At 37.7% G+C, this 72,089-nt stretch overlaps 2 protein-coding genes across 8 annotated transcripts; one reads left to right on the top strand and one right to left on the bottom strand.

The window, feature by feature from the left end:
* Positions 1-14,717: 14,717 nt before the first annotated feature.
* On the top strand, positions 14,718-24,373 carry LOC108342749 (squalene monooxygenase SE1). Of its 5 annotated transcripts, XR_008250196.1 has the most exons (10): positions 14,718-15,057; positions 16,318-16,429; positions 17,350-17,524; positions 17,678-17,849; positions 17,929-18,240; positions 18,400-18,675; positions 19,183-19,461; positions 19,797-19,897; positions 22,008-22,110; positions 23,878-24,373. XR_008250196.1 is itself a non-coding variant. In XM_017580536.2 (9 exons), the coding sequence occupies exons 1-9, from the start codon at positions 14,794-14,796 to the stop codon at positions 23,924-23,926; spliced, it is 1,740 nt and encodes a 579-aa protein (XP_017436025.2). In that variant the 5' UTR covers positions 14,718-14,793; the 3' UTR covers positions 23,927-24,373. The 5 variants fall into 5 exon arrangements, 4 of the variants coding, with proteins under 4 accessions (XP_017436025.2, XP_017436026.1, XP_052735697.1 ...); XM_017580536.2 differs by lacking the exon at positions 22,008-22,110; XM_017580537.2 differs by lacking the exons at positions 22,008-22,110; positions 23,878-24,373 and having other exon boundaries at positions 14,720-15,057; positions 18,025-18,240; positions 19,797-20,364.
* Positions 22,744-49,325, bottom strand: LOC108342748 (PH, RCC1 and FYVE domains-containing protein 1). 3 transcript variants are annotated; one of them, XM_017580535.2, is made up of 9 exons: positions 48,450-49,323; positions 45,527-45,613; positions 37,758-37,847; positions 37,007-37,087; positions 31,265-31,459; positions 29,034-31,172; positions 24,800-24,946; positions 23,642-24,057; positions 22,744-23,219 (listed from the first exon to the last, which is right to left on the bottom strand). In XM_017580535.2, the coding sequence occupies exons 1-9, from the start codon at positions 48,522-48,524 to the stop codon at positions 23,084-23,086; spliced, it is 3,366 nt and encodes a 1,121-aa protein (XP_017436024.1). In that variant the 5' UTR covers positions 48,525-49,323; the 3' UTR covers positions 22,744-23,083. The 3 variants fall into 3 exon arrangements, with proteins under 3 accessions (XP_017436024.1, XP_052735694.1, XP_052735695.1); XM_052879734.1 differs by lacking the exon at positions 37,007-37,087 and having other exon boundaries at positions 48,450-49,325; XM_052879735.1 differs by lacking the exons at positions 37,758-37,847; positions 45,527-45,613; positions 48,450-49,323 and having other exon boundaries at positions 31,265-31,394.
* Positions 49,326-72,089: the final 22,764 nt, after the last annotated feature.

A 72,089-nucleotide genomic window follows, 5' to 3' on the forward strand; every position in this document is an offset into this window, starting at 1 on the left:
GTGTGTTGTGATAAGTGTTCTAGGGTTTGTGTAACCCTTGTGCATTAGCTTTGAGAACTTGGTGTTGGCATAGAGCGAGAACTTTCACACGAGTTGTGATTGAGTGTTATTGTTGTTGTTGAGGTAAAGCTTGTGATCCTTTGTGAAAATTCAAAGGAGGTGTTCATCCTTCGTGAAGCATTCGGAGGAGGTGTTCATCTCTTGTGGTAACAAGAGAGGTGTTCTAACCTTAAACTGTGTTATTTTCTTTGTGATTGTAACAGTTTGTTGGTTTTTTATAGTGAAGCATTCATTCTCATTTGAGATTAAGAACTGGACGTAGGATTTGTGTGGTCCGAACCAGTATAAAAATCACCTATGCAATTTTCTCTCTTCCTTGCTCTTTAATTTGTTTAAATTATTGTTAAGGAATTTATATTTTACGAGAAAATTATTAAAGATAGGCTTAATACCCTATTTTGTCCCAAATTTCGCCCGAAAATGTCAAATTAGTCCATCCTTTAAAAAATGCGTCAATTACGTCCTCACTTAATAAAATTTGCATCAATTGAATCCCTTCTGTTAAATCCGTACAAACGGCGTTAATTATCTTGATGCAAAATAATTAACGCCGTTTGTACGGATTTAACGGAAGGGATTTCATTGATGCAAATTTTATTAAGTGAGGACGTAATTAACGCATTTTTTAAAGGATGGACTAAGTTGACATTTGCGAGCGAAACTGGGGACAAAATAGGGTATTAAGCCTTAAAGATATTATTTGTGATAAGAATTCTGGTGATTTGCTGTGTAGAAACACTAAGATAATCGATTATCCTTAGTGATAATTGATTATCACAGTGTGTTTTGTGTACATGTGTGTGTTTTTGGAAATAATTGATTATCACTTATGATAATCGATTATCCCAAAGTATTTTTAGTGAAAATAATGCAATTTTGATGAAGAATGAATGTGGACCAATCTTGAGGAGCTTTGGAATGTGATGATAATCAGATAATGAGATTAATGGTTATGTTTAGGGCCAGGTTTAACTTGCGATTGAGATTGGAGCATGAGTGAGTGTTGGGATATACCTGAGTATGTGATTGATGAGCATGAGAATGGAAGATAAGTCTAATTGTTGTACCTAATAAATCCTGGTGTTATCTGCAAATAAGTGCTTCCTTTTTCCTTGTGTGCATAGGAAGGGTAGTATGAGTATTGAATCTTCCTTATGTGAAGGTGAAGGTGTCTTCCCTGTCCTTGTGTGGTAGGATTACATGTTCCCCAACTGGATTGCAGGACTACTCGAGCGTATCTTTACGAAGAATCTACAAATTGGATTGTAGGAGCGACTACAGTCGGTGAGGTAGGGTACAAGAGTGTGACTGGTTCTTTCCACCATGGTGTTATGGTACGATGATGCTCATGGTGTTGTTCATGACTAGGATAGTTATGATGGTGGTGTATCTATGATGATGATCATGGTATTTGAGATTTTTCAAGTGATGCTATGTTGATAGCGATGTTACTATAATGGTTAAAGCAAGTAGTTAGCATAGGTGTTAATGAGTGGATAGACAAGGGTCTATTTGTGAGATGTTAGTGATGGCATAAAGGTTCAAGGATCGAGGATTGAAGATCAAGGATCGAGAATTAGGTAATTCATTTTGATTAAGTTGTTATGTTAGAGGATTAGGAATTTTGTTGTTATTATTGTTAGGTATGGGGTGGTTTATGGTTGATATATTCAATGTGTTTCTATCTTATTATTATTGTTGATAGAGGAAGCTATATGAAAGCTAAACCCAAACCCTTGTGTTTTTTATGATGATAACAATATAAATGTTTTAATAAGTTTCTTGCACAACAACAAAAACGTTTTAATATGCAAAGTTGCATTTACATGTTTGTTTGTGCTTGAACTATTTGGTTTGCATACTTATTGTGGTTATACATGAATTTATATATGTGGTATGCATATTCATGGTTTTCAATGATAAAACTCTTTGCACGAAAAATAGCTGAATGAAGTAATCGATTACAGTGTTTATGTAATTAGTTAGATTCATCAGATATTAGTGAATGCTTAAACTATGGCAAATTGCAAGTTTTAACCGATTACATTATATGTTTAATTGATTAAAACTCGTGCCTTTACTTACACCTATTTGTTGAGTGCATTGATGTGTTTTCAAATGAAAATGTTTTCAAAATTGCTTAAGTGTTATACTTAACTGATTACACAGTTTTCTTAGTCGGTTAAATCCCGTGCACACTGAAAACTGTTTTCATGATAAGTCTTAACTAACATAACGATCATATTTTGAATTGTTTTGAATTATATTAATTTTGAAATTGATTACATTAAATGCGTAATCTATTAAATCTGTTTTAATGTAATTCTGGTATAGCAGTGTAAATTGCTTAACCGATTACATTAATATTGAAATCGATTAATATGCGTCAGACTTGAGAAAACTATATATTGATGCATAGCTCTCTACATTGATAAATTTTGAACATTTGATCTTTAATATCTGACAAAGTGAGTTAAGATAAGATTTTGCAAGAGTGCTCATTCTCCAAGAATCAAGAAGCGTTTAGTTTGGAAGATTCAAAGGATTCTTAAAGGAATTTCTGTGTGCTTTCGTTTGCTGATCATCATATGCACTTTGAGGTGTTCGAAATCCGATCAGTGTTGATTTTGCAATCTGTGGATTGTGGTTTCCCTGTTGCCGATGGCCAGAAAGAGAACCTAAGGTTCTAGTTTCTTTGAGAGGTGTCGTAAAGGGTTTATGCAAAAAAAGGATTGATCTTTCTGTGTTATATTCTTCTATATTAGATTTGGAGTTGGAGAGGAGATTACGTTGAGAGAGGGTCTATGTGATTCTTGTTGTATAACTCAATCTTTATAGTGAAGTGACTTTCAATCTCAGGTTGATTGAAAGGGACTGGATGTAGGCATTAAGGCCGAACCAGTATAAAAATCTTGGTGATTGTCTTTCTATACCTTATCTCTTTTATTGCATTACAATCTTTATTTGCTTATGTTTCAAGAAAGTGAAAAAGACTTTTAAAGGTTTTTAAAAGAACATATTTTTTAATACAAACCAATTCAACCCCCATCTTGGTTGGAAAATAAGGCCTATCCATTTCTACAATTATTATGATTGTTTTATCGGTAGCTTACCCCATACATGTTTGTGTTTGTGTATTGTGAATGATATTATTGGCGATGGTCGTATAATGTGTTATACGTGAGCACATCATGTTGCAGATGATGTTGAAGCATGATCGATTCAAGAGATGACGGGGATAGACTTGAGATTTTTATTTAAAGTTATTACGTTTGAACTTTAAGAAAATATAATTGAAGTTATTTTATTTCCTTCACTATTTCATTAGACAATTGTTTTCGAACTATTATGTTTTGAATATTTATGTCGTTTAAATGTTAAGGTTTTTAAAAATACGTTTTCGCGCTATGTTAAAGTTTGAAATTTACCGGTTTTTGAATAACTTGTGACACCCTGAAAATTGGGGCGTTACAATACATGCATATACCTCTCATATATACATAGATTCGCACTCATATGCATACAATATATCAAAAGAATCATCCAAAATCCATCATCATGTAGATTTCAAAACCCAAACAACCCAAAAACTTTGAACATGTTTATCATACCATATTTATGTCATATGCTTGATGGTAAAACCCAATTATCATAATTTTGTTCCCCCTTAGCATCAAACCCTAAAATGGGATAACCCAATAGAACCATACATACATTCATAGGAAAACCCAACAGAATATAACATAAACCCTATCCCCATGCATACACAAACCCTTTCCTAACCATAACCATAGATACTCATATTCATAATTATGCACGCATGCATCAAATCCAGAATTAACCAATCAAGATAATATAAAATACATGACATACAACAAACAAAAAACGTAGGTAAGCTTCCCCTACCTTGATCAATCGTAAGGTTTTATCTACAATTCCAAAATACCATTAATCTTCATTTGCACTAAGAGTTTTCTGTGGCTCTTTCTCTTCTCTCCCAAACGTCTCTCTCTTATGCTTCTCTCTTTAATCTAGAGTTTCTAAGGTTTCTAAACACACATATACCATTTTCTCTCTATCTTAATATTTATAAATCAATCCAACTATATCTCTAATATTTTATCACTTATTATAATATATTTTAAAAACCAAATCTATCTAAATCTTTAATTCCCTTCTATCTCATGTTATCTAGCCTTTTGTTTTATTTTATTTAATTCAAATTCTTTTACTTCCTACACCCACTTATTTAATTTCTAGACCAATTAAATAAAGTTAAAAGACTATTTTTCCCCTAAAAATACAAATAAAAAAAAGGTTTCCTTTAACTCCCTATTTTCCTAGAATTAAACTCACACTCATTAAATCCTAAACCACTCTTCCATTAAGAAGCCAACACATCACATTGATAATATCACACACACACAAATCACCCAATTGCCAACATACCAATCATGTGTTGCCCTTTATTAATAATATCATGAAATAATTAACATAACAATTATAATTCTAAGAAACACCTAAATGTCACACCAATTACAAACAATAACATTCAAAACTCAAATCACTTAATTCCCTATTTACTACATTTTTCTCGGGTCTTACAGCCTTCACCCACCATAGCAGACTCGGAGTTAGAAGGCTTGTGTATCGTATGACTGTGCAGTCTGGACTGTCAACATCAAGTACCTGAAGACCAAATAACCAAGAGAAAAACTAAGTGTCCAGTCCGTAAGGACATTAACTCTAATCATAGACAATTTAAGATAAAGTGTAATTACTACCAATTGGGTCATAATTAGGCAACCACTAATCAAAGGCTCACTTTGAAATCCAGAAATATAGGTTTAAGTTAAGGAGGTAGGTGATTGCATTTAATACACATTTAATTTCCAAACTATAAAACTTGAATTGACTTTAACATCAAAGCATCTTCTAGAAGTGTTTTCCAAACGAGATTTAATGAATGGCTACAATGAATTGGTAGTAAAGGACAACATTTGGATACCTTGAACTACAATATTACCTGTGGAAATTGACCTCAACCATACACCCTCAAACATATGTCATTTTTAATCTTTTCTATCTTCTGAACGTTGTTAAACTTTAAAAGTTGTTTTTAATTATGCATAATTGTCTAAATTAATTATTGATTGTATTATTAACTTTGTACAAATTCCTTAGAAAAATATACTCTAGCTTATCAATTACTACTTGTATGACTAACTACATTTGCGAAAGTTAATATTATAATAAGGTTCTTTATAGAAATTACATTAATAAAGTTACTAAATTTTTTTAGAATTTCTCGTTTCTCAAATATCTAAAACAAATATTAAAAGTCACCGAACGGATATCTTGAACTTGTGTACTTTCTGAATTATAAAAAACCTGAAAAGCGAAAATAATAGAATTATTATAAAGTAATCATGCCTTGAAACCAATTTCAAAAAGTTGCACGGCAATCGTGCACCCAAAGAGTTAATAGATGATGAATCCTTTTCATATGTTTTGAACATAAACAGCATATATAGATATACAGAATAGAACATATATAGTTGGGTCCTAATCTTCTAAAGATTAAAATCCACAAATAATTTGTCCAAGTCAATTTCTAAAAAACTAAAGACCTCCAAAAACAAATACATGACTTCCAAATTTTATAAGGCCAAAGAATAATATCAGTTGTTATCTTTATGATGAAAGTAATTTCGTGTATTCAAATTAACAAGTCATATGTCATTCCAAATACACTTCAAAATCAATAAACTTATTTTAATGAGAAATCTTTGATGGTAAGGTAGAAATGAAGAAAATAGAAGACGAATAACAATCATGATGAAATTGTCAAAAATTAGTGAAACATGAAATTTAGTAAAAAAGACCATATATACACATAGAATAAGTCTTCTTCGTACCTTTATCGGTCATGACATATATTGTGTATGGCATTAAGCTATCCTAAACGATACCATATTCTCTAGATTTTCATTCTCAAACATATATATATATATATATATATATATATATATATATATATAAATACTATTGAGCCAAAAGTTTAGGATGGACAACCACTTAAACTTACATCTGATCATTTTGATACACCACTCATGGTTCGTCTTTACCGATCCTTGATTGGTAGACTGAACGGTCGAGAAAACACCTTGGTCTGTAGACCGGATGGTCAAGAAATTGTCTTGAAAGGCTTAACTGGACAAACCGGACGGTACTAGATGGGTCGGCCAATCATAATCAGTGATTTAAGACGAAATTAAGGTAAGGTGCGATTAAAGCTATTGGGCTGGGATTAAGCCGTGATTAAGATTCTGCTAACCCTAGGCCCATGACAAAAACTATAAATACAGGTCAAAGGTGTGAGGTAGGTGAGTTCTATTAACTGCGCATTTATTACTGTTCCGAATTGATTGTACAAATAGTATTCTGACTTGAGCGTCGGAGCACCATTGACAAGTCCCCACCCGCTCGGCTTGAAGGAGGGAGATTTTAAGCGTGACCGGGCGGTGAAATCAGAGTGTCAGAGATCTTGGAGCCAAACCAAACGGTCTAGGGCAAATTGTGAAGGTGTTTGATAGTGACTCGACCTCGCAATCGAAACATTTTGGCGCCCACCGTGGGGCCGAGTGACTTGATACCCAATGGTGACCACGAGAAATATGATTGTAGAAGATCTAGTTGAAATGATCAAGATGTTGCAACAGAAGATGGAGGAGATGCAGCAGCGCCATGAGGAGGACATGGCGACCGTTCGAGCGGAATGTGCTGTTCGATTGGCTAACGACAAGGGATCCAAAGCTGGCGAAAAGGCGGAAGGGAAGCGCGGTAAGACTACCCAAGGGGAATGGACCGAGCGTAGTAGCATACCAGACCCAACGTGGAAGCCTACGGATACGGAGGCGGGGGAAAGCAAATCAAAAGCCGTTCAGGCTAAGAGCACCGCGATGAACAAGCAACTAGTAGTGAAAGCCGAAAGTTCGTCTGTTCTCTTACCTTTTCTCCGGGCCATTATGGATGTCCATATATTCGAGCAATTCGTTCCCCCTCAGTTCAAAGTATATGATGGCACAACCGACCCAGAAGCTCATGTCAAGACTTTCACTAACACCATGGCGTTCCGAACGGGGGACGACGCCATATGGTGTCGGGCGTTTTCCTTGTCACTGGAAGGAAAGGCGTTGGAGTGGTTCAACTCGCTGCCCCCCAATTCCATCGAAAATTTTGAAGGTCTACAACGCATATTCATCTGTCAGTTCGTTGGCAGCAGTGTTCAGGACACTACCATCTTCGACTTAGTAAACCTTAGACACGGGAAGGAGGAAACGTTGAAGGGATTCATGGATCGTTATCAGAAAACTCATCAGGCGGGCGAAGGGCCTTAACCCCGAGTTCGCCTTGCAATACATCTTGACGGCCCTTAAGCTAGGGCCGATCAAAGACAGTGTCTTCCGGCGAGCCCCGAAGACCATGGAGGAGCTACGTGAATGGGCGACAGACGAGATGAAGCTCTCCTATAAGAAGGAAAATCAGGAGGCTCGGGGCGAGAAGACGGACGACAAGAAACTGGACAACCATTCAAGCAGGCCCGGAGGGGCCAAGTAGAGAGAACCGCCCAAAGGGCCGAGGTTCCCGCAGTATACACTCCTGAACGCTCCTCACGCCAAGATATTGCAAGATGCCCTAAGCACCGACCTACTAAACCAGCCGGGGTAGATGGAAATAAGCATTGTCTTTATCACCAAAACATGGGTCATACTACTGAAGAGTGTGTAAATCTAAGGGATAAAATAGAAGAACTGATCCGGGCGAGACAACTGAAGAAGTACGTGAAAATCAACCGTCCCGAGGTCCCAATACAACGACCACGCATCCCACGACGGCGAAGCCCGCGAATGTCGTACGAGAGCGAAAGACCAAGATATAGTTGGAATGACTGCTCTGGATCCGAGCGACGGAGAAGTAGAAGACGCGAGAGAAGCGTCTACTGCCCTTTGCGGGGGCATATTAACACAATCTTGGGGGGGCGGGGGTTTACGGGAGGTTCATCGTCCTCCGTGCGTAAGCGCCACATCCGAGCGTTACGGCCCGTCCACGCAGTGGACAGGCCTAAGAGAATCATGCCGCCCATTACCTTTACAGATGAGGATTTCCACGGCCCTGACCCTGATCACGATGATCCCATGGTAATCACCGCGAAGATAGCCCGCTATGGCGTCATTAAAGTGTTGGTGGATCAAGGGAGTTCGGTGAACCTCCTCTACTGGAAGACATTTCAGCAGATGGATGTTACGGAGGACTTGATCGTCCCTTATAACGAACAAATAATGGGGTTTGCGGGAGAGAGAGTAGACACCAGGGGATATGTGAACCTGCGTTCGCTTGGGGACCGGACGGGATAGTGAAGAGAAATGGGTGCGCTTTCTATTTGTAGAAGCCAACACTTCGTACAATGTTCTCCTAGGACGACCGTGCTTAAATGCCTTTGGGGCTATCATATCAACCCCACATCTCACCCTAAAGTACCTGTCCAGAAAATGGATAATTTGCACTGTCCGAGCGGACCAAAGAACAACAAGGGAATGTTGTGCGACTGGCCTGAAGATGTATCCTCGGACAACCAGGAGAAAAATCAATCGGTCAGAAGTGGCCATGGCGAATCTCGACCCGAGGACAAACACCAAAGACCGACAAGAGTCATTAGGGGAAACACAACCGATTGTAGTTGGAAAGGACAGCTCCCAGACCACAACTATGGCTAAGGGGTTAGACACGCAGATGGAGAAGGAAATCAGGTCCGTCTTGTGGCGCAATAGGGACTTATTTGCATGGACGATCGTCGACACGTCGGGAATTCACCCCTCGATTATGTCACACAAGCTATCATTATTCAAGGAGACCCGGTCAGTCGCCCAGAAGAAGAGGCGAATGGGGGAGGAGAAGAGGAGAGCGGTGGAAGAAGAGGTGAGCAAGTTGAAAGAAGTCGGATTCGTCAGGGAAGTGACGTACACCACCTGGCTCGCTAACATGTTCATGGTCAAAAAGACCAGTGGTAAATGGCATATGTGCACCAACTACACGGATCTAAATAAAGCTTGCCCCAAGGACTCCCATCCGCTACCCAATATTGATGCCCTCGTCGACGGGGCGTCCGGCCACAAAATACTTAGTTTCTTAGATGCATACTCTGGGTACAACCAGATTCCTATCTACGCACCCGACCGGGAGAAGACCGCGTTTATGGCCGACAAGGCTAACTTTTGCTATGAAGTCATGCCTTTCAGTTTGAAGAACGCCGGAGTCACGTATCAGCGCCCAATGGACAGAATCTTCGCAGATCAAATCGGCAAGTGCATGGATGTCTATGTAGATGACATGGTGGTCCGATCGGTTGACGGACACCAACACCTAAAAGATCTCGATGAGGTCTTCAGGTAGGTCAAGAGGTATGGGATGAGGCTGAACCTAGTGAAGTGCAGTTTTGGGGTGGCGGCAGGAAAATTCCTTGGGTTCATGCTTACTACTCGAGGTGTCAAGGCCAACCTAGACAAGTGCGCAGCCGTTTTGTACATGCAAAGTCCGAACACGTTGAAGGAGGTCAAAAGACTAGTGGGACATCTCACAACTCTGTCACGGTTCATCCCAAGGCTGGCTGAGCGTGTTCGCCCCGTCCTGAGGAGGTTGAAGAAAGCGTTTGCGGATAAATGGGACGCCGACTGTGAAAAGGCATTCCAGGATGTCAAATTGATCCTGATGAACCCACCGGTCATGAATCGACCGACACCAGGGGAAGATTAAGGGTCAACAATTGGCTGATTTTGCAGTAGAGTTACCCATGGCGGTCGGCGATGAGTGGAATTTGTATGTTGATGGAGCGTTAGGATGATCAACGTGCGGCGCGGGGATAGTATTGGAAGGATCGAACGGCTTCCTATTAGAGCACTCTTTAGTGTTCAAATTTAGGACTTCCAACAATCAAGCAAAATACGAAGCCTTTGTAGCAGGACTGGAGTTGACGAGGGACATGGGAGCCCGAAGGGTCCTATGTCGGACGGATTACAAAGTCGAAATCCAACACATGCCCCGCGAAGAGAATGCCCGGGCAGACATGCTATCGAAACTCAGCTCCGACAAAGAAAAGGGCCAATTAACCACGATCATCCGCCAGGTGTTGTTACAACTGTCGGTAGAGTGCCTGACACTAACGACAGACGGTAGAGTGCCTGGCATTAACGATCATCCACTTCAACTATTTTCGTGTGTAATAATCAGACACATGAAGACTCACTTCGTGAGGCGCCTAGTCGTATCCCTGTATGACTAGCAAGTCACTCATCGGTACTAGAGGGACAATATCAACAGGAATGCCCTCCTTTAACAAGTGGATGGGGATGCCGAAAAAACACCTGTCACCCCCAAACTCCGGGGAGGGTGGCCCTACATCCTCTCCGCTATTATCTACAGGAGACGCAGGCTGGACGTTGGCACCCTGGATGGACCTCTCGAGATACGACGACGATACTGAAGTTGGAGAGGAAGGTTGAGTGTCGCCACCACTCGCTGCACCGCCGCCACCGCCTCTGCCCGACGACTCCATCGAAGACTCAACGTCGACAAGGGCCATTTATTACCTAGGGGAAAAGAAATTCGGAAATCTAAAGGAAAGGAAATGAGAAGACGTGAAAGGGACAGAGCCCATATCCTATTTATAGTAAAAATTTTGAAAACCGCCAACACATCGCCACCATTCAAGATGGCCACGACTAACGGTCCAGATTTGGAGACACTTCACCTACACGGGTCCAGATTTGGAGACGCTTCACCTACCCAAACTCCATTCCTATATAGGCGAGCGGTGACTACATCAAAACCCTACATCAATTACGTTGCCTAGGGCTTGGGGTGCCTATATTGGATGGGTTGGGCGCCCATCTAGTCGTCTTGATACACCACTCATGGTTCGTCCTTACCGATCCTTGATTGGTAGACCGGACGGTCGAGAAAACACCTTGGTCTGTAGACTGGACGGTCGAGAAATTGTCTTGAAAGGCTTGACTGGACAAACCGGACGGTATTGGATGGGCCGGCCAATCATAATCTGTGATTTAAGACGAAATTAAGGTAAGGTGCGATTAAAGCTATTGGGCCGGGATTAGGCCGTGATTAAGATTCTGCTAACCTAGGTCCATGGCAAAAAAAAACTATAAATACAGGTCAAAGGTGTGAGGTAGGTGGGTTCTATTAATTGTGCATTTATTACTGTTCTTAATTGATTGTATGGATAATATTCTGACTTAAGCGTCGGAGCACCTTTGACAGGTCCCTACCCGCCCAACTCGAAGGGGGGAGATTCTAAGCGTGACCGGGCGGTGAAATCATAGTGTCAGAGATCTTGGAGCCTAACCGGACGGTCTAGGGCAAATTGTGAAGGTGTTTGATAGTGACTCGACCTCGCAACCGAAACACTTAGAAAAGTATTTTTTAACTGAAGGATTTATATACTCATAACCTCCCTTCAGAGGTAAATTGTTCTCAACAACTTCTTTAATGTTGGTACCGGCAATCAGTATTGTCGAGTCGCGCAGCGGAATAAAATATTAGAAAGCGTGTTCGGTAGATTAAAAAAATGGTTCCTTTAATTTTTCTTATAAACGTTTTATCAAATAGTTTATGTGCAGAAAATATAAAGAGTGTACGGAGTAGAAAAATCACACAAATGATTTTGATTCTGGTTCGAATCAAAAGATTCTACGTCCAGTCGTTAATCACTATAAATAGTGATTAACCTTTTCACTAAAATATTGTTCACAAATTACAATAAGATGAACTACAAATAAGAATTGAAATAACCTTCCTTTGACAAATGAACCGGAAGTGAACTACTTAGCCATCTTAAAGAGAACCACTTCGACCTTTGACACACAAAGCGCGAGCTTCTCCTATTCACAAGACTTGACAATGAGCATGAACTAGCACTTGAGAACTTCCTCAAAATCGCAAAGTTCCCTTTTCACTCTCAAAGAGCTTCTCTTAGGCACACAACTCTAATACTCTCAAATGAAAAGTTACTTTCTAAGAGCTGTGGAAAATACTATTTATAAGCCCAAGTTCGTGCAGAGGCAAAAACTGAGTAGACATCTCCCAACTGCCAGTGATAATCGATTATTGTAAGTGATAATCGATTATCTACGAGACTTGGAACATTTAGGATATTAACTCTTCAATCGGTCGGTTCCAGTTCTTCACCTTCTTCCACCGTTCGGCTCGAGCCCTCACCGCCTTTTGTCGTTCGACTCAATTCCTTACTGCCTTTCACCTTTCGGCTAAACTCCTTACAGATTTCCATCATTCGGCCTGATTCCTCACAGCTTTCGACCGTTCGGCCTGATTCCTCACAGCTTTTCACCGTTTGGCCTGACCTCGTCTTTTCTCTCTCCTTCCAATTCTTAACATTTTATTCTACAGAAATGGTTGGACTTAATATTGTTCGGCTTTCATCTGTTAGTGATCGTTCGGTCCTTGTACATGTGTTGTGTTTATCTGTTTTGTTTGGCTTTCAACTACTATACGACGTTTGACCTTTTAGCTGTGTTCAACCTTCAACTGTGTTCGACTTTCATCTGTTATATGTCGTTCGGTCTTCAACTGTGTTCGGCATGTGTTCAGCTTGTGTTTCAACGCCATTCGGTCTTCAACTATGTTTGGCTAGTGTTTTTCTTGTGTTTGGCCTTCATTTGTTTGTGACCGTTCGGTCTTCAACTGTTATACACCGTTCGGTTTGCATCTGGGCTCTTGTTCCCTTTCCTCGTAGACTAACATACAAAAGTGTTTTTAAACTTAAGACAACAGGGGTCATCAAAATTATTGTCTTCAAGACACCAATGCTCCCCATTAGTAACATTTAGGAGGATCTTCCCTATCCTCTATAATTACCTCTCACACTACCCCTCGAGCCCTTGATGATGATGCATTGGAGGACGACAAAACCTAACTATTACCACTACTTAACCACTTACCAGAACACATATTACAACCATTATGAGACATACTTATGATTACTTGATGCTAAAGTATTGAAAAATTGATATCAGAAGAGGTTCTCAAGAATCGAGGTGCTTAACTAAATCCAATGAGCTCTCTATTTATAATAAAATGCTAGCAACCTTTTGTATTCCAATGCTTAGATATCTTCAGATCTAACGGCCAAATGTCACAGATAGTTGATACTCGTGGGTAGCATATAGCTGGTATTTTTATTCCCACTTACAAACAAGTCCGATGCAGGTATCATATTATTCGTACCTACGAGTATCTGTTACTCATAAAAATTTAAAATTAAAATTTAATTTATATTTTATTAAGTTAAATTTAATGAAAATTAAAATTTAATTTATAATTTATTACATTAAGTTTAATTAAAGTTAAAATTTAATTTAATTTATATTATACTTTATATTTTCCTTTTGTAATTTTATTTAGATTTTATTTTAAAAATTTATAAAATATTCCTTTTTAAAATATTTGTGGGTATCTACGAATTTTTTAAAACTCAGATATTTTTAAATGGATATTTAACATGTAACGAGGCAGGTAACACGAGAGTTTTTTTTGTTGCGGGTTGGGTAGTGGGTAGGTACTATCCATGCCTAACTCGATCCGTTGTCACCCCTAAGCCTAACACTTCATCACTAAAACCTCTTCATAAACACACTCATTGAGGTCTAGTAGCTATTATATATATAGGATGAGATTAAAGAAATACAAATTTTCTTTGGACATGATGACACTAGATACCAACTCGATAGCGGTAGCATGAAAACTCGAGCATAAACATATCAAGCCTAGAGAGCTAGTGTACCATATACATCCGAAGACATCTCGGTCACCCATGCCTAGATGCACCTTTTTTATCATGCATTATTATGGTTTGACCGACTACAGATCGACCAATCAAGACCTACATACAAAAAATATTGGCTAGATTGATAAATTTAAGATTATAATTAACAAATTTGTTAACCAAAGATTTATTGAGATATTTAACTACATTGATCACGCTCACTCAAGAAAAAACCCTATAAATATAGTATAAGATACATTTTATTATGTGCATTAATTATTTCATTTATTATCTTTTAACATATTTTGGTTAACATGGAAGTGTATTTTGTAAACATAACTTCTTTCCATTTAAATAAGACAAGTATTACTTTCAATATATCATTAAATTATAGATTACGTACACTATATATATATATATATTATTTAAAAAATAATATAAAAGTAAAATTAATATCAATATTAAATTTTAATTATTAAAACTAGTGGAAACAAGCTCTCACGTTCATGCATCCGTATATTTTTAATTTTAAATAATGCAATTGTAAACAAAACACAATCCTAAAAGAATGATTTAAAAATTAAAATAATTATGTTTATGATATTTTAAGTGAGGAAATTAGTCAATTATATTCGGTGAAAAAGATAAAACAATTATTTTTCAGAACAAAAGGTAGTTAAAGAAAAGTTATATGCCATTTTACTGAAAGATAAAATTGTGAAATAAAAAAAATAAGATTAAATATAGTTAAAAATATGGTATAGTTTATACCAAATTGCAGAAGGACCGTTCTTTCACTGTTAATGCCAATCAAATAAACCTGTTCCTTCTTTCCTAATACAACGCTTAACATATCATCTTCTTTTACTTCTTCCAAAATGTTTTCAGTTTGTTCACACTCTCTCACTCACACAACCATGTCTCAATCTGCCTTCTTCAAATTCAGTTACAACAAACTTCATCATCACATTCCTCTCCTCTTCCCTAACTATCTTTCGATCGCACCGCCGCTTCTCCGCACAACAGCCGCTGTCCGCAGCAATGCCGCGCCAGATCCACCTCTCGGTTTCCTCGGCGCCGCCGATGTCATCGTCGTTGGTGCTGGCGTCGCCGGTTCCGCTCTCGCCTACACCCTCGCCAAGGTGCCGCTTCCTATTTCCATCTCGCGCCATGTCACTTGTGTGTTTTTGGTTAAATTATTCATTCGGAGATCTTGAATTAAAGAATCTTCCAGTAGAGATTTCCAAATAGTTGTATTATTTATGTTTGAAAGTTTATAATTGAAAACATGAGTTTATAAATTATTATAATTGGACGTCATGCTTTTTGGAATCATAATATGCATAGAAGTTTAACCGGTTTGAAACATGTTTTTTAACACTCTTTTATTTGTTATAATTTACTTGAAATTAAAATATAGAAAGAAAAAACTGAAATAACGATTCGTATATATATATATATATTTTTTTTTTCAGTAAATTGTAACGGATACAATAATGTGTCCGAAAGCGTATTATTTACGTATGTTAATGATTTTGCAGTAAAGTTCTTTCATGATCATAAATTTAGCTTTATGCATAGGTTAAAAATTGTTTTTGGAGAAGTTGATAGACAAAGATTAGACTAATTAAATTAAATTTATTTCAGTTTTTACTTTTTATCATTATTATCTAAATTTTTTTTATCTTAATGAATAAACGATATTGCCGAGTGATTTGCTAAATAGTGGAATTTTGCAGTGAAGTGCATTTATTTGTGGAATACAAGTAAAATTCTAATTAAAAGGATTACAAATTTAGAAATTTAATCACGAACTTTGAAAGTTTATTGACTTGTTTAAAATTTCTAAGTAAGAGCTTTATCATTAATGTGTTACACATATAGATAGGTTGGAAGTGTGCATGATGGTGTGACGAGACAATAATGGAAAAAGTTTCTTTTTTGGATTTAATGGTAGAGGTTACCATGCTTGGAGTTCTGAAAATAACTAGTATTCCAATTTTTCAAGTGTTAACTAGATTTTATGAGTCTTCTTTTTCTTGGTCTTCTACTCTTCCTATATCATGTTCTCTAGCGCCTTCTATGTAGAAGGTCGGACCACAATAATCCGGGATAAAGGATCTCATTGGAATTCGGTTGTTAACCTTACAGAAGATAGTGCTATATATCTACATCGGTGGTGATTTTCATGTTTTAGGCTCCAAAATAAATTCGTTTCTCACTGTACTTTGTGCTAAATTTTTCACCATTTTATGTATTTCGATTTTCAAAACTGTTCAATCAAGATCTCTCTCCCTTCCTTTGACTCTGGGAAATTATATTAATACCATAAGGGAAAGGAATGCTTTTATTGCTTACTACCAAGATCTTCAGTAAAAGTATATGTATTAAATTTTTTGAAGGATGGACGGCGTGTCCATGTTATTGAGAGAGACTTGAGAGAGCCAGACAGAATCGTTGGTGAACTTCTCCAACCAGGAGGATATCTAAAGCTAATTGAGTTAGGGTTAGAAGGTATGTATCAAATTGGCTAGTAGACAAGATTATTCCAGGACTGAGGTTGGATATGGTCCGTTTTCTAAACATATATTTTATACATGCGCAAATACCCGATTGCCACTCATATTACATTGAAATGAAACTTATAACTATTACCATGTTGGAAGACTGTTATGCGCCTTTCGCTTTTTGCTATGTGCTAAATATTCATTTTATTCATATTCTTTTACAACCTGTTAAACCGGTCTACTTTTGCTTTTTTTTATTATATTAATTAATCTTTTCACCGCCTCTTTGTGCTTGTAAATGTGGTAACCTATGTCATAAATAGAGTGTTATCCCTTCAAGTGGTTATGCTTTCCCCATCCCCCGATAATAGCAAAACAAATCAACAAGCCCGTTATGAAATTAGGTAATTCGTCTGCATGGATCAATCTCATTAGACTTTGTCTGAAACTAAATGGTAAAACCATTTATGTTAAGGCTTTACTTTATGGTTTCTCTCGTTGTTAGTCGTTTTCTACTTCAGATTCTCCACAGCCATCTTAAGCATCTTTTTGTCATCTCCCCAATAAGTGCTACTTCAATTTTCTCCTGGATTTATTCGTTCCTAATTTAATCCTAAACTTGTATTGTTTTCCTCTACGCACCCTCCGTATATTCATCCTCTGTACTCCTGGTTTTAGAACATGTTGGCATTTACTGCATAACATTTACTAATTGTAGTCTTATAGTTCGACTCAAAAACCCTGTGCAATCTCATGATGTTACTTAAGCAGGGAAAAGAATATAAAATCATTTCTGTTAATCAATATTATGTTTCTTAATTTTTTATGTATTATGCACTGAAATTAGCTTATGCTTAATTGTGGTGGAATTAAGCTTGTTGAGATAGCATTCTCATATTTACATGTGCTGTATATATCCTTTGTCAGACTGTGTGGACCAAATTGATGCACAAAGGGTGCTAGGCTATGTTCTTTTCATGGATGGGAAAAAAACTAAGCTTCCTTATCCTTTGGAGAAGTTTCATGCTGAAGTGGCTGGCAGGAGCTTCCATAATGGACGTTTTGTACAGATGATGAGAGAAAAAGCCGCTGCTCTGCAATTGTAGTCCTTAATATATTGTGATTGTTAATTTAATTTTAAAAATTATTTACAGGGCCAGAAAATAAGCCTAAAAATTACTAATTTTTCATGGAAACTATTGTTTGCAGTGTTCTTTTTTGCCTGATAATATCGTCTGCTTTGTTTACTGTTCAGTGTACGAATGGAGCAGGGCACTGTGACATCTCTTCTTGAACAGGATAACAAAAATGTTGTAGGGGTCCAGTACAGAACTAAAGATGGTCAACAACTTAAAGCATATGCTCCCCTCACAGTTATTTGTGATGGCTGTTTCTCAAATCTGCGTCGGTCTCTTTGCCACCCCAAGGTTGAAATGTCTTCTAAATAGTTGAGTGACAATGCTTTCCTTTTAATGACACCAAATATTGTGCTTATGATCAATTCAGGCACAGTTTGGAGATGTTATGAAATCTGGACGATTTGATTTATCAGTTTGCACCAGTTTGCTTGAGTCCCCTAATATGTTCTTAGCCACTTGCCAGGTTGAAGTACCCTCCTCTTTCGTGGGTTTAGTTCTGGAGAATTGTCAACTCCCATTCGAAAATTATGGGCATGTTATTCTAGCTGATCCTTCCCCTATCTTATTTTATCGTATCAGCAGCACTGAGGTGCGCTGCTTAGTTGATATACCAGGTCCAAAAGTCCCTCTTGTTCGGAGTGGAATGGCCAATTACCTGAAGGCTACAGTTGCTTCCCAGGTATCTATTATGATCCTGCATGTGCTTGACATGTGTGTAGTTCAGCTAGGATTTATCAATCATTATTTGTAATATACAAGTAGCCGATTTTACTTGTTTCTAAGAAGCAAAACGTTGATTCCTACTTTCTTCTTCCTTTGTATCTGGTGTAATTTACAGATTCCGCCTGAGCTTAAGGATGCTTTCCTATCTGCAATCGATAGAGGAAATATTAGAATCATGCCTAATAGTAGCATGCCAGCTGAACCATATCATACTCCGGGAGCTCTGTTAATTGGTGATGCTTTCAACATGCGTCATCCTTTGACTGGTGGAGGAATGACAGTGGCACTGTCTGATATAGTTTTGCTGCGGGATCTTATCAAGCCAGTTGGTGACTTGAATGATGCATCCTCACTATGCAGATATCTCGAATCCTTTTACATCTTGCGCAAGGTGTGTAACTTTTAGATGTTGGCTTATATATTATTAAAGGCAAACTGGTTATATATCTTGGTTTAATTTGAGGTATATAGAATGTTCCTTATGTGTCTAATGATCTCTGTTTAATAATATATCTTGTGTGGAACATGTTTGTGGTAACCAAACATCACAAACCCATTATCCAGAAGCTCAACCTGATACTTGCATATTTTGAAGACCCCCTTTCACACTAGAACCTTCCGAGATTTGCAGGTCACGCCTACCTTAACTGAAATTCAACATTTTTAGAGCAATAGGGTGACAAGGGTTTTAACTTTAGACTACTTAGTCATAGAGGCTTTGATACCACATCATGAATGAACTATTTTACGGGCTTAATCTGGAAGGTGAAGACTAAATGCGCATGAATGGTTTGTACTGCAGTTCTAACCTTAAATGCACCATAAATATTTTTACGTAAATTTAGAATTTTTAATGTTGAAAGAGACTTCACCTCATGACTTGGCATGCTGTTTGTAGCCTATGGCATCCACCATAAATACTTTGGCAGGTGCTCTGTACAAGGTCTTTTCAGTTTCACCAGATGATGCCAGAAAAGAACTGCGCCAAGCATGTTTTGACTACTTGAGCCTTGGAAAAATATTTTCTGGTGGACCCATCGCACTACTCTCTGGCCTAAACCCTTACCCGTTGAGTTTAGTTCTTCACTTTTTTGCTGTTGCATTCTATGGGGTTGGCCGTCTGCTCTTACCATTCCCTTCATTTGAACGCATGTGGGTTGGAGCTCGAATTGTTTTGGTGAGTTCCTCCTTCCACCCATCTCCCTTCCATTTAATTTATAGTCATGAAATTTGGCTTTTGGCGCCTTACAGTGATATTGTTGTTTATTGACAAGTTTCACCATAACATGTTTTCCTTAAATTGGACAAGTTTGAATTAGAAAACAGTTGTGCACTATTTGATCATTCAACAACACAGTCCACAAAAAAGTGCATAATTGTTGTTTCAACGTTATTTTATTCCATATTTACAGATTTGGGTTTTCTCTGCACTGTCCATAATCATTATCTTAGTAGTGTATGTTGAGAGTGATATATCGGTTCTTTAACTCTTAACCAATTAATATCTTTCAGTGTGCGTTTGGCATAATATTTCCAATCATCAAGGCTGAAGGAATAAGACAAATGTTTCTCCCCACATCCATACCAGCTTTTTATAGAGCTCCTCCTCTCAGGTGATGCTTTGAGAATTAATACTCACACTGCTCTCTCTACTAAGCATTTTTAACTTCAAATTAAGGGGAATTTTAATGGACGCAAAGACATTTGTTATGCCACTTGGATGAGATTGTGGATGAGGAGTTTCCATTGGTTGTAGCATTTAATTGATCAATCTCCTTGGCTGTCATTGTACCAAAAGAAACAGGCATTTTCCTTGAACCTGAAAATTGTGAGCATGTCCCATAAATTCTATTTATTTTCCGTGAACCAAAGAAAGATACATACATTCCGGTTCTTAACTCCGAAATAGACAGGATCATTACGGACTTGCAAACAAAAGGTAACAATACTATATGTTGAAGAATATTGTGTGGAAAGAAAATTATATACTTCTGGTTTAGCAGAGACCATGTTTTGGTTGTTCAATACATTGATATTGGTTGGTATATTATTTTATATATCAAGTGTTGAATTTGGGGTTGATGCATGGTGATAGGTATAGTGCAGTGTTTTGATCGTGGTGGTTTAAGTTATATTGGGCTATTTTCTGGTTTTAAGAGGAAGCCGAGTTGTTAGACTTTGATCCATGATGTTAGAAGTTTATTTAATGTTGTTTAAGTTTGATTTAGTGTTGTGTAGGCTTAAAATTGCGTTATAGGTAATTGGAATAGTGTTGTTAATTGGGTTAAAGTTGTATTGGTTCTCTAAGTTTTTGAAGTGTTGTATGCATTAACTATGGTGTTGTAAGTTGAATTTGAGTTGTTCAAGTTTCAATCAGAGTTGTTTAATGGCTCCCCACACTTGTCCTTTTGCACTCTTAAGCAAACTTTAGTAATTTCATAACTTTATTTCGGATCAATATTCATATCAACATTAAACCAAAGGAAAAGAACTTCACTGAAAACTAATCAAATTTCTAAATCAAGTTGTCATGAATCATGCGAATGGGAAAACTCTATTTTAAATACATGAGTTAATCTTTTGAATTTATCAGGAAATCAAGTATGAAAGAGATCACTCAAGTTCAAATGTATATTCACTCACCGATGCTCTCTTAAGTGTTTAGGCTTGTGTTTGCATTCAAAATACTCATGTATGTAAACATTACCATAACTTAGCAAGATTCTAATATTCACATACTTTTGGCAAATATGCATTCAAAGATCATGAGGACTTTTCAAAGGTGGTAATGTGGCCAAGGCAAAGGTAGGAAAAATTTAGGTTATAAAAGCTTAAAAAATTTGGAAAGAAAGAATTAAGGAGCAAAGATTTTGGAAAACAAATATATTATTTTCTTTCTTTACTTGAAAACAATTATCCTTCTTTTTCTACATTTTGTTTCTCAGTTATACTTTTTTTGTTCTCTTTTTTTTCCTTTCACCCTCTTTTTTTCCATGAAACTTTTTTCTTCCTTTTGCCATTTTTACTATTTTTGGGGTGAGGTACTCACTCACACACTTTATTCATCACTCATTTCTAACATAATGCATTAGTTCCTTCTTTCATCATAAGATAAAAGATAACATGGTCTTTTTCTTGCCAAGGTTTTGTAGTTGCTTAAAATAAGAAAAAAAGGTTTAAGGCTTAGAGGGGATACTAATGAATTAATATCAGGGTGACCTTATTTAGACAAGTAAAAAGGTTCATGGTCTGTTATTGATTGGTATCAAGGTGATCTTATTTAGCCAATGGATTACATGTTTCATAGCATTCATAAGATTTTGTTTAGTTTCTTATTTTCTTTGCACCATTTAGACATAACATTTGTAAGTTCATGGTCTGTTATTGATTGGTATAAATAATAATGTCATTAGTTTATGTCCTTTTAATTGTGTTAGTTAGAATCATGCATTTTTGCATTAATAGTTAGTTACTTTCCTTTTCAATTTCATTTTTCATATTTTCCCACCTTGTTTAGTTAGTAAAATACACTCCAAAACTTAACAAGAACTGAGTCCATGGATTAGACCTTGTTGCCCCTATGCTGCATTTATGGCGAACTAAGTTTGTTGGTGTTTAGTGCGACAAACATTTTCATTTCAATAAGAGTATACTTGTAAGACTTATAGAAGTAGGAAAAGTAAGTCTGTCCGTAAGGTTTTGAGCTTAAGCATAATGTTACAGATAAGACTTATGGAAGCAGGCAATATGACTTTGAGGCTTTGGTGGTTAGTCAAGGTGACAATAAGTTACAGGGAAGAAAAGACATAATGTTTGGCATTTTTTGGTAATGATTTTTCTTGACTTTTTGCATGAATATGGTTTAATTCAAGGAACTATTGGTTTGAATAGTGTGTTTGAGTTATTATATATTTTATTCTTTGTTTTGGTTAGCTCAGTCTTAACTTTTTCTTTTATGTTTGTGTCATAATCATATAACTCATTTTGTTATATATAAATAAATGTTATTTCAGATCATTCTAGAACAAAATGAGAAGCATTGATAATTATTTGGAACAATACAAATTTAAATTATTAGTATTTTGAACTTAATTAGAAATAAAATTATTTTATCCTTTGGTTTAATATTATTTTAAACTCACTTTTAAAAATGATTTCAGAAAATTATTGTTTTTATAAATTACAAGTGACATCCCAAAAAAGATGTTACATATATCATAATAAGTTTAAACAAAAATATAAAATAATAATTTGTTTACGGTTGCTTAAAATAAAATCACCAAAAAAACCCAAAATTCACATTTTTTTAATATGAAAACACTCGAAGAGTTGCTCCAATAAGAGATTTCCTCAAGTAGCTCACCAATTTTGGATGTTATGATAAGGAAATAATGGTTACATAGCAAACAATATTGGTAGTCAAATGAGAGTCTTAACGTAATGCTTGGAAATACTGGAGTGGGAAAAAGAGAGCATTTGGCAGAGGCTATATAAATCAACTAGTTAAAGCGATCTATATCCCACGGCTGAAGGTATAACCGGTGTAAGAAAAATTTATGAAATTTACATCGCAGCTACTATAAACAAGAGCCAACAAGCTACTACGAATTTACATTTCTCCCTCAACCCCCTGATAAGCTACATATACGGGAAAAAAATGGAAAGTGTAATCAAATTAGAAAAGAAAAAAGTTAAAGACGTGGAATTTCAAAACCACAATCAAATCCCTACTTCTCCTAATGATGCTTTATATTGGATCGCAGCCAGATGTATGTAATTAATGGCGTATTCTTGCTTTATCATGAATGAGGCAGGTCCTCACTCCCAACACCTATTGTCGATTTGTCAATCGTGCGCACATTGTACTGCTCATACACTCTTCCACGATTCTCGGCCCACCATTGTTCTGCTTGTTTCTCACTAAACCGTTTCCGACTGCATTTACCATTGCAAGGTTAAACCCAAGTTATATATGATATGACTAAAATTTGAAATGCAACAGAGTTATCTGAATAGCTAGCAAAGCCTTTTTTTCTCGTCACAAACCAAAAATGGGATAAAGCATTTAGGTAGGAAACTGCCTGTCAAAGCTTACACCGTATAGCATGAGATGCCAATACGTTACGCACTCTTTCCATCATAATTGGTTGACATTCATGTAGGTTCCACTAGTAGTTCTATTTCTACAATGGTGAGTCCCACATGAATTCCAACTAAAAATAGAAAATGTTATGGAAAAGAGGCATTAGAAAGTGCATTCCTAGCATTCCCCTACTTAACATTACCAAATTTGGAGGTGAAGTGTTTTGTATGTTGACCAAAAAATATGCAAATATAGTAAATAGAGTATTCTATACCTGAAGCGAACTCTTTTAAGATCTATTACACCTCCTGGTAGGGAGGTGAGAGTAATATATACACCAGGTTCATCTTGCTCAACCCATTCAGTCTCATTATCCTTTGTTTTGCTTCCATTTCTACTACCTGCATCTAATTGACCATGTTTGTTGTGACCTGTGCTAGTAGCATCTGACTGACTATGTTTTATGTGACCTGCACTCCTGTTGATGATGGTGCTTGATCCATTTGAAAGTAACTGGTTATTGGATCCAGTTGAGTCTGATTCTGGGCTTGTTGCTTGAATATTCAATCGATCAAAGGAAGCATTGTTAAGGTCATTGAAACCAGGAATTGGGCCAAAGGAAGCAAGAGAGGGTGGTGATCTGACAGTCCTAGACACTCCTACAGGCAACCTCTCGGCCATGTCCTTCAACTATTCAGTGAAAGAAACAGACATGTAAGACAAGTTCTGATACATCCAGTATATATCCACAAGGCATAAGTTAAATTTAAAATTTAAAATCCAACAGTTTAGCTTTTAGTTGAATTGAGCCCAACTGTAACTTATTCATGCTTCCCTAAGTTTTATTAGGATATATTAAGCTTTGGTAAAGTTATTAAAATCAATGCATTGCTTCTGTTCTGTGAGATTTTCCTCATTCTTGTAGTCATTTAGGGATGTTTTCCAGAGGCTGGTCCTCCATTTAATATGTACACTACTTGGCCTCCAAGCAAGATTTAAATTTGAATGTAAATTTTCTCAATATTGTTTATGATAAACAAAAGCTAGTTATAATTTATAGACCAAGGCTCATAACTACTTGCCTCGAATAAAGCTCTATTACAGACAAGACAACAAATAACATTTACGGCGGCAATGGCTTATTTTTTCATTTACAAGCCTCATCCTGCTCAGTTAGACCAGGTCTAATAAAATAATGAAAGAAAGCATCACTAGGGATAGAATGTACTTGATAACGTTTCTCTAGATATAGTTAGCTTGTTTTAAATGAAAAAGCAAAAATAAAAATGTTACCAATCCTCTATCTTTGTGCAAACCCAATATGAAAATGAATATTTTTGGGTCCTCCATATTTTGCTGAGTATGTGAGAGCTTGTAGATGTTGTAGTAAGAATATAATTTTTAAAAGTGGCTCGTGGGGTAGAGTTTCTACCTGGGCAGTAAGTGACTTGATCACTTCCTTTGCTGCTTTGCATTTGGCAGTTTCTTCACTTGCAATTGCTATTGCTTCTTTCAACTGTTTAGTTGTTCTTTCCAACTCCACTTCTTGAAGCTGGGCTTTTCGAGTCAGGTTTTCCACCTGAAGGGAGACAAAAAAATTCATCAGGCTCACTGCAAATAAATGAACAGGAGATTTCATCATATTGTGGTTTGGAAAATAAATGAATAGAGGTAAACTCTTCAACAAATGAAAGTGAGTTAAACATCTTCTGGGGTATAAATGAGATGGTTAACTGACTCCCTACCCAGAGCTATTGCCGATCTGAATGGAACAACAGAGGGAAAAATAGCCTTCTAGTCTTACTCCTCCTATATAACTACCTCTCCACTATCAGTTCATCCCAACCAAAACAAAAACATAACAGTCCAGATTATGGGCCTGTTTTTGAGAAACCTCTTCCAAATTTCCTAAAACAATGTTAGAAGAGAAAAATAAGTAAAATGAATCTAACTTCCCCATAAGTTAGAATTAGTTTACGCATAAACTAAATAGTAGACGCTATTTCGTAGTAGTTTCTCCAAAATCTGATTTTTAATTCATCTATAAGCTAATTTTAGCTTCTCCATAAGCTAATTGTTAACTCATTTTCTGTTACATACCTGAGTACGAAACTTAACCAGAACAACCTCTCACACACTAAAAGTAAGCAAAATAATAATGAAAGAATGGAATTGAATTAAAGAATTTCTTTCATTGATGGAAATATCTGAATAAACAAAAGTAAACAATAATTAAGAGCATAACCTCCTTCAATTACTTGGGAGCATAACCTCCCTCACAGGACACATAGCCGCCTGTCAACAAGACTCAATAATCAAAAGCAAACCCTTAACCCTAGACTCTAGCTTTATTTATACTAATTGTTTCTCGCTCATCTCATACTAAATATCTCCCTAGAATATATCTATATTTAATATAAATATCCCTATATTTAATGTAAATATTCCCCTGTATATTTCCCTAGCATATATCATTCATTATAAATATCTTATATTGTATATTTCCCTGGAATATATATTTATTTACTCTAATTATCTTATACGGAATATTCTCCTCAAATATAGCTCCCTTTCCTGTAATTAGTTCCCGCCCATCCTAACAGCTGTGACAGTTAGGATGGTAGCTCTTCAACCGTTCGGCCTACTCACTCCCTGCCTTCCACCGTTCGGCTTGCTCGATATCTGCCTTCCACCATTCGGCCTGCTCGATATCTGCCTTCCACCGTTCGGCCTGGTTGCTCCTCACCTTCCACAATTCGGCCTCGTCGCTCCTCGCCTTCCTCCGTTCGGCTTACTTCCCCCTGCCTCCTACTGTTTGGCTCCAGCTCTTCACCACCTTCCACCGTTCGGCTACCGTTCAGCCTCACTTCCCTCCTACCTTCTTTCTCCTTCTTATATACTTTCCAAACCTTATTATTATCCCCTACCTTATACCGTAACATTACACCCTGCTGCAAAACAACCTTGTCCTCAAGGTTGGAATTGTGAAACTTGATCTTCTGGCTTCTCTTCATCATCGTGTTATCATATGAAGAGTACTCACTGGCTGTTGCCCTCACATTGAGGTCTGGAGGTTTGGGTGGTGGTAAAACCTCCTCCAATGTCTTCCATTCTCTGTCCAGCATTTTGGTCACCACTTTTCCAGAATCATAAGCCCTGAGGAATTGGTCTTCGATGTCTTTCAGTACTTCACGTCGCTCTCTCCCTTCTGCCGGTGTATCAAAAACTGCAAAACCCCTGTTCTTTTCGTTGGCCCACCTCCTCACAGAATCCATTGTTCTCTCCAGTGCATTGATTCTTCCATTGCCCTTCCTTCCAAAGTCGTCATTCTTTCTCCCAGTACTAGCTGGTTCGGTTCCAACAGTTTTCCCACGTTCGGTTCCGGTCGTTCTCTCCCGTTCGATTCGGTAAGTCCTTTCTCCTTAGGTTCCACCTGTTCTCTCACGTTGGGATCCAGCAGTCTGCTACCGTTCGGTTCCAACAGTCCCTTCCCGTTTGGAGCTTGGACGTCTTCTTCCACGTTCCCCGACTGTTTACTGGCCGCCAGTCTTTCGAAGATTGACCCCGTGTTTCTTTCTACGAATCGAATCACCATCGCTTCCTTTAAACCTTCCCAAGAACAATCCTTGGCTTTCCCCTTCCAAAATCTGAACCAGTATCCGGCCTTTTCCTCCATACTGATGTAGGCTAGGCACACCTTCTCTTCCTCTGACACCCCTTGTAGTTCAAAAAAATTATCAGCTCTACTGATCCAATTCAACGGATCAACCCCGTCAAATATGGGTAACTCTAACCTTTTCTTCCAACTGGGTTGCACTTCATGGTGTATTCCACCCAACTCCGCCTTCAACCTCCTAATGGACAGCTCCATGTTCTCCAGTCTCTGCCCCATGCTCTCCAATTTCCCTTCAATTGCATTCATTCTTCCCTCCATGATGTCTTTCACTCCTCTCTATTAGGATCCGGCAGGCCTCTCCCTCTGCTCTATCGATTCGGCAAGTCGGACCAATTGTTACGTACCTGAGTACGAAACTTAACCAGAACAACCTCTCACATACTCAAAGTAAGCAAAATAATAATGAAAGAATGGAATTGAACTAAAGAATTTCTTTTATTGATGAAAATATCTGAATAAACAAAAGTAAACAATAATTGGGAGCATAACCTCCCTCACAGGACGCATAGCCGCCTGTCAACAAGACTCAATAATCAAAAGCATACCCTTAACCCTAGACTCTAGCTTTATTTATACTAATTGTTTCCCGCTCATCTCATACTAAATATATCCCTAGAATATATCTATATTTAATATAAATATCCCTATATTTAATGTAAATATTTCCCCGTATATTTCCCTAGCATATATCATTAATTATAAATATCTTATATTGTATATTTCCTTGGAATATATATTTATTTACTCTAGTTATCTTATACTGAATATTCTCCTCAAATATAGCTCCCTTTACTGTAATTAGTTCCCGCCCATCCTAACAGTTGTGACAGTTAGGATGGTAGCTCTTCAACCGTTCGACTCAGGTCCTTCGCTACTTCCCACCGTTCGGCCTGGTCGCTCTCCTTTGTCCACCGTTCGGCCTGCTCACTCCCTGCCTTCCACCGTTCGGCCTACTCGATATCTTCCTTCCATCGTTCAGCCTGCTCGCTCCCTGCCTTCCATTGTTCGGCTTGGTCGATCCTTGCCTTCCTCCGTTCGGCTTGCTTCCCCATGCCTCCTACCGTTCGACTCCAGCTCTTCACCACCTTCCACCGTTCGGCTAGACCTCTCCACGCCTTCCACCATTCGGCCTTTACGGTCAATACCATTCGGCCTCACTTCCCTCCTACCTTCTTTCTCCTTCTCATATACTTTTCAAACCTTATTATTACCCCCTACCTTATACCGTAACATTTTCCCTTCTTATTTTTGTGTTGTAAAAGTATCTACAGAGAAGTTTCCTCCAGACAGGCCCTGTGTGTCCTGTCCTGGCCTAGTCTATTTAATTTTCTTCTTCCTATTTCATTTCTTCTACATCCAAGGTCAGTCTCCTTGTCCTAATACTGATGGACTTGTATCAGAGCCAAATAAAAGTTCAAGCTCAGCTCATTGAATAGAGAAAGTCAAAATTTCAATTTTCAACTCAGAATCGGCTCATGAACCCAACTTAATGAACTTATAGCCAACTACATCTTGTACAGTTGATGAGATAGCTCAGCTATCATCACCCTCTCTGAAACAGTTGCATGCACATGCTCTGATGTAATGATAACTAAAAATTAAAAACATGACAATATTACTTCTCTGCATATAGATTGAAATTTTATATTTTCTGGCTGGTGAATTAATATACAACTCAACCATTAGCAGATAATATAATACAGCAAATAATGTGGCTACTTCCAATTAAACATGAATTTAGTTATAAACAATCAAAGCCTTATAGCAATAGGTATAAACTCCTTTCTTGCTTATTTTTCTTTCTCCCGTGATAGCTAGGGTCATTTATTCAGACCCAATCCACATTAAAATAATATCTTTAAAAAGAAAGACCTAGTTTGAATACAACAGAGAGACTAAATGACATGTGAGATATTTAGATTAAGATTCTACTAAAATGATATTTAAGCAAGGGAATACCATCTATCAAGGAAAGCACAAGTCAAAATACCTGCGATCTTAATTTAATAACCTCCTGACTGAGGTTATCATTGATTCTCTTAGCATCATCCACAACTATCTTTGGGGATGAAAGTCCCCCTACTGTTGGGGTTGGAGTAGTTGAACGTGGTGGACTAGGCCGTCTAGATATTGGGGATGTTGCCCGGGAAACAATCCTAGATCCAGGAACAGAAGCTGAAAAAAACTTCTTCGATGATCCAAAAACAGGATTAAAAGATTTTGAAATATTCATTGCTCCCCACTGTGAACCACTATTTGGAGCAGGTGAGACACGGCTACTGTTAAATTCCAACTTTTTGTTTTTCTTCGAAGATCTGCTGTCCACTTGTTTCAAGGATTCTATTGAAGAAAACCTAGCAAGTTGATTATGAGATCTGGAATCCAATTTGTCATCCTTACCAATAAACTCAAGTGAACCCTGATTAACACTTCCTCTTCTGCTCATAGAGGACTGAGATGAAGAATCAGTTTCGGTTGTTTTTCTTATTTTATTAAAACAATTATCACAGACACGATAAGGTTTGTTGGGGTTTGGTGCCATTGAAGCCTTGACAGATTTCTTACTACTGCATGAATGACAAAAAACAAGTCCACAGTTATAACAATTGTGGCGTTTCCTTTTGAAATTGAATGGCAGGCGGCAGCCTGAACACATAGACTGGTCAACACCACATACCCACTTATGCAGGCATATGACTGCCGTGAAATTTGTACCACAAGCAATACTTTTTACTTGCTTGTCTTTCAGAGCTTCTACCAATGTTGGGGTGCTTCTGTCATTAGTATCCCCATGGCCTAAACGACCATTAGCACCTTTCCCCCACGTGAAAACCTCAGTCCTTGAAGTTAGAACCGCTACATGATATGCACCACAAGCTATGTCTTCCACAAAACTCTTTGACAGCTTTCCTTCTACACGGGTTGGTAGCTTCCCATCTGCTTGAGTATTTCCTAACTGGCCATAGACACAACTGCCCATTGTATAGACATGGCCTGATCGAGAAAGTGCAACAGTCATACTATGACCACATGACACTTGACAAAAATTAGGTTCAACAAGAGCTACAACACAGGTTGGAACAAGTTTTGATTCCTTGTCACCATGCCCAAGTCGACCTTTGTCTCCATCACCCCAAGTAAACAGCTTCCCTGAAGAGCAGTTGCTGGAACTTGAATTTCCAACCATGACCTCCACAACAGCGGCAGTATGCCAAACACCACAAGCAGCCTGAACAGTACGAAGACCCTTCAAGGACTCTATTTCTCTAGGCAAGGAAACACTTTTTCTGTCTCCATGACCCAGAACACCAAATGTCCCATCACCAAAAGTAAATAATTGCCCAGCAGAGGTTACAACAGCAGTGTGCCATGGACCACAAGAAATAGATGAAACATGTATTCCCTCCAAATGGCCATTTACCCTTTTTGGGACCCAGTGGCTCACCTGATTTCCGTGCCCTAGAAGACCATAATTGGAAGTACCATCACCCCATGTATAAAGATCACCAGAAAGTGTCACAGCACATGTATGATACTCTCCACAAGCTACAAGTTCAATATTTGTATTACTTAGAGATTCAATAAGCTTTGGATGAGGAACATCCGAATCAACTCCATGCCCAAGCCTTCCTCCTGATTCTTCTCCCCAGGAAAAAATTTCACCTTGTTTGGTAACTAAGGCCGCATGTTTCCCACCACAGGCAATATTCTGTACATCAAGAACTACTGCAGATTCCAAGGCTTTCGGCAACAGAGAATCCATTTTCACACCAAAATCACTCCCAACTTGGTGAGACCCACCACCTAGTACAGCATCACCTGTGCCTTCCCCCCAAATGAAAACATCCCCCAAGGCATCACCATCATCATGACCAGAACCTTGGCTAGATGAGCTAACTGCACTTGATAGACTAACTCTAAAAGCATCCACAGGCATTGTCTTCATTTGACCATGCATGCTATCTGATCCTCCGGATGACACGGAGTGGAGTGAACCACTCACAGAATCTGGAGGGAAGAAACCCATTGGAGGAATAGGATAATAAATCACATCAGAAAATGCTTTATCCAAACCATTCTTTGGGGGGCTTTCATATGGGCTATGAAGCCGAAGATGATCCCCACTGTCCTGAATGTGGAAAATGAAACAATCCTAAGAAACATTGTAACTGAAATGCAACCAAACAGGGAAAAAATAAAGGAAATATAATATAGTAATACCTTTGGCAAGCTTTCACTACTACCAAATGGAGAATTCAATGGAGAACTTCTTCTAGTGTATGTTCGAGGACTATTAGTTTCAGATGGAATACCATCACTTCTTGGCTCAGGTTTCCACTTCCGGTGATGACTGCGTGAAATTAAAGCTTTCAATCCACTGAACCAAACCTCAGCTTCATCTTTATCCTTACAAATCTAGAAGAAAAGAATTGATCACAAAATTACACAGTTCTAGAAACAAAATACCTTAGTAATACTCATAATATATGTCAGAAACCGTGATTGGTGTGATAAAAATTGGCATGGTGTATTTTAGGAAGGTTTATATCTGATGTGCTGTATTTTTGTAACAGTTTTGTGCTGCCTTTATTAGGTTCATTTATAGTTGATTGATCCCGTAATCATAGGGATTTATTCCTTAGAATTAGCAGTCCATATTTCCTAAAATATGCTGCAGACTTATGTGTTTATATAGGGGTTAATAACCTCTTGAAATAATAAGAAAGAATTCTATTCCTTCTAAATTTGAGATGGTATCAGAGCTCCCGATCCTTGGGAGTTTCTGACCATGTTATTTATCCAAATCGCAGCCTTTATTGCTGTGCCACCGTCAAGCGTTCATTGCTTATCGTCTGTGGCAGTCTTCATTGTTGTGCCACCGTCAAGCCTTCGTTGCTTATCATAACTGCATCAAGTTATGGCCGAAGCTGGGAACCCGGAAACTGAAAACAGATCCCTGGAAACTGGGATAGATTCCAGACCACTGGAGAACTGCAGAATATCCATTCTGCGTATCGGTTATCTGGAAAAAACTACCTAAAATGGTCTCAAATCATTAGGACCATCTTGAAAGGAAAAGGAAAGATCAGTCACTTGATTGGTGATGCACCGAGTGGGAGTGATCCCAAATTCAAATCATGGGATGAAGAAGACTCCATGATCATGGCATGGTTGTGGAACTCAATGGTTCCAGAAATCAGTGATACCTGCATGTTTCTAAAATCAGCAAGGGAGATCTGGGAGGCAATTGAACAAACTTACTCTAAAGCCAAGGATGCTACTCAATTTATGATGTAAAGGTGAAAACCGTGGCTGCCAAACAGGGAAATAAGTCCGTTACAGAATATGCCAATCAACTTAAATCCTTATGGATGGAATTGGATCACTATCGGGTTATAAAAGCAAAGGGTTCAGAAGACTCAGCAATTCTAAAAGAGTATATTGAACAAGATAGGGTCTATGATTTTTTGGTGGGTTTAAATCCTGAATATGACCAGGTCCGAATTCAAATCTTGGGAAAGGAGAAAGTCCCAGGACTTAATGAAGTGGTAGCCATTATCCGGAGTGAAGAAAGCAGGAGAGGGCTGATTCTGGAAACCTCAACCACTGAAAGCTCTGCAATGATAGCTGAAGGAGGAACAATCATGGTTGCCAACCAGAGGAAAAACTGGGACAAAAGACATGAGGAGATTTGGTGTACCCATTGTAACAAGCCGCGCCACACAAGGGAAAAGTGCTGGAAATTACATGGAAAGCCCCCAAGCCGAGAATGGGGGTTGAAAGATGGGAAGACCTCAAGCAGAGAATGGGGGCCGAAAGGAGAAGATGGAAAAAACTCAAGCAGAGAATGGGGACCGAAAATCCCAGACCGAGAATGGGGATTAAAGGGAGGCCCACAAAAAAAAGGAGGGCAAGCATACATTGCTACTGGACAAGGTGAAGGATCTGTTCAGTTGAATCATGAAGAGATAGAACGGGTAAGATCCATCCTTAGTAAATTGGAGAAGCCTACAGGTATGTGCTCCTTGACATATTCTGGTAAGTTTCCATTCTTGTTTGGACTTAATGTTTCAGATACACCATTCACACTACCCAAATACTTCTCCACATATTCCCCATGTCCTAGTAACAAGAAAATTTCCACAGTAGATGGAACCCTCATAACCCTAGCCGGACAAGGAGATGTCCAAATAAGCCCATCCATGACCTTAGAAAATATCCTTCATGTCCCTAAACTATCCACTAACCTGATTTCTATACAAAAACTCACCAAAGACCTTGCATGTAATGTTGTTTTTTATAGCAACACTTGTATATTGCAGGACAAGAACTCAGGGAGGACGATTGGACATGCTAGAGAATGGAATGGCCTATACTACATGGAGGATCCTAATCTTCCTACCAAGAGTCTCATCTCTAAATCCACCATGACCAACAAAGAGAAAGCTCACTTTTATCATTGCCGACTAGGACATCCGTCATTTCAAGATGTAAAAGTGCTTTTTCCTTCCTTGTTTAAAAATTTAAGTGTGAAGAGTCTTCATTGTGAGGTATGTGAGTTGGCAAAACATAAACGTGTACCTTTTCCCATTAGCAATAAGATGAGTCCTTTCCCATTTTCTCTTGTTCATACTAATGTATGGGGTCCTACTTATGTTCCTAATATTTCCGGTGCTAAATGGTTTTTAACATTCATTGATGATTGTAACGGGTGACTTGGGTTTTTTTATTGAAACAAAAATCTGAAGTTAGCTCTGTGTTTGTCTAGTTTGTCTCTGACTAAAAATCAATTTGGGGTCAGTATAAAAAGAATTAGGTCAGACAATGCCAAGGACTACTTTAATCATGTACTAAACTCTTTTTGCCAAAAGGAAGGGATAATTCATGAGTCCTCATGTGTAAACACACCTCAACAGAATGAGATTGGAGAAAGGAAAAATGGTCACCTTTTAGATCAAACTAGAGCTCTACTTTTTCAAAATCATGTTCCTAAGAGATTTTGGGGGGAAGCCCTTCTTACTGCCACCTATCTAATCAATAGGTTACCTACTAAAATTCTAAACTCAAGAAGTCCCATGGAAGTTTTATCATCATTCTATCCTTACCTTGACCCTACAAATAAACTCCAACCTAGAATATTTGGGTGTGTATCTTTTGTACATGTTCATAGTAATGAAAGGGGAAAACTGGATCCTAGGGCTGTCAAATGTGTATTCTTAGGGTACTCGACCACACAAAAGGGATACAAATGTTTTCAACCCCTTTCCAAGAAATTCTATGTGTCAAGAGATGTCACCTTCAACGAACAAGAAAGCTACTTCAAGCAGCCTCATCTTCAGGTGGAGAATGTAAGAGAGGAAGATGAGACTCTTATGTTCCCAAACATGATGTTTGGACCTGAAATTGGTGGGACAAATGGCATTGTTGTTCTTGAAATTGAGGAAGGAACTGAACCTGCACCTGAACCAGTGAGACCTGCACCTGATGGCGGCGAAAAATTTGGGAAAAATCTGGTATATTCAAGGAGAGAAAAGGCCATTCTAGAATCTGGCAATGTCCAAGAATCCAACCCACTAGCACTACATGAGGTAACACCTGAGGTAACACCTTCAAATCCTATAAATTCCAATGATTCTAATGAGTTTGTTTCTGATAATATAGAAGCACAGGTGGACCAAACCCTTGACCACCCATTGCCCTTAGAAAAGGAACTAGATCTTTCACCCAACAGTCACGTTACCCACTATCAAATTTCTTATCCTTTGAAAAATTCTCACCTACCCATAAAACCTTTCTCACTAACCTCAACTCCACACACACACCTTCCTCTGTATTTGAAGCATTGTCTAACAGGAAATGGAAACATGCCATGGATGTGGAAATGGAGGCGTTAAACAAAAATGGGACCTGGGAACTTGTCACCCTTGTCACCCTACCTCCTGGAAAAAAACCAGTAGGGTGTAAGTGGGTATATGCAATAAAGTATAGGGCTGATGGGACCGTCGAATGTTACAAGGCAAGGTTGGTGGCCAAAGGCTTCACTCAAACCTATGGAGTTGATTACTTGGAGACATTTTCCCCGGTTGCTAAGATGAACACGGTCAGAGTAATATTGTCACTAGCAGCAAATAATGATTGGGATCTACAGCAGTTTGATGTGAAGAATGCTTTTCTACATGGAGACCTTGAAGAAGAAATATACATGGAGTTGCCCCCTGGTTACAATAGACAGGCTGCTGCTGGAACTGTTTGCAAGTTAAGAAAGGCTCTATATGGGCTAAAACAATCCCCAAGAGCATGGTTTTGAAGATTTACCAAAGTTATGACAGGTCTGGGCTACAAACAAAGCCAAGGGGATCACACTTTATTCATCAAACATTCAGTTTCAGGGGGAGTAACAATTCTATTAGTATAAGTAGATGACATTATAGTAAGTGGAGACGATAAAAAGGAACAAGTGTTAAGCGAATGCCTTGCCACCGAATTTGAGATCAAGACACTAGGGAGGCTTAAATATTTCTTAGGAATTGAAGTGGCTCATTCCAAGAAAGGAATCTTCATATCTCAACAAAAGTACATTACTGACTTGCTTAAAGAAACAGGGAAGACAGGCTCCAGACTAGCAAGCACCCCAGTTGATCCAAATATAAAATTGGGAAGTATGGAGGAGGATGTTGTTGTGGACAAGGAAATGTATCAAAGACTTGTGGGCAGGCTTATTTACTTATCTCACACTAGACCAGACATTGCGTTTGCTGTGAGTCTCGTTAGCCAGTTTATGCACCAACCAAAGGAAGCACATTTACAAGCTGCCCTTAGAATTGTCCAGCACTTGAAAGGGACTCCCGGAAGAGGAATTTTGTTCAAACGGAACAAGAGTGTAAGTCTTGAGGCATACACAGATGCGGACTATGCGGGGTCAGTGGTAGATAGGAGATCAACCACGGGATACTGCACTTTCCTTGGTGGAAACTTAGTTACTTGGAACAGTAAAAAACAGAGTGTAGTGGCTAGATCAAGTGCTGAAGCAGAATTTCGAGCAATGGCACACGAAATATGTGAACTTCTATGGCTAAAGATTATATTAGAAGACTTGAGGATAAAGTGGGATGAACCAATGAGGTTATATTGTGACAATAAATCTGCAATTAGCATAGCCCACAACTCGGTACAGCACGGTAGAACTAAACATATTGAGATTGATAGACACTTTATCAAGGAAAAGCTAGACAATGGTATGATTTGCACACCATATGTATCCACCCAGAACCAATAGAAGTGGTACACCTTGCAGACATACTCACCAAGGGGCTGAACTGCATTAACTTTGAAGGAATCATATCCAAGCTGGGAATGGAAAACACCTATTCACCAGGTTGAGGGGGAGTGTCAGAAACCGTGATTGGTGTGATAAAGATTGGCATGGTGTATTTTAGGAAGGTTTATATCTAATGTGCTGTATTTATGTAACAGTTTTGTGCTGCCTTTATTAGATTCATTTATAGTTGATTGATCCCGTAATCATAGTCCATATTTCCTAAAATACGCTGCAGACTTATGTATTTATATAGGGGTTAATAACCTCTTGAAATAATAAGAAAGAATTCTATTCCTTCTAAATTTGAGAATATAAATTATATTTATGCAATCAAAGCAGCAGACAAAGGACAACCCCTAAAATGACCCACAATATAGCTTGGGAAAAGTTCTTATTTATTTTGTGACCATACGATATTTGATTAACCAACATAAATTTAACTAAACAAATAATTTATCCAAGGTTAATCATGAATCTACCACACATTCTGCCACTGCCCACCACCCGTTTAACAAATTTGGGGTTGACAGTAGGTAGATAATTGATTAAATTAATTAATACCAAGTTAATCAAATTACCAAGCTGCATCTGTTGATCATATTTGAAGAAGAGGGGGAAGGGGAGATGAATATAGAAATGTATACCAAGTCTAACGATCTATCATTGTAAATGAGAGAAAACGACTGGTATTCCTTCTCAGGCCGTGGATATCTTTGAAAGATTGGCTGAAAAAATAGGGTTATGTTTAGTTAGTCACAACAGACATAGACAAGAGAACCTTATCACTTCTGATGAATTCAGTGCAGATGCTCATACTCAAGAATAAACTCTGAATATATTTGTGATTATTGAAGAAACTCATCATCATGCTCACCAATACAACATGACTGTGTAGTGCATTCTACATAAATGACAAGTTACTAAAAAAGACAGCAGAAAAGTACATCGGCATATATATCAATTCCTGGAAAGAAACAGAATAATAGTTGCTGAAAGAAACTACGTAAACGATAGCATGGGAGAGAGAAAGTTCACTACCACAATAAATTAACCAACAGTAAATCATAATAAATCTGACGCCTTCTCCTAAAGGGAAACAAGATCCAAAAACTTCCATAAACAGGTATGTAAAGGAAAAGATTAAGAATAACAAGAAACCTCGCTCGCATGTTTCTAAGTAGAATATGGATAGTGAATGACATCTCATCTATATATTGGCCATGAACAAATTGTGAGATAACAATACTACATACATAAAATGCAAGCTTCATTAATTATATGAATTACGCAACTATCTTATAACAACTATTTATAAAAATAAGAAATGACATTGTTGGCTAAATCTGTAGCAGCAAAACAGTATCAATGATTTCATTATCAATGTGAAATACTTACTGTGCGTTGTCCAGATATAATCCTAGAAACATTAGTCAGTTTAAGGCGCTTCTCTTCTTTCCCAGAGAACCATATCAAAACAGATTCATCCTGAAAGAAACAGACAAGTCAAATACTTTCAACTTTTGAAAACATAACAATAATTGGAAGGGAAAAAAACTGCATAAGATGGAAACGGTCAAAAGTCAACAATCCCCAAAACTTAAGGTGTCGTGTGTAGACACATGAATAATTTATGTAGTAAAACATTAAAGGTGTTTTTAGGATAGATAAACAAATTATCATATCGTATCATAGATACATATTTCCTACTTTCCTTTTCTTAAAGAAAAAATATATAAACAATCAATGTGATATTTATGTATCCTAAAACTATCTTCACTATTTATTACAATTTCATCTCTCTCCAATACGCCCCATCCAAAACACTTTAAGCTCAAAGCCTGTAGGATGTACGAACCAATCTAGACCTTGTGCTAAAATACTCAAACTTAGCTTCTATATAGAAGAATGAGGGTGCAGAGAATCAAACTCCAAACCACGTGTTTGCAGAAGCTCAAACATGTTGGGAAGTCCCATATTGCCTGCCCCAATTCTTGGAGTGTGGCTTACATATCTTTTGAACAACTTTATTTGACACCAATTGATTTTAAGATAAAATCTGACATAAAATCATAGTCTATAGCTCATCTTGGTAATTACCTATTCTAGAAGATTCAGTTCTCACAAGCCCACCTATTCTATTCTGAAATTCAACAGTCAGAGGAATAGGAGTTCAAAGATAGAAGTCCTGACCAGTTGGCCACAAAGTCTATAAACTATGATACCATGTATGTCATCATGACTCAATTATGTCAATTGTTTGGCAAAACCATGTGAATGGTTTGACTTATCTAACATAAACAAATATATATTGAAGGTGATGAAAAATCAACAATAAGCAATATCATAGCGATGACAAAACAAGCATGATACTACAAGCAATGAATCGTCAGCAAGTAGATTCTTTAAATGTCTCCCATAATCACAGCATACACCATGTTAGAGTTATACTTTTCTCTGATTATGTATATCGCGATTTTCTTTTTCTGCTAGGTAGTTACATCTAACAGCTGTTGGTTATTGGCTGTTTGTTGGTTACAACTGACAGATGTCAGTTATGCAGTGTTTCCCTGCCCTTACAAACAAATATTCTGTAACAGAAGTTCACTGTCTTTGAACTTTTCATTCTAAGCAACAAATCATTTCACTCTGTTTCTATCAATACAGAAGATCTAAATACAGTCAATAAGGTAATAGTATACTTAACTCCAAATTTAATAGATATGCCCTTTGGTAAGGTAAAGCTTCCATTTTATAATATTTGGATAAAGGGTGTCTAACCCAGATCCAATCAGTCTCTGGCTGAGAGAAGTTCTTTTCCATTTTCTACTATGAATACTATTTTGATGAAGACTATATTTGTTACGGAGTGGAGAGTTTATGAGAGGAGAAGAAAGAGTTAATGTCCTAACTGTTTTAACAGTTAGGAGAGGCGGGAAGTTAGGAATTGTATAAAATAGAGTTCGGTACTTTGTTTAGGGGTTGTTGAGTATTCTTTGGGTATAGACAGGATCATTTGTCCTGTGGAGGGGGATTAGGCTCCCGTATTCTTGATTGTACATGTATCTTTGTGAATTGAATACATTGTGAATTGAATACAGAAACCCTTCTTTTACTGTTTGAATTTGTGTTTATTAGAGTGTGAGTGTTTGTTTTAGTTAGGTTTCATACACAGAAACCTAACAATTGGTCCGACTTGCCGGATCCAATTGGGCAAGAAAGACGAAATGGAGGGACAATTGGGGGCATTATACGAAAATGACGACACGCCGAGACAAATCGTGAAGGTGGAAGATCATAATGGTCTCCTTTATTCATCAAAGCATCCAAAAACAGATCTAATAAGGGACTGGTGAAATTGTTGGACTAAAATTCTGAATCGTGCCAGAAATAGACTCTCCCTCATGCCATGAGGAACCTTCAACCTATGACTTTAGTGTTGAAATTCCTTGGTGTTAACCAGCTAATAGCACTGACTCTCCTTGGAGACTTGTAAATAAATGACACAAGCCATCAGGAACAACACAGCTGCTACAATATGCAAAGCTAAACACACATTATGAAAGAGGCTAAGGAACAATGCTGAAACAAAGATTTTTTTTTTCTTTTGGTCTAGCGAGACGAACGGTAGTGGCACGATATGATTCTGACATTGGGAAGGTGACTTGCGACAAACACGTGCCGGAAGCTGATCGGAGAGAAGTCGTTCGTGACGGTGCGTGTGGAGGAGAATGAGGCAGCGACCCCAAGGATGGGTCACGCTCCTTGACGCGACAAAACCCCTAACTTTGCCAAAGAAAATGTGACGACGACGAGGAACGTCGGACAGATGTGGCGCGCATGACGATGCCTGGATGAGAACTAGCCCTCGACACCGACGGGATTGGTCATCGCTCAAGGAGGCGATCCAAATCCACCGGTCGTCGAACTATACTGAAGCAGTGGATGGAGGCAGAAAACGGTGGGAAACACCTAAAAAAAGGCATTGGAAAGGAGAGCGAGACTCCTCATCGAGGTATTTCAGAAAAGATGAAATTTTTAAGGCCGCTGGTGGCGGCGCTGGCCACCGATGGCAACAAAGACAGAGTAGGAAGAGACTCAGACAACCTGCTCTGAAACTAACTTGAGAATTAGACTGTAAAACAATTCTAGAGGGCTTGATTGATCCCTCTCATAATCTTCTATTTATAAGAATAAATTGATAAAAAAGTACATGATAAATAGGGTAACCCTAGACACAATATAATCATGATAAATAGGGTAACTTTAGACATAATATAATCATGATAAATAGGGTAACCCTTGACACAATATAATCATGATAACTAGGGTAACCCTTGACACAATATATTGATGATAAAATAGGATAAATATCCTAACAGAGAGGGCAAACATAGTGAAGGGCAACCCAGTTGGAGGAGGAGAGTGGATTTACCTGTTTTTGAAGGGCTCGATCCGCTGAACTGGATAAATCGGGCCGAGAAGTTCTTTGAAATCCAAGGGGTGGCATAACCGAAGAAGATGGAACTAGCGTATACCGGCATGGAGGGTAGCGCCGAATATTGGTTCAAGTTCTGGAAGGACAAAGTCAGGAACCGTTCTTGGGAAGGCCTGAAAGAAGCGATGGTCATAAGGTTCAGAGGCAGGAATAGGGGCGGCATTTTCGAACGGCTGGCTACAATAAAATAGACTAGTACAGAGGAAGAATATGTGTAAGATTTTGAAGTTTTGGTGGGACAGACTAAGGGGATTTCAGAAGAACAATTGTTGGGATATTTTCTTGCGGGATTATAGGAGGATCTCAGGTGACAAGTGAGGCCTCATGATCCTCAAGAATTAATGGCGGCCATGAGGATAGCAAGGGACGTGGAAGAGGCGCAACACGGTGCGAAGGCGGGTAGTTGGACTGCGATCAAGGATCAATCATCTTGGGGGCGTTCGACAAGAGGAGGGGGAACTGTGATGCGGTCTGAACCAAATCGAAATACCTAGGGAAGATCAGGAGTTTCTGAGAGTGTGGGTTCAATGAGGAAGGAAGGGAACACTGGTAGCGGGGCAGCGAAGGTTAGAAATACGATGGGGAGCGATAATAGAGGGAGGAGCACGAGAAATCTACCATACCCAAAGTTCTTGAAACGAAGAGAAGAAGGACGATGCTTCCTGTGCGGAGGGTCGTTTAGCCCAAGCCACCATTGTCTGAAGAGGAGTTTGAGAGTGGTGATATTAGCGGAGGCCAAAGAGGAAGACGTTGGAAGAGAAGCGGCAGAAATTGATCAGAAGTAGATGGAATTGTCGGCGTTTTATAGGTGGAGGCCTCACCCAACCAAAAACAATGAAATTGCAAGGAAGAGTGGGGGAAAAGACCGTGTTGATATTGATTGACAGTGGCGTTAGCCACAACTTCATTGGCCGAGGACTGATGGAGGAGTTAGGATTGCAAATAGAGGATACACCCCTTATCAAGTGAGTCTGGGAGATGGACAGAGGAAAAAGACCAGAGGTTGTTGTCAGAGAGTGGTGATCAAGATAGGAGAAACAGAGATAGAGCAGAGGTTTCAATTGTTTGAATTAGGAGGTGTTGATATAATATTATGGGTGGAATGGTTGGCCAAGTTGGGAGAAGTGACCCTGAACTGGGGGGAAATGACTCTAGATCATGTACTCTGTCCATAAGAGGTAAGATTTGTCTCAATACTATTGGTCATATGTCTGAAGGTATTTGGATCCTTGATTTGGGTGCAACTGATCATATGACACCTTTTAGTGTGTCCTTCGACTCATGGTCAAAGAAATAAAGAACAACTTACTATAGTTGCGAATGGTCAGGGTATACCTATATGTGGCTCTAGGAATATATGACCAAAGCAACACGAAAATCATGAGTCAACAAGCAACATCTGAGACGTGGGCAAAATCCCAAATATGGTTACATCATCAATGGCTTGGGCATCCTTCATTTAGTCTTATCAAGTCCTTATTTCCGCACTTGTTTACCAAAGAGTCTGTTGAGTCTTTTAATTGTGATATTTGTCAATTTTCAAAACACCATCGTGCATCTTATCCTATTAGTCATAAAAAGAGTATTTCTCCATTTGATTTAATTCACTCTAATGTTTGGGGTCCTGTCATAGATTCTATTTCTGGAGTCAAATGATTCGTTACCTTTATTGACGATTGTACCCGTGTCATGTGGACATACCTTATGAAAAATAAATCCGAAGTTTTTCAAATTTTTGTTAATTTTTTCCATCTTGTCCAAAATCAATTTGGAAAAATATCAAAAGAATTAGGTCTGATAATGGTACTGAATATGTGAATCATGAATTTCTCAATTTTTTGTCTCATAATGAATGGTATTGTTCATGAACTAACCTGTGTTAACACCCCTCAACAAAATAGGGTTGCAGAAAGAAAGAATTATCATCTTCTTGAAGTAACTAGAACTCTTCTTTTTCAAATGTCTGTTCCAACAAATTACTGGGGAGAAGCTGTGTTAATTGCCACATATCTCATCAACAGGTTACACACTCATATCTTAAATGGCATTAGTCCTATAGAGTCTCTATTGTCTTTTGTTCCTTCTTCATCCCTACTAACGAATCTACCAAGTCGAGTCTTTGGATGTATTGTTTTTGTTTACTCTCATCATCCTAACTGTGGTAAATTAGATCCTAGAGCTCTTAAATATGTCTTTATTGGGTATCCTAATAAAAAGGGATACAAATGTTATCATCCTCAGAGTCGTCACATCTTTATCACCATGGATGTCACCTTTCATGAAACACAATCCTTTTATGTCAGTCCATCACTTCAAGGGGAGAAAGCATTTGAAGTGCATGAAGTTTCCTTCTTGTCATTACCATGTTTGTCTTTGCAGGATGCCTAAGACCTGAGCAATGAAGCTACCATAGTCCACAGTGAGGAAGAAGAGGAAGATGACAAATTTTTTGGAAAAAAATATGAAAGAAGAAAACAACCCACTTCGACTCTTGAGCAAGAAGAATTGTCTAATCCGGAGGTGACGACCCCTGAAGATATGAATGAGGAGGAGGTAAGTATTACTGAGGATTTACCCATTGCATTGAGAAAGGAAAGAAGATCATATGCTAAATATCCTATTTCTCAGTATGTTTGCACTAACAATCTCTCTGATAAGCACAAAAGTTTTATTGTTGCCATTAATGCCACAAAAATTCCTACCTCAATCCAAGAGGCCATGAAGTTTGAACATTGGAATCCAGCCATGAAAGAAGAGATGAATGCACTAGAAAGAAATTCAACTTGGGAGATTGTTGATAAGCCAAGAGACAATAAGGCAGTAGGGTGTAGATGGATATTCACAATGAAACATAAGGCAGATGGGACAATAGAAAGATATAAAGCTAGATTGATGGCAAAAGGATATACCCAAATATATGGGATTGACTATGAGGAGACATTTGCCCCAGTGGCAAAGATGAATACAGTTCGAGTAGTTCTCGCTTTGGCTGCTCATTTTGGATGGGACTTACACTAGCTGGATGTGAAGAATGCCTTTCTTCATGGAAATCTAGAAGAGGAAGTATACATGGAGATTCCCCCAGGCTTTGAAGTGAAAAATGAAAGAAAAAAGGTATGCCTCCTTAAGAAAGCATTGTATGGGCTTAAGCAATCTCCAAGAGCATGGTTTGGAAGATTTACAAAAGCAATGGTTTCCTTGGGATACAGACAAAGCCAAGGAGATCACAGAATTAGAAGTGAAGAAAGTGTTCCTGTAGAGAAGGCCCAATATCAGAGATTGGTAGGAAAATTGATTTATCTATCACACACAAGACCAGACATTGCTTATGCAGTTAGTGTTGTGAGCCAATTTATGCATGATCCAAGAGAGAGAGACATGCAAGCAGTTGACAAAATTCTCCAATACTTGAAGTCAAGTTCAGGAAAGGGGATATTATTCAAAAGGGAAGACACATTGACTATGAAGATATATACTGATGCTAACTATGAAAGTTCTATTACTGACAGAAAATCTACTTCTGGGTATTGTGTGTTTCTTGGAGATAGTCTGGTAACATGGAAAAGCAAAAAGCAAGATAGAGTATCTCATTCTAGGGCAGAAGCTCAATTTCGAGCTCTTGCTCAAGGAATGTGTGAAGGACTCTGGATTAAAATCATTTAGGATGATCTTAAAGTCAAAGTGGAGAACCCGGTGCAACTACATTGTGACAATAAGTCTGCCATGAGCATAGTCCATAATCCAATACAGCATGACAGAACCAAACACATTGAGATTGACAGACATTTCATCAAAGATAATCTTGACAGAGGCTTTGTGATTACAACTCATGTTCCTAAAATAGCAGATATTTTTACAAAAGGGTTTCCTCCGAGTAGATTTCAAGATCTTGTAGGCAAGTTGGAAATGATTGATATTCATTTACCAACTTGAGGGGTAGTGTTGTCATTAGAGAAGATATCTTTAGAATCTTCCTAATTAGAGAAAATAGATATATAATCTTCTATTTTATTTTGTTTACCTAGTTTCCCTATTTCCCTTTTTAGGAGAATTAGATTGTTACAAATAAAGGATATGAGAATGCATTTTTTATGATTTCTGAATAATAAAATCAGTCCTATTTTCAACTTAAACTAATCAAGGTTTCCTTGAGTTTAATAAAAGCATTATCATGTTTTCAGCATGGTCAAATAGTTGCTTAAAACTTTGTAATCAAGCATAACAACTGTGATTTCCAAAAATTTCATAATGATGCTTAAAACAGTTTAGAAACTTAATCTCTATGCTATCTAACTGTAGTTAAGTCATCAATAGTTCTTTCAGTAATTATTTGAAACTTTGAGCATGCACTTCTGAAATCTTCTTTCTCACAATATAATTTATTTTATGAATAAATATTTAGCCCTCTTCAAAAGATTACTAACAGTGTTCATCTATCAACGTCAAGATCGGCTGCTATATTTCTCCCTAGTTCAACCTTTTCAAGAAAATTTGTTATAACTAGTTATAGAGTAAAATAATAAAAATACATAACTAAAAGAAAAGAACAGACTGAGGCTCTATGTTTGTCTTTGAAAATAATACAGGGACAAAGTACTGGCAAACATATATCTTCAGAATTAAAGAGACATACACTTTCACAAGTATTAAAAACAGGCACAAAACTCACATTGGAAAGTCGAAAAGGACAAAACTTGGGCTTCCCTCTTCTTCCATACTTGAGCAAGTAAGCCCCCTTTTTTAAAGCAGTAATAGCCTGTAGTTAAGACCATAAAGAACCTCAGTCAGTATACTCAGCACATTTGGCAAGCACAAAATGTCCTGCCTGAATATCAAATTCCACGACACACAAGAATAAGCTGAATGCACATCAACTTACATGATAATTGAAAAAATTTCTTAAAATATGTTATAAGAACGAGATCATTATCCGACATCCCTTACTAGTTAGACAATCTCTAAAAAGTTTAGTCACCAAAATGGAGCAGCTAGAATTTTATAAAAATATCTTTGGCAACCATGACGCATTAGTTTTGCAGAGATTTTTCATTCTTAACCTAATTTCTCGATAAGTACCTTCTCCACAAGCATACAGCAAAGTTTTAAGAAGATGAACTTGCTCTCACTCTTGACAACGTACAACCTCAATATCACTCTATCAATATTAAAAGAGCAATAGATCCTTTAATAATTTTTAAAATCAACTTTCTCCACTACATTATAAGCTCATCAAAACATAAATAATAGAGATAGTCAGATACAATGACCAAAGCCTTTTACCACTATACAGGTTTTCAATAACATAAATAAAATGATGTCATTTTGCTGTGTACAAAACAAATTATTCAACAATTCTACATCCTTCTTTAATGATTTCATTTAGAATCAATCTTTGTTGGCCTATCTGTGCTTTTAGTTATTAGGTTATCCTCCATCTAATCAACACTTTTGATAGGAGCCTCTATTAGTCCTCTTCTCACATGTTCAAAACATCATAAACAGAATTCTACCAACTTTTCCTCAATAGATTGCCCACCATCTTTCTCTCCAATTCTTAGCATAAATAATTAAAATACTTTGAATTTAGAATCTGTTTACTGGCCAAGTGCTCTATCTCACCGTGTAAATAATAAATATACACACAAAAAATTACCTACTTTTACTTTATTCAATATGGAAAGGTAGAATTGTCCTATTTATCAGTAAGACCAACCCCTTTTTTGGTTAAATAGCCAAAGAGGCAAAAAAACTGATACATGGCCTGAAGGTGAATAATTTTAGTGACAAGATGGTTTCCATAAGACAATACCAGAGATGTGTCCTTTGCTGTCCTGTTGTAGACACCCTAAAATTATCCAATGATTGTCTACCATGTCCCCTTACCCTCCTTTCCATTTGAGCAATGTTGATACAACCAAAATCCCTCTACTGCCCTTTACTCATGTAAGTCACATGATCAAGCATATGAATGCATAGCAATAAAGGACACCAAATTATAATCCTAAATTTTTTTAATGTTTATACCTTAAAAATAATGAACAAACAGTTTGAATCCTAACAACAGCTGCAATGAAAAATTTTGAACATTTGTAAAATCAAACCAAAACAAATATCCAAATAGGTATAAAATTTGTCAGTAAAATAAAAAATAAATAAACATTTTTTTTTATAACAAAGTCATTTCCTTCTTGTTCTGTAGAAGCAAACTATGAAATGCAAAAGATGTAATTCAAGATATCAAAGACTCGCAGCCCATTTTTCTTCTCATTATGTGTTATATGTATAAAAAGGGCAACTTAGTTTTATATGTTAATAAGGGCAGCCTAGTGGACAAGACTCCCACCTGGTGGCGGCATTTCACAAAGGTAGACGTACATCACCTTAATTGTTGTAAAACAAGTTCTAGCCAGTTTTTCAGATTGACAGAAAAATAACCCGGCAAAATACACCATTTATAATAAAAAAATATTCTCCCTTTCTCTCAATTTAACATTTTATATAACCAAATAAAAATACTGATCCAGAAGAAGCTCTTGCACTTCCATGAGAAACAGAGGCTGGTGGAAGAATTGCTTCAAAAACAGAACTGGCTCGGTGTGAGGCATAATGATCAGTCATGGTAAAGCAAATATTTCCTAATATTCTGTGAATTGTGAAGGGTACTCTGGTGTGCAACAAGTTTGTTTAAGAGTGCTCAATATTTGAGACGCTTTGAACAAACTCTAAAATTAGTTCACTGGTTCATGAGAGACCAGATTTGGTTCATCCATTTGAGTTTAAGTTTGGGTAAAATACAAACTTATCACTGTGTAGCAAATCAGCTGGAATGGAAGATATTTGGAGCTGCAATAGGGTACTGCAAAAAGTTTTTGGGGGTGAGGGAGCTACAGCTCACTCCTTTCCAGCACAATTGCAGCTGCCTTAAAGAATAAAAGTCCAGTCAAGCAATGAGTGAAATGCCCTTTTCGAACTAACAAGTATCAAGAATGTTAAAGTTTTAAGATCAACAAAGCACCAGATTTCTGATTCCACCACATGTTCATTCATTTTCCCAAATAAAAGAAGATTGCAAGCATGCACCATACAGCATACCACCCTCTTTTACCAAGCATTACTACTAAATACAAATGCCACCCAACATTTCCACTTAGTGAACCGAATGTCAGTACCAACAGTTACAGAGATAAAACAAATAAGCAAAACTACAAAGAATTTCAATATAATGGTGTAGAACGCATGTATATTCAGTGCAGAATCGAACCCATTACGACATAAGGGTCAAAGGAAACCCAAAAATATTGACTTCAGCTGATGGCACACCCCTACCTGGCAGTTCAAACAAATTAATGAACCAACCAAACTTGACTTCCAGTACAGTACAAAGTCGTCGTCATCTTCATGATTTATCGTTTATTTATTACATTTAAAAACCTATTTGAATAACCATAAATTGCTCAAAATTAAAATCCTTCTAATAGTTATATAATTTTAAAAAGAAATAACCAATTAAAACTCTATTGAATATTTAATATCAATAAATAAACGTTGAAGAGTTCAATTTGAATACAGTAGTCACGAACTAACCAATTTACCTGTTCAATGTCTCTTTCCACGGGACCAGTTCTATTAAGATCCGAAGTCGTCGTCATCGTATCAGTCCGTGACATCACTCGAAACAAAAAATTCACCGCTCAGAAGAAACTACTCCCCAAACTCAACACCAAACTCACACTAACTTACCCGTTCTCGTGCCCGAACCCTTCCATTCACCGAAGAACCCTCCCAAACCCTCACTAAACCCCGAATTCTCACGCGCCAACGCCTCCAACTTCTCACGCGAGCTCAAATTCGAAACCTCCACCATCATAATCAACCTCCAACGGGCACAATTACTACAACGTCGTCACCGGAAGCATCACAACATCTAAAACTCCAGTGGCTGATCACTGCGCAACTCCGGCGACGATCGGAACCGGATGAAGCTTCTAGGTCGAAGAGAAATTACACGATCGAGCGAAGAACGGAGCACTGCGATGATTCTGGCGATTAAACTCAGCCGAGAAAGCTCCAGAAAATCGGAATGACAGAATCTCAAAGGAAGCTGTGATCTGATTGCGAAGTCGGAGAAGAGAGAGAAAGCAAGTGCTAGAGAGAGAGAATGTGGAGATTGAAAAAAAAGGCATAAAAAAATTCAGTGTGGTGTGGTGGCTCTGTAGCTGATAGTGAGAAAAGGAAGTGAAAAAATAAAGAAAGCAAAAGAAAATGGGGGCGAAAGGGAAAGGAAATAATAAAAGTGAAGGGGCCAGGAAAATTGCCCTGAGTTGTTGGGTGAATTTTCGAGTTTGCCCCTGCGCTTTTCCGTTTTCTTCGGAGATTCTCGCGAAAAAATGGAGACCACCGAGTGGGGAGAAAAAGGTGGAATTGACTGTTAATTAAATTGTGAAAGAAATTGGTGAGGGTCTTCTTGAGTCAAACCATGGTGTGCGTATTATTAAATATTAGTATTTTTTACTGGGGCAAAAACATTTAAATGGTCCACTTTTTTGTTTTTAACTACTGAAATGGTGTAAGTTTTAAAGGAGTTACTCATGTAAGTAAGTAACATATCTCAACGTGAAAAAATCGTATTAACTTAACACAATTTTAATTTAGTAAAGTGATATTGTATTAAACTCCTATTATTTTAATTAAAATTTTAAAAAATATTTATACTGAAGTTGTGCCAAACTGGCTCGTTTCAACTTACATCATAATACATTAAACTCATAATACATTAAACTCATAATACATTAAACTCATAATATGTCACGCCCCAATAATTACCCTGCTGAGTCACCTCCCTACTCCCATAAATGCACCATGCCACGTGTTCTGATCCACCACCGAGCCGTGCATGTGCGCCACTTGTCAAAGTGAAAGTTTCTGAAGTGAATGGTGGGGTGCAGGTGTCGAGCAGGAGGACGTCCGTTCATCTGAAAATGGGATTTCTGAACAAAACTGAATTTCTGGAAAATCTCTCTCTCTCTCACGCACACCTTCTCCCCTTCCAAACTCAGAATCTCCATTCCTCCTCCTTCTCTCTTGAACCCTTCTCCTTCTCTCTTCTGCAACTTACCACCATTATCTCCGTTCACTTTTCAGAGCCGTAGGAACGTTCGTCCAGCTGTGATCTTCCTTTTGGACCGAACAGAGTTTGGATCGGAACTGGTAAGTTCTCGTCGTCAACCGTTTATCTTTTATGGTTTCATGCGAACCCTAGTTTGGTTGCATGCATGGGTTCTAAGTCGGAGTTGTTCTGATTTTTGGTGTTTTAGACTAAGTGGAATTTGTTGAGTGAACCTGAGTGTAGAACGTTGTTAGAGGTCGAACCAAAACCTTGCATTGGGGAGTTCACTGCTATCCAGGTAAGGGAAGCTTATTAAATTTAATTCGTATGGCTGTCGTGTACTGTATGAACATTTTGTGTGTCGCATGAAGTATGACTGTGTTATTTGATTGTTGATATATGATCATAAGTATGAGTTGATATGAGTATTTGAAAATATGAAAAATATATGTATGCTGAGAAATGAGTGAATGTAAGTGAAACTTGGATATGAACTTTTCTATGATAACGTACGTCCGACATTAAACGGTTCTTGACTGTTTGGTGTTCTAGTAAAACTCTTTGAATTGAAATACTTTCATTCGGGAAGATTTCTGGTCGAGGTTGAGCTGTGTCGATCCTTTACTTAGAGCTCATAATGAGCAGTGTCGATCACCTTTGTTATTACAGATCTTCCATCTGTGTCGACCTACCATGTCGACCGCCTTTTGACTACAGATCATCTATCTGTGTCGATCACCCTTGTGATTACAGATCATCCATCTGTGTCGACCTACCGTGTCGATCACCTGGTGACTACGAATCATCCATCTGAGTCGGCCTATTGTGTCGATCACCCTTGTGACTACAGATCATCCATCTGTGTCGACCTACTGTGTCGATCACCTTGTGACTACAGATCATCCATCTGTGTCGACCTACTGTGTCGATCACCTTGTGACTACGAATCATCCATCTGTGTCGGCCTACTGTGTCGATCACCCTTGTGACTACAGATCATCCATCTGTGTCGTCCTACTGTGTCTATATACTGTGTCGATCACCTTAGAGACTATAAGTCATCCATCCGTGTCAACCGACAGTGTCGAGTAACCTTGATAAATACAGATCGTCCATCTATTTGATGATGGGGTCTATTCTGTTTTGAAAATGGAGTAAATTCTTCGGTTTTGTTCTCCACGGTTGTCCTCATTATAAAGGGGACTGAACGTTCGTTCTCTTTTCGTCTCTTTAAGAAAGTGGAACATAGAATGAAAATGTATTTAAGAAGATAAATTAAGATGTGAGAACACTATGAGAACTGAAATTGTGATTGTGGATTTGAACGAGCGTTCCAGGGTGGAACGACTCTTGGTTGGAAATTGAGATTTGTGAAGTATGAATGTGGCAAGCTTAGCTGGCGGGTCATCCTGATATTCCGTGAGTGCTCGTTCTCAAGTAGAGAGGAGTATGTCATGTGTGGGAATGGCAGGAGGTCTTAGTCCATAACTGTAACTTGGACAGAACGGACTAACCTCAGGTGGCTGCTGATGAGTATTCCAGCTATCACACCTGGGTGCATGGACGTCGTAGCTACACAGAATTCATACAGTCCGGACGGTCGTCTAGTATCAGGATTTTTGGATGAAATTTACGTACGAATTTAATGAATATGTTGTGTACTTACTTGCTGTATTTGATATATATATATATGAAATGTATGTATTGGATTGAATTAAATTCAATAAGCTTACCCTGTGTTCTTTTCCTTGTGTTGTCGATCGTTATTGTACGTCCGTCTTGTCTATGCGATGATCATCCGGGTGGATGTGAGCAGATGGAGAGGCGTTACTGGAAGAAACGCTGGAAGAAGAAGTTTTAGAAGATGCGAGCCTCGTAGATGTGGAGGTCAAGGTCGAGCCCTAGCGCGCTCGTTTGTTTAGTTTTATTTTTTATGAATAGTGGACGATCGACCTTTTGGTGTTGTAAAACCGTTCGTCCTCGACTCTTCTATTTTTTTTTCTTCCTGTCGTTCCGTATCTTGGCTCTGTATATTAAGTCGTTCGACCTTTGAACCCTGTTTAGTGTAAGACTGCATGGTTAACTGTTAATTGTAATTAATTCTGAATTATAGTTATTACTGTATTTTGGGATGTTACATAATACATTAAACTGATATTAAACTAACACGACTTCTTTGATCAAAAGTTATATCAAATTAACATAAATTTTCATAATAAAATCGTACCAAATTTTTATAACTTATTTATTTTTATAATTATTTTAAAACTTGTCCGGGTGCTTTTATCATTCTTTTTATAATTATATTTTATTTTCAATTTTTTTATGTCTTAGATATGTCTATTATGTCCTTTTATTTTATATTGAAAGATGGTTCATAAATGGAAAATAAATAATATGTAATAAGAAAAATATGTTATAAATATATAAAAATGTGTAGCATCCCAGAAATACAGTATGAACCATATAATAGAGTAATTACATTTACCAATACTTCATATCAGTCTTACACTAGAGTAGAGCGAACGCTCATGACCGAACGACCTTACATAAAAGAGTTATAAAAGTAACTAAACAGGTTAAGAAAGTTTAACCGAACGGTTTAGAAAACTCATACCGAACGATCAAAATGAAATCAAAAGGGAAGGTGATCGAACGACCACCTTTCTATACTAAACTACTGACCGAACGTCCTATTTTTCGGTCTTCACTTCTACCTCTACCAAATTTTCTTCTTCCAGCAGCTCGTCTCCTTCTGCTCACATCCACGCGGATGATCATTGCAATGACAAGGACGGACGTACGAAACAAGACATGACAAGAAAAACACAGGGTAGGCTTATGTAATTTAATTCATGCATAAACATACATTTCAACCAATTCAACACACAAGGTACATTTCATCATACATATCATACGAAGCCTATTACTAGACTGACTGTCCGGACTGTATGAAATCTGCGTAGCTACAAGCGTTCGTGCACCCGGGTGATGTAGTAACTGGGATGCCCTCAACAGCTGCTACCCGAGGTTAGCTCTATCTGTCCAAAGTAACCCTAAGGACTAGGACCTCTTGCCGTTCCCATACATGACCTACCCTCCTCTACGTGAAGACGAGTACTCACGGAACATCAGGATGAACAGCCAGCTTAGCTTACCCACAGTCATACTTTACCAATTCCAATATTCACACATGAGTCGTTCCTCCCCGGAACGCTCGTCCAAAATCAACATTTTTCCATCCATATCATATTCTCTTTTATTTCATTAATAATCATCTCACTTAAATATTTCACCCCAAAAATCCGTTCGGATACAATTTACCGAACGTTCAATCCTGACTCAGAATGAGATCGAACAATTGAAGCTAGATCGAGAGGTCTCCAGTTCCAGAATGGATTTAGATCAAGAGGTTTACTATCGGTTCGAGAAAGAAACCGAGTACAATCATACATCACGAGAAACGAATAGAACGAACGTAAATTACAAAATGAGCCAATTAGATGAACTGACTCTTAAGAGCTCCAACCGAACACCTAAATAACCTTGCTCAGTACTAAGGCTCTAGGCCGGAACCAATGGACACAGACACTTCAAGATATTCAAAGAATAATACGTAGAGGAATTCCCATGAAGAAACCGAACGCTTATGAAAACTTAGATTATTTAGGTTTAGTATCAAGAAATACGAATGCCAGTTAAAGACTGAACACTATAGTGAGCGAACCCTAGAGGGCTTGAACGAACGCTCGTATTAGGAAGTTTAACTTAAGAAGATAAAACGAGTGCCTGGTGTAAGACCAAACACTTGTTTAGGACGAACACTTGGTATAAGACCAAATGCTACTAAACTGAAAGATAAGAGGCTTGATAATTATACCTGAATACTATTGGGATAGTGTTTACGAATAACTACAATATACAAATACATATATATATATATATATATATACTTAAATTTATAACAGGACACCAAGTCATAGCTATACTTGGCCGAACGCTCAAGCATAGTGATTCGAAATGCAGACGCTCTTCCTCAAATAGGATTCTTCCCAAATGAAAGAATCCACTACTAACCAAGTTTACTAGAAAACCGAACGGTCAAGGACCGTTCAGTAACGAACGTACACTTTCTTAGGGGAAATCATATCAGGATCATTTATATTCCAACTCATTTATTAACATATAGTTTCACAACTTTATACATTCATATTTCATACCCTCCAAACATAGGGATTTCATATATTTCATACATCATAACATAACTCAGTCATATTTCATTTCCACTCATTAAATAAACAAACGTTCATGTACTATAATCATATCAATCATCATGCATCCAATTCATTCAGTCAACTAACGAACGTTCATACATTACAACCGCATACAAATTAAATTAAATAAGCTTCCCTTACCTCTGAGCGTGAACGAACGTCCTAAAGGCAGATTTTGGTTCGCCTAACTATAGATCTTTCTACTCTCAACGCTCAACAACTGTTCAAACTAAACCAAACAACATAAAATTAATAATGGTTCAGACCAGATGACAGCATGCAACCAGAACTTGGTTTGCATGTACCAGAAAACGATCGGCTAAGATAAGGAAATTTACCGGTTTTAGAACTCAAAACTGTTCGGTTCGAAATGAAGCTCTAGACGCCGGAAGTGTTTCTACGGTGCCTGAACGGTGATCGGAGAAGAGAAATGGTGAGTTTTGGTAGAGAGAAGGGAGAGCTTTTTAGAGAGAAGGAGGATAATTTGAGAAAAATCAGATTTTGGAGAAGAGGATGCATGCAGAGAGTGTGACGCGATTTTCAGAAAATTTTGTTTTGTTAAAACCAAACGTCCGCTCCTCTGCTGACACCTGCATTCCAGTAACTGATTTCTGATCCTCGCTGCTTGACACCTGGCGTCCGTTCAGAGGGGTTTTGGGTGCGTTTTTAATGAGGTCTGACAAAATGGTTGAATATTTCATATCTCAAAAAACTTGTTTCGAAAATTTCTTTTCAGAAAACTTGTTTCAAAATGCATTTCATTCATTTTATTAAGCTTTTTTTGTTTGGATATCCTATTCCCCAAAAAACCATGTTCCGAAAATTCTCAAAAATTTGTTTCATAGAAAATTTTCAAAACAATTAATCCACAGCCATCTTTATAAAAAAAATATCATTTAGGGATGTAATTAGAAATTACACGGTTTGATGGTTGGGGTTAGTCCAAGAAATTTTTCAATTTTAAATTTGGGGTCAATCATTTTATTATAAAGTATAATAAACACATTATTGATTTTAGGTTAGGTCTCTTTTTCAGTGACTTGTCTCAAATTGTTTTTTATTTATTTTTTGTTTCAATTGGATTTTTAACTGTGAAAATTGATAGAATTGGACTTTTGTCGTTAAATTGGTTGAACGAAGTTAAATATCAATTGATGTTGCACGATGATATGATTTAATTTAAAGACATAACAGACTTAGGGTCTTTTACGTGGGAGTGATGTGAATTTTGATATTTTAAACATTAAAAAATTAGTAAATTTAACTAAAATGAAATTACGAATGTTTTGGTGGCTACGTGCAAATTCGTTTTCAAACAATGGTGGCGCGATAAGGGTTTTATCGTTGTATTCTATTGCTTGCACGATGTAGGGAGGAGTTTTAGGAGAAAAAGTTTTCAAAATTGTCTAAGTGTATAACTTAACCGATTACATTGGCTACGTAATCAATTAAGTCTGGTATACTTTGAAAATTGTTTTAGTGATAAGTCCTAATTGTAATAATGATCATATTTTCAAATATCTTGACTTACCATTCATGTGCAACCGATTACATTATTTGCTTAATCAGTGAAATCTGTTGTAATGGAATCCTGGTGTAGCTCTGTTAGAAGTGTAATCGATTACATTATTTTTGTAATCGAATAAAAGCGTTAGACACAAGGAAATCTATATATTCACGCGTAGCTGTTTGCATCAATGACTTTTGATCATTTGAAATTTCATATCTAATATAAGTGAGTCAAAAAAGAGTTGTTGTAGGTGCATAGGTTCTCCAAGAATCAAGATACAAAAGACTTACAAATTTTGAAGGATTCTTAGGATAGCTTGTGACGTTTATTGGATGATCACTACTGCACATTAAGGTGTTTTCTTTCTTGATCATATCTTTTTTTTGCAATCAAGAGATTGTGGTTTCCCTGTGCGTGTTGCCAGGAAGAAGAACATGTGGTTTTTGTGACTTTGAGAAGGGTCTCAAAGGGGTATTGTAGAGAAAAGGATTGTTCTTTCTATAGGGTGTGTTTTTGCTATATTAGATTGGTGAGTTAGAGAGGAGATTACATTTGAGAGCTATTCTCTGTAAAGCCTTGTTGTAAAAACTCAAATCTTTATAGTGGAAAGCAATTATGTATTCGTTGGGAGATGACTCAGGGTGACTTTAACCCTATCTACTTTCTTGACTACTGATTTGACAATATTGAAGTTGCCTTGAAAAGTAGTATTAATGTGATAGCTTCAACGACATCGTATCAGTGTATAAGTGCATATGGATCTTTGATCCTGGAAAAATGATACACAAGTGGACCAAAAAATAAGAAAAGGATTTTTCTCATGAAGAAACATGAAGATTTGAGGACAAATCCTTTTCAAAGGGAATGATGAAATAGGCCCTAGCCATGGCCTAGCACATTCATGAAGAGTTGGAGTCATATATGGAAGATAGACCTAGAGTCTTTCTCTTGGGCCATCTTAAGCCATCATGAAGATCCTAGAGTAAGAATAATTTTTGGGCCTTGTATTTTGGGCTAAGTACTCTAGATTTTATTTGGGCTTTGTATTATTGGCCAAGTATTCTAGATTTTATTTAGACTTTGTATTATGAGCCTAGTAGTATAGGATTTCCATTTGGGCCTTGTATTTTAGGCCAAGTATAGTACGGTTTTGATCACCTCAATCAACATTGGGCCTTAAGCCCAACATTGACCAAGGTGGACGTCCAAATGGGTATATTGACCAAGGGGTCGACATTTTTGGCCAAGCTTGGAGGATAAGGAGCTTATTTTCGTCCTAGACATGTGGAAGCACCCTATTGGAGAGTTTTTCCTCCTAGTTAGTGCCCATGTGTCACCCTAGGAATGAAGATTTTTTCCATAGGTAATGGCCACATGTTACCCTCTCATTTGAAAGGATTTTATCCACTTGTCTCCCTCATATTGGAGAGGATTTTTCCTTGCTCTCCAAGCAACCCAAGGTGGCTCTTTTAGGTTAAAGTTCCTGCCCATTTAGAGACACCTTAGCCTATAAATAAAGGTCTCTTTCCTTCATGAACACCTTTGATTTAGGATAAAATTATGCGGCCATTTCTGTGCCATACTACTCTTTTAAGGTCACCCTAGACTATAGCAACCCAAGTGGCCTCCTCTAGCCACCTTCCTCCAAGAATTGGCCCAACCTCTCTTAGAGAACCCTTAAACACATATTCCCTCATCATACAATACACCAAAACTGTGAGCTATGAAATCCTTTTCCCATTGCCAAATTCCCCAATCTTCATCCATGAACTCATGAGCTATAAAATAAAACACTTAGTGTTTAACTCAGTTGAGTTAAAAAGTCTGAACGTGTTGTCTAGGTGAACTATGAGTTGTGAAAATACTTGTTGTAAACCTAGAGATGTAAAACTCGTGTAATTTTTTTAAAAGATTAGTGGAACCCCTTATGAGTTCTCAAGGGAGAACTGAACATAGCTTATAGGTTAAGTGGACTAGTATAAAATTTATGCTTTATATCTTGTTTCTTTGAAACGTTTTTCATATACACATTTTATAAAAATCATTGATTAAACATCTCATAGAAAGTATATATTTTATAAACCATTAGAGGCTTCTTTGCGAAAAGTTTTCAAAAACATTATTCACCCCCTTCTAGTGTTTTCTTGTGATTCCAACTGAGTTACAAAATCTATCAAGATACTATCCCACTTCCATTAAGGAATCACTAACTGTTACTAAACACCACAATACAAACTTAGCCACATTTATCTTGATCCCGCTCCATTAGAATGAGTCATTCAAATCCTTATACATCTTAGTCGTACCAGGGTGTATGCTAAGACGAGTCTTGTGACCCTCTTCTAGGGTCATTCTTCTCAACTCTAACTTTGTTGGAACACATACTTTACTATTGAACCAAGGAATACTATCGAGAGAACGAAATTTTAGCATAATCAATACCCAACAATCTAACTATGTGTTGTAACCCTTGGTCTCTTCTAACTATTCTGCCTTCATCTACTCTAAGAGGGAGAAAAAGAAAGAAAATGAGAGAGAAAAGAGAGAAAGAGGAAAAGCAATTGAGAAGCCCCTTCCTTATCCTAAAGTCCATTCAAGGAAGGAAAAAGAGAAGCAATTTGGGCGGTTCATGGATATTGTTAAGATTGTTGATAGAGGGAGCACTAGTTTAGCTGAACCCACAATCTTGTGAAGATTGGATTGATGTTCCTTGTTGTGACTACAGGAAGAAAAGCGTGCGGCGTTCTTGACTTTGAGAGGTGTCTCAAAGGGTTTAGACAATAGGAGAGGGGATTCTTCCTGCTGGTCTAGTTATTGTACTGCCTATATTTCTTGGTGTGAGAAATTGGGCCATTCTATTTTAAAATTGGCACCAGAGCTGATTTTCATAAAATATTTGAAAAACTAGTCGATTACTATTTGTGTTAAATCGATTGATGCTGGAAAATGGCTTTCATTTCTCAGACCTTTGGTGAAGGTGCTTCGACAAATAGACCACCACTATTTGTTGGAGAAAATTATGCTTTTTGAAAAAGAAGGATGCAAATCTTTCTTGAATCGGTGGATAAAAGAGTTTGGGATGCAACTCTAAACGATCCATATGAGCCCACTCATGTTTTAAATGGAAAAGTTGTTTTGAAAATTTTTTCTGAGTGGACCTAAGATGAGAACCGCAAATCTCAATATGATGTTAAGGCTAGAAATGTGATTGCATCAACACTAACAATGGATGAATTTTTCAGGATATCACAATGCAAGACAGCCAAAGAGATGTGGGAAGTCCTTGATGTCACACATGAAGGAACGGATGAAGTAAAGAGAGCCAGAAAGAATTCTCTCATACAGGAATATGAGTTGTTCAGAATGAAAGCAGGAGAGACTATCTATGAAGTATAGAAGCGATTCACACACAGAGTCAATCACCTCATGGCTCTTGGAAAAGTGTTTGACAAGGAGGAAATCAACATCAAAATATTGAAAAGCCTTAATAGAAGCTGGCAGTCGAAAGTCACTGCAATATCTGAATCAAGAGACTTGACCAGCATGAACATGACCACCTTATTTGGAAAACTCAAAGAACATGAATTGGAGCTTGGAAGGCTAAAGGAGGAAGAAGAAATTGAAGAAAAGAAATCAATTACTCGAAAGGCCACAAGCAAAAAAGCTGCAAAGAATCTTGAACCTGAAGTTGACTCAGAAACAAAACTGAATGACAAAGAGATAATAAACATGGTGGTAAGGAAGTTTAATTGATTTATGAAAAATAAAAGTTCCACCACTGATTATGCAGGTCCTGTAAAAGGAAAGAAAAGTTCAAGAACCAGTGTTGTCCAATGCTACGAGTGTGGAAGACAAGGACACATCAAACCAGATTGTCCAGACTTGAAGATGAAACAAAAGGGAAGCAAAAAATTTCCACAGGACAAGGGAAGGAAGAAAAAGAGTGCATACATTGCCTGGGAAAATAGTGATTCTGATTCTTCAAGCGATGAGGACTGTAGCATTGAAGAAAGAGTCAAATATTTGCTTCATGGCTGGATCTACATGGACTGATTATGATAGTGATGAGGAATTTGAAAATGAGCCGATAAAAGTAAAGTATGACATGCCGCTAGATTCGTTTCCGGAAATACACGCAGAGGCTATGCAACTCCAATATAAGGTAAATCGACTTACCTTTGAGAGAAAGAATTATGAACATAGAATCAATAATCTGGTAGAGGAAAATGAAAAATTGAAAAATGAGTTAAAAATGCCTTAGAATCTGCTAAGATAGTCAAAACTGAAACAAAGATAGTTGAAAAAGAATGTGAAAAATGTCGTGTTCATATTGAAAAAATTGATTACTTGACTAGCACACTAGCAAACGTCACACAAGGAAAAGAAAACTTAGATGTCGTTCTAAGAGCTTCGGGTAGAGCTGTCTACAAACAAAGAATTGGTTATAAGGCTCAAAGTAATAGGTCTAATTCAAAGAAATTTGTTGATCTCAGTAAACCTTTTACTCATGCATGCTTTTATTGTAACAATATTTGTTATAATGTTAGAAAGTTTTACTATAGAAAAGTTTGTGTTCCAAAAGGAAAGTACAGGTGGATCCCTAAGGAACAACTCTTTGAAACTAACAAGACAGGATCCAAATTCAAATGGGTACCAGAGTCAAAAACGTTTAACTATTTTGCATGGTAGTAGCTGCTGCTGAAGCAGTATTCAACTAAAGGATGAACTACCATGATGAAAACAAAAATTCTTGAGATTCTGAAAGTGGTAACTGCTGTATTTTCATTGAATCATGCATAATAATTGTTTGAATGATTGATTGATGGATGTATGTTTGTTGAATGATTGATTGAGTGATTGTATTATGTGAAAAAAAACTCGCTCGAGTTTTAACCGATTATATTAAGTATAAAGTGAAATATGTTTGAAGTATGTATGCCTCTGTTTCCAAAAACACTCTATCAAACATAAGTCGACTCTTGACTTAATAAAATCGGTTGTTAATCTCAGTTTCGTATATTGTGTGTTTTAGAAAAATTTAAACTCTGGATTAAATCGATTAAGTTGAAATTTTGGAGCGAAAATGAATTTTAACTGTTCCCTCCAAATTTAATCCTTCTATGTTTTGAAACCTAAAACATAGAAGCAGGTCATTCACTTTCTCAGTAGACATCCGAATCCTTCCTTTCTAGCACTCTGTGAGCAATATTTTTTCGATATAGCAATGGCGTCTAGTTTATCTCAAAGGAAACGAGTGAAAACCTTGGGTAATAAAAACATGAGCCGACCATCACAACTTGAAGGATGGATAAGTGACTGTTAAGATATCGGCAAGTGTACCGAATCGTATTAAGTAATAATAAATGGTAAAACCAAGTATCGTTTCCCAAGAGATTCACGACACTAAACAATCATGTGATTACTCAACTAATTAAGACTTTTTGAAAAACAATTGAGGATTTTGAATGCAAAAACAAGAAAATAAATATGAATGCACTTTTGATCAATTGAGGAAAAACACAAAGGTGAATAAATGATATTGAATTTATGAGATGAGTATGTTGTTGGGGTTTAGATTTCACCTAGTTTACTCTCATGTATATAAGAATTCATCTTCTTCTCGCAATTGTTAACATCACTTTCTAAATTACTTAAAACCTGATCCCTCGGTGAAGAAAGTCTATCCTTAATTACTAGACCACAATCCCTTGCATCCCTAATAATTAATTCTGCATTACGATTAGAAGCTTAAGATGACCAAGACTCATACCCTCATCCCTGAGCAATACTGCTTTTGGGAGAAATTCTCCAGATCGTGGTTTATAGGTATTTCCCAATAACAAAGAAAACCATAAAATCATGCCATGAGTGATCAAAACATAACAAGCATAGAGCACAGGAGAAAATCCCTAACAATTGATGAAAGAAGCATGTATAATTAAAACAAATTCAAATAGATGAGAGTTTACAAGGTTACATCATTCCCCAACAACAAATTGAATTTAGTTCCCCCTTGTCATGGAGGAACTGGGTGAACAATGGAATGAGAATTCAAGATAAACCTTAAAAACTAAAGAGGAGAGCTTATGCATCCACTTCTGCCTCCAGAAAGTTGGAGAAAATTTGAGTCTGTGTCAATTCTGTCAAAAGATACTCCCTTTAGGTCGAGCAAATCCTTAAATAGGGCTGAATTGGATCATGGGCCAACGTTGAAACCGCTCAGCGCCCCACTTAGGGCGCCCAAGCATGAAACGTTACAGGAAGGTTGACACTCAGCGCCCCAAAACGGGCGTTCAATCGTGAATACGAGGCTCCTGTACTGAGGGCCCCATAGGAGGGCGCCCAAGCATCCTACGACCTTTAGCAGCCTTCTCTTCTGGTGCTCTTTCTGTCCTTTTTGAGTTTCAACTTCTTGACATTTAACTCCTCTTCCAATTCATCCCAGTTTCCTAAAAAATTAAGGGAATTTAGTGATAAAATCTTCAAATATAACCTCAACTCTGTTATTCATCAAAATAAACTAAAAACAAGAGAACAAACAAGTTTCTAAGTCAAAAAGGGTTCATTTGTAATCAAAATTTAGTCTCAAATAACGGTGAAATCAACCGTTATCACAACCCCAAACTTGAAACTTTGCTTGTCCTCAAGCAAAACAAAATGTGACTCAGCCTAAACAATACTTCCATTGTTCAGCATATCACAAAACACTTTCTTCCAAGACAAGTAATCACTTATATCTACTTATCATACAAATCTCAGGCAAGATATATTGATGCATTGGTCAATCAATTTCATCTATGGTGCTCATCTAATCACAACACAAATGCAAACTCATGAATGATCAACAACTAAGCAAGAATGTTATCCTATGATGCATGGAACTATTCTATCCAAAGATAGTGTTTCACTCAAGCACTCAAAAAGTGTATAGTGAGGTGACACTGTTACACTCTACTATCACAATGTCACATGAATTAACGTTGCCCTTTATTTAACCACCTATCAAACACACTTACAAACAAGTTATCATCACAAGGACTTTTTGCGGGTTGCATTGAGGCCGGGCTAAGAAGAAAATTGGTTTTGCTAGACAACAAAATCCTTGAGTTAAGAGAGTGCACAATTCATTTATTCTTATTAACAATCAACTCTCTTTCTTCTTTTTATGTGAGAAACCAATCTTGAACTCATTCTCAACTTTACTTGCATTGAACCTTTCTTTTTCTTTCTTTTCTTCTCTTTTGATTTTTCTTTTGCTTTTGCTTTTCCTCAATGCTCTTTAATGAATTCCACAAAGTTCTTTCCGGTTTCTCACAACCCCAAACTTGAACCATTCTCCATTACCATATAAACATACTCTACTCAACTCAAGGCAAGGATTTACAAAAAAGGTTCTTTTCAAATCTCACATTTAGGCTCAAGGTTCAAAGGTTAGAGAAAACATGGCTCTTTGTTGGGTTCACCTATTGACATTGGCTCTAAGGGAGAAGAAAACATGGCCTTGATCATTTGTAACAAGCACGCAAGTGGTTCAATCATAGAAACTTGGACAAAATCAATCATGCTTCCAAAGCAATAGCATTCAATCAATCAAAACTCTAGAGCCCAATCTCTCACAGGTTAACTCAAGTTCCACAGTTCAATAACATCTTGCCCAACAAATTAATCACAATTTAATTTAAATATTAACATCATGCATCAGTTTCTAACAATTATGAGCAACCACCTGTATATAGGACTAGACCATGCATCATCCCAACATCAATCACACAATAAAGCAACACAAGATAGTAATTACTCATCACACACATATTAGCTAAACCATCCAAACATATCTCATTAGGCCAAGTACATATAAACTGAATTCAATGTTCATAAATGCATAATAGTAAAGCTAAAGAAAAATCCTGTTAGAATAGCATCCATCAGTAGATGCTACTCCCCATATCCAGAATCCATCAGTAGATGCTCCTCATCAAATCCAGCATCCATCAGTAGATGCTTTCCAACAGATCAACCCCTACTATCATCAGACTCATCATCATCATCATCGTCATCCTCTTCTTCTTCTTCATCTTCCTCTTCCTCCTCTTCTTCTTCATCAACATCTTCCTCCATAACTATGGCTCCAGATGCTCCAGCTCCTCCACTAGCCTAAGCTGGATCTGCAGGCCATGCAACATAAGCCTGAAATTCTTCCTAAGACATGAACTGTCTCTTAAGAAAGGTGGAAGTCAGGTTCATCAGCAAAGCCTGTTCCCCTCTATACAATGCCTCCATCCTAGACTCTATTAGAGACATATACATGTCTCTCATATGGAAGTGTGAAGCATCCTAGGCTTGCTCCTGCTGATCCTGCTGTGGTGCTCTCCTATGAGATCTGGGAGGATGTGGTGCTGGCATAGGAATGCCTGCCTCATCCATCGTGCAATATTGGGTATAAAAGGAGGCATCTATCTCCTTCCTGGGTCGCTCAAGTTGAGGAGTGGAAATATTCACCCCAGCTAGCTCACATAATTGAGTAATGAGAGAGGGATGCCCTAGAGGTGACTTGTTGTTGACGGCATGAGCACATTGCTTAATTTCATTTGCTATCACTTGCCCTACATTAATATTTAGACCTCGGAGCACACAATAGAGGAAGATAGCTCTATGTGTCGTGATGTCTGACACATAAGAACATGGTTGAATGTTGGCATGAGTGAATGTCATCCAATATTTTGCTAAAGGAGTCAAGTAGGACCTTCTAATATGGATTGGCGAGTCATTCTTGTTCCTCTGAAACTGGCCACCTGCCATGCACAAGGTCCTCTCTACATCAGCATAATTAACGTCCTCATGCATGACTAGAGCAAACTGACACTGCTCTCCTACCCATTTAGCACCCAAGAAAGAATTTATAGTGTCAGCATCAAAAGGAATTCTCGTTCCCCTCACATAGCTTGTATACATCTCATGAGTAGCACCACCAAATGTCCTAGCATTCGTGTAAAACTCCTTCACCACCGCTATGTTGGCAGGTGAGGGGTAAGAAGCTAGATTCTCCCACTGCCTCCTTTCCAGCTCTCTCCCAAATTTAGGTGCCATGGTGGGTATCAGTCCCACCTTTCTTTCCATCAAAAGCCTCCTATTATGCACCATCTGAAAGTGCCTCTCATGCATGTGTGAGAGGAACTTGTTGGAATATATCTGCCCTTTTCTCTTCTATCCTCTATCAGCAGTGTGCTTAATACGCTTTCCAAATGATGAAGCCATATCTGCACCACAATCAAACACAATACAGTCCACTCATGAGTCATCTATAATCTCAAATTTCACAATTCACATTCTCAACATAACTCCTCAAACATAAGCAACTCAATTTTTAAACCCTTTCTAGATGATGAAGCCATATCTGCACCACAATCAATCACAATACAGTCCACTTATGAGTCATCTATAATCTCAAATTTCACAATTCACATTCTCAACATAACACCTCAAACATAAGCAACTCAATTTTTAAACCACCAATCAACATAAACATCTTTTTTCCAACGGTGAGGGCCAATCAGGGGACCCTCAACGACACCTGCATACCAACAGAATCACTAGATAACACAACACATATGAGGGACGCTCAGCGCAATGCGTGAGTTTTTCTCCCCTCCTTTCTTGCTTTCCCTAAGTGTTTTTAGATATGATCCCTTAGTTTCAACCCTTAATTTTTTAAAATTTTTGCTCTTTCAAGCTTTCCATTTTCCAACTCAAGCTTAACATCTCACACTTAAAATAATTAACTCTCGATGCACACCATACATCCACACAAACATCCCTAATGCAACTAAATAACAAACACATGAAATCAAACAAAAATAAATATTCTACAAAAACACTAGGTTGCCTCCCAGCAAGCGCTTGTTTAACATCACGAGCCTGACGCCAAAATGTTCAGTTCAAAGCCTCGATGTTGGTGTTCCTTTTGCTTTCATCACACCAACTTGTCTTCAACAAGTTCTTGTCCACCTTCTTGACTCTTCTAGAATATGGAGCTTCAATCTCAACAACTCCATTCACTTTAATCTCTTTCACAACCCATAACCTGTTCTTGTACTTGACTGGTGTGCCAGGTTTGAATTCTTCATTTTCACACTTCAAGTCTGGGTGAAATATCTTCTCTTGAATCTCTTTCTCCTCTTCCTTTGTCTGTGACAAGAAAAAGTTCTTACCTCCCTTGACTGAGTCAGAAGCTTGTTTAGATACACTAGTCTTTAATAACTTTGTATCTTTTAGGCTAATGTTCTTCTCTTGAATCGACTGCTCATCATCAAAGACATTGAAAATCACCTCTTCATCTTGGTCTTTAAGCATCAACACTCCATCATCTACATTGATGACAACCTTAGCTGTCCTCATGAATGGCCTTCCAAGAATGATAGGGATCTTCAAATCTTCCCCCATCTCCATCACCACAAAATCCACCGGGAATTTAAGTTTGTCAACATGCACCACAACGTCCTCCACTATCCCGTAGGGATTCTTGGTCGATCTATCCGCCATTTACAACACTATCTTTGTCGGTTTGACCTCAAGACTATCAATCTTCTTTACAATGGATAAGGTCATCAAATTGATACTAGCCCCTAAATCAATTAAAGTTTTCCCTAAATCACAATTCCCAATAGTGCAAGGAATAGTGAAGCTTCCTGGATCTCTGACTTTAGGAGGAAGTGTCTTCTACAAAATCACACTACAATTTTCCTGTACTTCAATTGTTCCCCATCTAAATATTCCTTCTTTTTGAGGGACTTCTTCAACATTTTTGCATAAGCAAGGATTTGGTGCAATACCTCAATCAGTGGGATATTAATCCCCAATTTCTTGAACATCTCTTTAAAACACCCTAACTGTTTCTCTTTTTCCTTTCTAGAATACTCTTTAGGGTAAGGAAGAACTTTCTCAATTTTTCTCTCTTTTTTCTCTCCTTCTTCTTTTTCTTTTCTTTCTCCTTTTCCTTCCTCTCAACCTCACTTTTTTTTCTCCTCACTTTCTTCTTCTTTTTCACTCAACTCAACTTTTTCTTTTCTCTCTTCCAACCTCAACTACTAATGCTTATGATAGCATTACACTCCTCTTTAGGGTTAACTTCAGTATTAGCCCCAAACTGCTTTTCAGATTTTTCCTCCAACTTTTTAGCCAATTGGCCAACTTGTATTTCCAAATTCCTTATAGAAGCTTCAGTGCTCTTATGATTGGAGATGGACACTTGCATAAACTGTTGGAGTGTCTCTTCTAACTTTGCAGTTCTTTCATACAGTGAAGGTTGTTGTTGCCACTGTTGTTGTTGTGGTCTATTGAATTGCCCAGCTTGCCCTTGACCCATGCTTGGGTTAGGTTTCCATCCTTGATTATAATTACCTAGACGAAATTGACTGCCTTGACCCATAAAATTGACTTCCTCTTGGGTAACTTCCGGCATAGCCCATTGACCATTAATATGATCACCACCACACAACTCACAAAGTTGTTGTTGAACTTAAGAAACGTTTTGCAACTCCCTTGGCAATTGAGAGATTTTCTTCATTAGTGTCTCCAATTGTTGAGTCATAATCTTATTATGTGCCAACAAAGCATCTTGAGATTGTAATTGTAGAACTCCTTTTTGTTAAAGTTGAGTTCTTTCACTATGCATCTCATTATCATTTGTACCCATATTTTCAATTAGATCATAAGCTTCCTTTGGAGTCTTGCACTTGATATTACTTTTAGTTGAGGCATCTAACATCAATTTAGTTTGTGAGCTTAGACCTCCAAGGAATAAAATGACTACTGTTGATGGAAGACCATCTAAGACACACATTGGACCTCTTACTAGATCCATGGCAAAGAGGATTCAAGAGGAAGAAGGATCACCTACCATTTTGCTTCTATGGAAGGTAATTTACATTAATCCTTCTTCCCATAATTAAAAGCACATTTTTCTTTGCTTTGTAGGTTTAATAAAATTGGAGGGAGCAGCTGCCAGCATAGCATTTGAGCACGTGAAAAGAAAGACTTGGAGGGAGAAGCTTGCTGCCAAAGCTATCAAAAAGCTCAGCCAATAACCTAGCTAGCCCAGCGTTTCAGAATTGGTGTTGTTTCACGTGTGTTGCTGAGTTGGAATGAGGCATGTTTGAAGCTGAATCAAATTGACACCTTTTTCTTTAATTTCATTTGCTTTTGGATTGAATTTCATTTCAGATCTGAGGCTCTTATCTTCCTATAAATAGGAGACCTCTTCCCCCTTTTATAAACACTTTTGAGCTTAGTCTAATTGCTGCAGAAATGAAATTCCAGCTTACCTTTGCTCTTGAGTCAACCCAATTCTTCAATTTGTTTCTCCTTACCTCTAGCTTCCTTCCAAAGTAGGAAGGCCCTCTGAGCTGAGAGGTTCTAACCCACTCCATTCTTCATTGAAACCATACCATTCTCTGCATCTATCTCAGAATTCCGCTGCCTTCATTCAGCTCACTAAAACGTTTGCTGTTTGGCTTCCTGGTTCAATGAGTCTCACCCATAGCAAGCTTCCATCAAGTGGTATCAGAGCCAGGTTGTCCATGCAAACCATAGCTAAGTGCCTTTCCATTCTGCTGTTTAATTCCAGTCCACTTTGTGCTATTTCTGTTTTTGTTTTCAGTCGAGTTTGTTTCTGTTTCTGTTTCTGTTTTTGTTTTGCTGCTGTTTTCAATTCTGTATTGCTTTTCCAGTCATTCAATTTTAGTTTCCTTTGTGTGCTTATATTGTCCTTTCATTTTAATTGGTGAAACCTTCTTGTTTGGGTTATTTCCAACTTTACATTTCAATTTTGTATTGTTTTAAGTCTTGTGCAATTTACTGTTGCAGTATTATTTGTCTCTGTTCAGTTCGCTTTTCTGCTGGATTATTTCGTTTTAATTCATTTGCAAGTGCCAAACAAGCTATATATATACCAAATAAGGCAATGAGGACTTGATCTAGCCTGGGTTATACAAGCTGAAGCATCAAAATGCAAATCTGATTTGTTTTCTATTGGAATTCTGATATAGAATTTAAATCTGGTGCTATATTTCTAAAACTGTTTCAGTGGTTTTCTTTTGATTCTGGAGCTTGGTACAACATTGTGTGATGTTTTTGAATGTGTCTTAAGGTATAGCAAACCAAAACAAGCACTAAAATGCAATATGCATTGTGTGGTTGCTCAAAATCCTTAACCATTCACCATTTCAGCTTAAACTTCTAGCTTTTCACTGTGCTAATATACTTGATTTGGTCTAATCTGAGTTTGGTCATGCTAAGCATATTAAATCTAGCTTAGATCTGTGTTTTTACACTTCTTAGAGTCATTTCCTTTGCTGTCCAGTTTTTGAATCCATGAAAAACTAAAATTGGTTGGTTAATTGATGGTTTTTGCTGCATAATTTGGCCATAGCAAGGGTGATTTTCGAATCTTGTTGTTTCTGTGCTTTTGGAAAGCTTGAGCAAGTCTAAATGGATGTTTGAAAGTTGTTAATACTGCTCATTTGGTCAAAAATGAATTTACATGCAGATTGGATATTTAAACCATCATTTTTGAGTTAAAAATGGAAGTGGATCAGTGATTCTGAATATTAATCATTGTTTCAGCTGTTTAAGAGTTTAAACATGTTTAATATCACCAAGAAAAGTTGTTTGAACATTCATCAAAGTTGTTGAATCACTGCCACTCATTTTGGGTTCCAAAACCAACATTTTAGTTCATTTCTCTAGTGCAGTTTCTGTTTTTCCGGCCACTGTTTTGGTAATTTTAGTGTAAAATTCATTACTGGATTGTGAAAAAGCTGGTTCAATGTTTAAAAATGAAAATATATGATCAAAAGAAGAAGTATCAAGTGTTAAAAAGCTGTTAGAACCAACTAATCCAGATTACAGGCCTTGAAAATAAAAAAACACAAAATCTGAAATTCATTGGGGCATTTTATCAAACACTTCTGAAAATTATCAAACAGTTTGCATTTGGAATAATTTCTGAACTGTGCTTGTGTTTTTCTTGCTTTCTTCATCCATTCTAGTGCCTTTGATAAGTTCCTCTTGTGTACCTACTTTCATTTGTGTGTTGTTCCAATTGTTTGTGTCTATTTTTGGCATCTAAAGTGTTCAATACAGCAGCCTATACTGGTACAGTGTGCAAAAATTTGGTGCAGATTTTTAATCTGTTTGGTGTGATTTCTAATGAGTTTTGGAGTGTGTGTGCAAGTTGTTTGGGGCATCCAGCACTAGAGACCTACTCCTACTTTAGTAGCCTTCTAGGAAGTGGTTTGAGAATTGAAAGTGGAGCAAGAAGGAAGACTCAACAGCAGCCCAAACACCACTGTCCAGCAGCTGAAAAACTCTATTATAGCAAAATTTCAAACCTGGAAAAAGAGCAACTCACACTTTCATTTTGAGTAGCTTTCTGCAGCAGCAAGAAGACAAAGCTCACATTACTTCTAGGCCTTATTTCAAGTTTATTTACACCAAATATCACGGAATTTGCTATTTGAAATTGTATTTTATTTTTTTCTTTGCTGTTTTTGAGCCAAGTGACTTGGAAAAATGCTCGTGAAGCAATTCCAAGTTCACAATTGAACATTGTAATAGTCCAATTTTGTTTTCTTAGTGTGGAAGTGTGTCAAGGGGCTCCAAGTGTCACTTGCACTTTCACTTAGGGCCGGCTAGCATTTACATTCTTGCATCTTTATTGCTTTCTTTAATTTCTTGCTTCATCTTTTTGGTTTTTTTTAAGTCTCCGTGGTATATAGGATTGCATAGCATTTAGTCAACCTTTCTTTGGTTTCAGGTTCATTTCATAACATTTGAAAAGAATTTGAAGAATTTCTACTTAGAAACTAAGGTAAAAGATAACTCTAAGGAAACTCTGGCTAAGGAAGAACTTGGTTTCTAAGCTTGTCCATTTGTGACTCACCTCTTCTTCCTGGGAGCTACTTAGAAACATTTTTTGCCTCTAGAATCTCTTTAGAAATTTTTCACCAAAAACAAAGAAAGCTTGTGAAAATCTTTTCACTCATTACTTGTCAAATATTTTGAAAACCTTGTGAAAACCTTTTCCTTTGACAAGAATGAGTCAATCAAGTGTGCAAGGAAGTTTGAAACCCCATAGTGAGAGTTCTTTAAGGGAGGAATTTGAGCGAAAATTTGAACAAAGGGATAGAGAGATTAGTGAGCTCAAAGACATGATTAGTCAACTTTTGATTAATCAAGGCAAAAAGAAAGAGAGATCTTCCCATAGGAGAAGATAAGAATCATCATCTTCTCCTAGTAAGTTTGAGCAATGTAGTAGTCATCACAATGATGACCACTACCAAATGCCTCCTAGAAGACATCATAGAGTCAGAGAGCACCATCCAAGAGAGCCCAAAATTGATCTTCCTTCCTTTCATGGAAAGGATGATGTGGAAGAATACCTAGAATGGGAAATGAAAGTTGAGCAATTGTTTGAGTGCCACCAAATAGATGATGAAAAGAGAGTCACCATGGCTTCTCTAAGTTTTCAAGGCTATGCCTTAATTTGGTGGACAGCCTTGGTCAAGGATCATAAGCTAAGACATTTACCTCCCATCAGGTATTGGAATGAGTTGAGAACTGCCTTGAGAAGAAGACATGTACCAGCCTACTATGATAGGGAGTTAATGGATAAGCTCCACAAACTCCAACAAAGGAACATGAGTGTTGAAGAGTATAGGCAGAAAATGAAGTTGCTCATGTTGAGAGCTGGGATAAGAGAGGAACCAAGGATAACAATTGCTAGGTTCCAAAGTGGACTCAACTATGACATAAGAGATAGGGTTGAACTTATACCCTACAATGATCTCAATGAGTTAGTCCAACTTTGTGTGAGGGTAGAGCAACAACTCAAGAGGAAAAGCTCCACTAAGAAAGATTACCCTCATAGTTCCAACCATAAGAAAGAGTACAAGAGGGAGGGTAGTCTAACCAAGCCAAGGTATGAAGAATTTAGAGAGAGAGAAAGAGGGAAAGAAAAAGTCAAAGAACCTTCAAGAGATCATAAAAGTAAGGAGACTAAGTGCTTTAGATGTGGGGAAAAAGGGCACTATGCATCTGAGTGTCGCAATAGAAGGTCAACTTACATTCTTGAGCATGAGAGTGAAAGTGAGGGTTCTTCATATAGTGAGTCTGAAAAATCCACTTTTGAAGAAGAAGAAACTTTACCTTGTGATGGTGACTTACTTATGGTGAGGAGACTCCTGGAAAGCAAACATGTAGAATTAGAACAGTCACAAAGAGAGAACCTATTCCACACAAGATGCAAAGTTTTGGAAAAGACATGTTCAATGATTGTGGATAGTGG

Source organism: Vigna angularis, chromosome 6, assembly GCF_016808095.1.
Source record: "Vigna angularis cultivar LongXiaoDou No.4 chromosome 6, ASM1680809v1, whole genome shotgun sequence".
NCBI lineage: Eukaryota > Viridiplantae > Streptophyta > Magnoliopsida > Fabales > Fabaceae > Vigna > Vigna angularis.

Excerpts from the sequence above, each read along its gene's own strand:
- LOC108342749 (XM_017580536.2), top strand. The coding sequence starts at position 14,794 with ATGTTTTCAGTTTGTTCACACTCTCTCACTCACACAACCATGTCTCAA. Across the intron at positions 15,058-16,317 it reads TCGCCTACACCCTCGCCAAG|GATGGACGGCGTGTCCATGT; the intron begins GTGCCGCTTCCT and ends AATTTTTTGAAG. Across the intron at positions 19,898-23,877 it reads TATAGAGCTCCTCCTCTCAG|TAACTGGTTATTGGATCCAG; the intron begins GTGATGCTTTGA and ends TCCATTTGAAAG.
- LOC108342748 (XM_017580535.2), bottom strand. The coding sequence starts at position 48,524 with ATGTCACGGACTGATACGATGACGACGACTTCGGATCTTAATAGAACT. Across the intron at positions 45,614-48,449 it reads TGGAAAGAGACATTGAACAG|GCTATTACTGCTTTAAAAAA; the intron begins GTAAATTGGTTA and ends TCTTAACTACAG. Across the intron at positions 37,848-45,526 it reads GTCCTTTTCGACTTTCCAAT|GATGAATCTGTTTTGATATG; the intron begins GTGAGTTTTGTG and ends TGTTTCTTTCAG.